General features: G+C 44.0%; 1 protein-coding gene across 1 annotated transcript; it reads right to left on the bottom strand.

Moving 5' to 3' along the window:
* Positions 1–42110: 42110 nt before the first annotated feature.
* On the bottom strand, positions 42111–50371 carry LOC138654491 (uncharacterized). The gene is made up of 5 exons (XM_069743455.1): positions 50247–50371; positions 48691–48755; positions 46296–46349; positions 44469–44549; positions 42111–43601 (listed from the first exon to the last, which is right to left on the bottom strand). Exons 1-5 carry the CDS (start codon positions 50251–50253, stop codon positions 42249–42251), a joined length of 1560 nt encoding a protein of 519 aa, XP_069599556.1. The 5' UTR covers positions 50254–50371; the 3' UTR covers positions 42111–42248.
* Between the last annotated feature and the right edge of the window lie 21718 nt (positions 50372–72089).

A 72089-nucleotide genomic window follows, 5' to 3' on the forward strand; every position in this document is an offset into this window, starting at 1 on the left:
TTAGTATTGAACCTGCAGCACTGAATACTCTTTCTGATAGGACACTAGCTGCCGGGCAAGCAAGCTCCTGCAATGCATATTCTGCCAATTCTGGCCAGGTGTCTAATTTTGGTGCCCAGTAATCAAATGGGAATGACGGTTGAGGGAGAACGTCGATAAGGGATGAAAAATAGTTAGTAACCATACTGGACAAATGTTGTCTCCTGTCACTTTGAATTGATGCTGCAGTACCTGTCCTGTCTGCGGTCATAGCAAAATCACTCCACAACCTGGTCAGAAAACCCCTCTGGCCAACGACACTTCTGATTTCTGCCCCTCTAACACCTCTGGTCTGCTGGCCCCTGCAGCTCGTGTTAGAACGATCACGGGCGCTGTGTGCAGGGAATGCCAGAAGCAAACGGTCAACAAGAGTTGATTGTTTGGTTGCTAATATTAGTTCCAAGTTCTCATGTGGCATTATATTTTGCAATTTGCCTTTATAGCGAGGATCAAGGAGGCAGGCCAACCAGTAATCGTCATCGTTCATCATTTTTGTTATGCGTGTGTCCCTTTTGAGGATACGTAAGGCATAATCCGCCATGTGGGCCAAAGTTCCAGTTCTCAAATCTGTGGTTGTGCTTGGTTGAGGGGCAGTTTCAGGCAAATCCACGTCACTTGTGTCCCTCCAAAAACCAGAACCCGGCCTTGCCGCGCCAACAATTTCCACTGGCCCCGGAAAAGCTTCCTCATTAAAAATATAATCATCCCCATCATCCTCCTCGTCCTCCTCCTCCTCTTCGCCCGCTACCTCGTCCTGTACACTGCCCTGGCCAGACAATGGCTGACTGTCATCAAGGCTTTCCTCTTCCTCAGCTGCAGACGCCTGATCCTTTATGTGCGTCAAACTTTGCATCAGCAGACGCATTAGGGGGATGCTCATGCTTATTATGGCGTTGTCTGCACTAACCAGCCGTGTGCATTCCTCAAAAACACTGAAGGACTTGACACATGTCTTGAATTTTCGACAACTGCACACCTGACAACTCCATGTCTGCCATCCTACTGCCTGCCCGTGTATGTGTATCCTCCCACAAAAACATAACAGCCCGCCTCTGTTCACACAGTCTCTGAAGCATGTGCAGTGTTGAGTTCCACCTTGTTGCAACGTCTATGATTAGGCGATGCTGGGGAAGGTTCAAAGAACGCTGATAGGTCTGCATACGGCTGGAGTGTACGGGCGAACGGCGGATATGTGAGCAAAGTCCACGCACTTTGAGGAGCAGGTCGGATAACCCCGGATAACTTTTCAGGAAGCACTGCACCACCAGGTTTAAGGTGTGAGCCAGGCAAGGAATGTGTTTCATTTGGGAAATGGAGATGGCAGCCATGAAATTCCTTCCGTTATCACTCACTACCTTGCCTGCCTCAAGATCTACAGTGCCCAGCCACGACTGCGTTTCTTTCTGCAAGAACTCGGACAGAACTTCAGCGGTGTGTCTGTTGTCACCCAAACACTTCATAGCCAATACAGCCTGCTGACGTTTGCCAGTAGCTGCCCCATAATGGGAGACCTGGTGTGCAACAGTGGCAGCTGCGGATGGAGTGGTTGTGCGACTGTGGTCTGTGGACGAGGTCTCGCTTCTGCAGGAGGACGAGGAGGAGGAGGAGGGGGTGCGAATGGCTGCAGCCAACTGTTTCCTAGACCATGGGCTAGGCAGAACTGTCCCAATATTGCTGTCCCCTGGGGACCCTGCATCCACCACATTTACCCAGTGTGCCGTGATGGACACGTAACGTCCCTGGCCATGCCTACTGGTCCATGCATCTGTTGTCAGGTGCACCTTTGTGCTCACAGATTGCCTGAGTGCATGGACGATGCGCTCTTTAACATGCTGGTGGAGGGCTGGGATGGCTTTTCTGGAAAAAAAGTGTCGACTGGGTAGCTCGTAGCGTGGTACAGCGTAGTCCATCAGGGCTTTGAAAGCTTCGCTTTCAACTAACCGGTAGGGCATCATCTCTAACGAGATTAGTCTAGCTATGTGGGCATTCAAACCCTGTGTACGCGGATGCGAGGCTAACTACTTCCTTTTTCTAACCATAGTCTCATGTAGGGTGAGCTGGACTGGAGAGCTGGAGATCGTGGAACTAGCGGGGGTGCCGGTGGACATGGCAGACTGAAAGACGGTGGGAGATGGTATTGTTGCCGCCGGTGCCCTAGATGCAGTGTTTCCTACTACGAAACTGGTGATTCCCTGACCCTGACTTCTTTGGCCTGGCAAAGAAACCTGCACAGATACTGCAGGTGGTGCAGAAAATGGTGGCCCTACACTGCCGGAAGGGATGTTGCGTTGATGACTAGCTTCATTGGCCGAGGGTGCTACAACCTTAAGGGACGTTTGGTAGTTAGTCCAAGCTTGCAAATGCATGGTGGTTAAATGTCTATGCATGCAACTTGTATTGAGACTTTTCAGATTCTGCCCTCTGCTTAAGCTAGTTGAACATTTTTGACAGATGACTTTGCGCTGATCAATTGGATGTTGTTTAAAAAAATGCCAGACTGCACTCTTTCTAGCATCGGATACCTTTTCAGGCATTGCAGACTGAGCTTTAACCGGATGGCCACGCTGTCCTCCAACAGGTTTTGACTTTGCCACGCGTTTTGGGCAAGATACGGGCCCGGCAGATGGAACCTGTTGCGATGTTGATGCCTGCTGCGGCCCCTCCTCCTCCGCTTCAGAACTGCTGCCGCCTGCACCCTGTTCCCCCAATGGCTGCCAATCGGGGTCAAGAACTGGGTCATCTATTACCTCTTCTTGTAGCTTGTGTGCAACTTCGTCTGTGTCACCTTGTCGGTCGGTGGTATAGCGTTCGTGATGGGGCAACATAGTCTCATCAGGGTCTGATTCTTGATCAGCACCCTGCGAGGGCAATGTTGTGGTCTGAGTCAAAGGACCAGCATAGTAGTCTGGCTGTGGCTGTGCATCAGTGCACTCCATGTCAGATTCAACTTGTAATGGGCATGGACTGTTAACTGCTTCACTTTCTAAGCCAGGGACGGTATGTGCAAAGAGCTCCATGGAGTAACCCGTTGTGTCGCCTGCTGCATTCTTCTCTGTTGTTGTTTTTGCTGAAGAGGACAAGGAAGAGACTTGTCCCTGACCGTGAACATCCACTAACGACGCGCTGCTTTTACTTTTACCAGTTTCACGAGAGGAGGCAAAAGAGCTAGAGGCTGAGTCAGCAAGATAAGCCAAAACTTGCTCTTGCTGCTCCGGCTTTAAAAGCGGTTTTCCTACTCCCAGAAAAGGGAGCGTTCGAGGCCTTGTGTAGCCAGACAACGAACCTGGCTCCACAGCTCCAGACTTAGGTGCAATATTTTTTTTCCCACGACCACCTGATGCTCCACCACTACCACTACCCTCATTACCAGCTGACAATGAACGCCCCCGGCCACGACCTCTTCCACCAGACTTCCTCATTGTTTTAAAAACGTTACCAAACTAACGGTATTTGTTGCAGTCACACAACTTACACAGTGAGCTATAACTTCAGTATGATTTAGCTACCCCTTTACAGGTGGGTGAGACCACAACGAAAATCAGGCACAATGTTACACACTCTGTTGTTGGTGGCAACAAATGAGAGAGATGCCACACATGCAGGACTGTCACTGAAGCGCAAATGTAAATATTAATCTCCCACTGATTTGTTTTTGTTTTTTTTTTCAGGGAGACTTTAGAAAAAAAAAATACAAAAAAAATGATGTTTTTCAGGAATAATTTAGAAACCAAATAAAATAAAATGATTTTTTCAGGGAGAATTTAGAAAACAAATAAAACAAAAAATAGGCTTTCTAGGGCCCACTGAGTGAGAGATGACGCACACAGGAGTCAGGAGTGGCACACAAGCCCAGAGGCCAATATTTATCTCCCACTGATTGATTTATTGATTTTTTCAGGTAGAATTTAGAACCCAAATCAACCAAAAAAATAAATAGGCTTTCTATGGCCCACTATTTGTGAGAGAGATGGCACGCTCAGGACTGGCACACAAGCCCAGAGGCCAATATTAATCTCCCACTTTTTTTTTTTTTTCCAGGGAAAATTTATAAACCCAATAAAAAAAATAATAAATAGGCTTTCTATGGCCCACTATCTGAGAGAGAGAGATGGCACGCTTAGGACTGGCACACAAGCCCAAAGGCCAATATTAATCTCCCACTGATTGATTTATTGATTTTTTCAGGTAGATTTTGGAACCCAAATCAAGCAAAAAAATAAATAGGCTTTCTATGGCCCACTGAGAGATGGCACACACAGGAGTAAGGAGTGGCACACAAGCCCTGAGGCCAATATTTTTCTCCCACTGATTGATGTAGTGATTTTTTCAGGTAGATTTTAGAACCCAAATCAAGCAAAAAAATAAATAGGCTTTCTATGGCCCACTGAGTGAGAGATGACACAGACAGGGATGGCACTCTAGCAGAAATGCCAATCTTAATCTCCCACAAAAAAAAAAGGAACTGTCCTTCAATTACTATCTCTCTGCAGTAATCTCAGCCAGGTATGGCAGGCAGCAATAAGGAGTGGACTGATGCACAAATTAAATAAAAAGTGTGGACAAACAAACAAGATAGCTGTGCAGAAAGGAAGGAACAAGAGGATTTGTGCTTTGAAAAAAGCAGTTGGTTTGCACAGCGGCGTACACACAGCAATGCAGCTATCAGGGAGCCTTCTAGGGCAGCCCAATGAGCTACAGCGCTGAGGGGAAAAAAAAAATAAAATGTAGCTTCCACTGTCCCTGCACACCGAAGGTGGTGTTGGGCAGTGAAAATCGCTACAGCACAAGCGGTTTGGTGGTTAATGGACCCTGCCTAACGCTATCCCTGCTTCTGACGAAGCGGCAGCAACCTCTCCCTAGGCTCAGATCAGCAGCAGTAACATGGCGGTCGGCGGGAACGCCCCTTTATAGCCCCTGTGACGCCGCGGACAGCAAGCCAATCACTGCAATGCCCTTCTCTAAGATGGTGGGGACCAGGACCTATGTCATCACGCTGCCCACACTCTGCGTTTACCTTCATTGGCTGAGAAATGGCGCTTTTCGCGTCATTGAAACGCGACTTTGGCGCGAAAGTCGCGTACCGCATGGCCGACCCCGCACAGGGGTGGGATCGGGTTTCATGAAACCCGACTTTGTCAAAAGTCGGCGACTTTTGAAAATGTTCGACCCGTTTCGCTCAACCCTAACAGCAACCATTTCATTATATGACACAGCTGACTTTCTATTAAGTCCTCTCTTTTGATACAATTTCCACATTGCGTCAGTTCCAATCCCATCTATTTTATCCCTGTGGATGCCATCCTTTATTAAGGCTCTAAACATATATTTTCGGGTAATACGGGTCCTAGGATTGTAATGACTTTTGACATCATCATGCTGCTCTTCAGAGGGAAAATTACCCTTTTGTTTGGGACCCCAATCTCCCAGATCCCTTAACTGTCGAATTGCCTTCAATGTACTGGCGATTGTTTTCCCAGTCTGATTTACCATTAGCATCATCATGACATGTTTATAAGCTGGAGGGGCGTTTCTAATGATACGATTTCTAACAGATACACTTACAACAACTTGCATATAGTCATCATAGGTGTTTGCTGAAATAGCATTTTTCATGACCTCCTCCTTCAATCTCTGAGCACAATCTTTTAATGTAAACCATGGTTTTTCATTGAGCGGCCAGTCCGCCTCAGATGGGTGTTTATGCTGCAATGCCATAGCCACAACATCAAGCATACTACACACCACATGTGGTTCCTGGATTATCAAGGTACGAAATGCCTCCTTCACTACAGGCTCATGACTGAGTTGGACAAATTTGGGGCCATCCACAGCGTCCACCTGTACTTCATGAGCCCCCGTCTCCCATAATCTGACTGCCCAAGCTACCAGGGATTCATTTGACTTTTGAGAAAAATGATCATGAAGGTCATTAAGCTCCTGCTGACTGTAATCCTCTACGGCATTCTTATTCCGTCTGCCTGTCGCTGTCTCTACAATCCGTCTCCGATATATAGGATGAGCTTTCACTGGGTTAAGAGGAGGATCCATTTCCCTCTTCCCATGGAAATGTTTATCCTCAGACTCGGGATCGGTGATGTTTTCGGAGTCAGTTGAATTCCAAATATCACCATCCCACTGATCAGGGTTCCACTCTATCCCTGCTTTGGCTATGGCCAAAGCCACTTTGTTTTTATTCACCTTCCCTCGCCTCTTTCTGTACTTATACTCTGCTACACGTACGGCAGCCTTTTCTGCAACATGCTGATATCCATCACATCTGTCCATTAATAACTTATTCTGACATTGTGCTCTAACCAATGCATTCTGGGCCTCACACAACTGTTTTTCCAATTTCTGGACTTTTGTTAACATACGTATTCTTTCCTCATGCTGTTTTCTATATGCATACAACAATATCCATCTGCGCCTAGCAACAGCGCCCAACTCTTTACCTTTCTCCACTTTCACTTTCTGTAAGCTTGCAACAACATCAGCAGGTTCAGCATCCTTCAAACATTTGTCCCATGCTTCACCCAAACCAGCACTATGCGACCACTTGGTTGCCAAAATATCATAAGGAGCCCGTTCCCAACCTGGAATCTCAATAGACTCACTCACAGCCACCTTTTTCTTAAAGAGAGGCATGTTTTACACAATATCACACTATCACACAGAGTCCTGTTAATAATATAAGCTTCTGAGCCTTCTGCATATCCTGCCGACTACGCCAATAATGTATTGCCAAGTTTTTAACACTAAGGTTCGGATACGGCTTTAAAGAAGGCTAAAGGAACTGGATGCACAGGTAGTTTTTTCTTCTATCCTTCCAGTAGACGGGCATGGCACCAGGAGATGGAACAGGATCCTTGATGCAAACAACTGGCTAAGACGATGGTGCAGACAACAAGGATTCGGATTCCTGGACCACGGTGTGAATTACTGATACGATGGACTCCTCGCCAGAGACAGACTACACCTCAACAAACCTGGGAAACACACATTCGCCAGAAGACTCGCTACACTCATCAGGAGGGCGTTAAACTAGAAGAAGAGGGGACGGGAAGAAAAACATTAGACTTGAACAAAGAAGACACAGGAAAACATACTCAGATGGGAGGTAAGAACATTTCTAAAACAATCCACAGCGAGGAGATTGGAACAAAACAAAATCCTCTAAACTGCATGCTCGCAAACGCCAGAAGCCTGAAAAACAAGATGGAAGAACTAGAAGCAGAAATATCTACAGGTAACTTTGACATAGTGGGAATAACCGAGACATGGTTAGATGAAAGCTATGACTGGGCAGTTAACTTACAGGGTTACAGTCTGTTTAGAAAGGATCGTAAAAATCGGAGAGGAGGAGGGGTTTGTCTCTATGTAAAGTCTTGTCTAAAGTCCACTTTAAGGGAGGATATTAATGAAGGAAATGAGGATGTCGAGTCCATATGGGTCGAAATTCATGGAGGGAAAAATGGTAACAAAATTCTCATTGGGGTCTGTTCCAAACCCCCAAATATAACAGAAACCATGGAAAGTCTACTTCTAAAGCAGATAGATGAAGCTGCAAACCATAATGAGGTCCTGGTTATGGGGGACTTTAACTACCCGGATATTAACTGGGAAACAGAAACCTGTGAAACCCATAAAGGCAACAGGTTTCTGCTAATAACCAAGAAAAATTATCTTTCACAATTGGTGCAGAATCCAACCAGAGGAGCAGCACCTTTAGACCTAATACTATCTAATAGACCTGACAGAATAACAAATCTGCAGGTGGTTGGGCATCTAGGAAATAGCGACCACAATATTGTACAGTTTCACCTGTCTTTCACTAGGGGGACTTGTCAGGGAGTCACAAAAACACTGAACTTTATGAAGGCAAAGTTTGACCAGCTTAGAGATGCCCTTAATATGGTAGACTGGGACAATATCCTCAGAAATAAGAATACAGATAATAAATGGGAAATGTTTAAGAACATCCTAAATAGGCAGTGTAAGCGGTTTATACCTTGTGGGAATAAAAGGACTAGAAATAGGAAAAACCCAATGTGGCTAAACAAAGAAGTAAGACAGGCAATTAACAGTAAAAAGAAAGCATTTGCACTACTAAAGCAGGATGGCACCATTGAAGCTCTAAAAAACTATAGGGAGAAAAATACTTTATCTAAAAAACTAATTAAAGCTGCCAAAAAGGAAACAGAGAAGCACATTGCTAAGGAGAGTAAAACTAATCCCAAACTGTTCTTCAACTATATCAATAGTAAAAGAATAAAAACTGAAAATGTAGGCCCCTTAAAAAATAGTGAGGAAAGAATGGTTGTAGATGACGAGGAAAAAGCTAACATATTAAACACCTTCTTCTCCACGGTATTCACGGTGGAAAATGAAATGCTAGGTGAAATCCCAAGAAACAATGAAAACCCTATATTAAGGGTCACCAATGTAACCCAAGAAGAGGTGCGAAACCGGCTAAATAAGATTAAAATAGATAAATCTCCGGGTCCGGATGGCATACACCCACAAGTACTAAGAGAACTAAGTAATGTAATAGATAAACTATTGTTTCTTATTTTTAGGGACTCTATAGCGACAGGGTCTGTTCCGCAGGACTGGCGCATAGAAAATGTGGTGCCAATATTCAAAAAGGGCTCTAAAAGTGAACCTGGAAATTATAGGCCAGTAAGTCTAACCTCTATTGTTGGTAAAATATTTGAAGGGTTTCTGAGGGATGTTATTCTGGATTATCTCAATGAGAATAACTGTTTAACTCCATATCAGCATGGGTTTATGAGAAATCGCTCCTGTCAAACCAATCTAATCAGTTTTTATGAAGAGGTAAGCTATAGGCTGGACCACGGTGAGTCATTGGACGTGGTATATCTCGATTTTTCCAAAGCGTTTGATACCGTGCCGCACAAGAGGTTGGTACACAAAATGAGAATGCTTGGTCTGGGGGAAAATGTGTGTAAATGGGTTAGTAACTGGCTTAGTGATAGAAAGCAGAGGGTGGTTATAAATGGTATAGTCTCTAACTGGGTCGCTGTGACCAGTGGGGTACCGCAGAGGTCAGTATTGGGACCTGTTCTCTTCAACATATTCATTAATGATCTGGTAGAAGGTTTACACAGTAAAATATCGATATTTGCAGATGATACAAAACTATGTAAAGCAGTTAATACAAGAGAAGATAGTATTCTGCTACAGATGGATCTGGATAAGTTGGAAACTTGGGCTGAAAGGTGGCAGATGAGGTTTAACAATGATAAATGTAAGGTTATACACATGGGAAGAAGGAATCAATATCACCATTACACACTGAATGGGAAACCACTGGGTAAATCTGACAGGGAGAAGGACTTGGGGATCCTAGTTAATGATAAACTTACCTGGAGCAGCCAGTGCCAGGCAGCAGCTGCCAAGGCAAACAGGATCATGGGGTGCATTAAAAGAGGTCTGGATACACATGATGAGAGCATTATACTGCCTCTGTACAAATCCCTAGTTAGACCGCACATGGAGTACTGTGTCCAGTTTTGGGCACCGGTGCTCAGGAAGGATATAATGGAACTAGAGAGAGTACAAAGGAGGGCAACAAAATTAATAAAGGGGATGGGAGAACTACAATACCCAGATAGATTAGCGAAATTAGGATTATTTAGTCTAGAAAAAAGACGACTGAGGGGCGATCTAATAACCATGTATAAGTATATAAGGGGACAATACAAATATCTCGCTGAGGATCTGTTTATACCAAGGAAGGTGACGGGCACAAGGGGGCATTCTTTGCGTCTGGAGGAGAGAAGGTTTTTCCACCAACATAGAAGAGGATTCTTTACTGTTAGGGCAGTGAGAATCTGGAATTGCTTGCCTGAGGAGGTGGTGATGGCGAACTCAGTCGAGGGGTTCAAGAGAGGCCTGGATGTCTTCCTGGAGCAGAACAATATTGTATCATACAATTATTAGGTTCTGTAGAAGGACGTAGATCTGGGTATTTATTATGATGGAATATAGGCTGAACTGGATGGACAAATGTCTTTTTTCGGCCTTACTAACTATGTTACTATGTTACTATGTTACTATGTTACTTGCGATATAACGCAATTTTATTTCAAAGTACAAAATTAAAGGAATAATATGATTGGATAGTATGATTGCATACACATTTGTATATTTTAAGATACAAAGTACATATAAGGATTAAATACATATAATGATTAAGAAATATAAGGATTAAATACATATAATGATTAAGTACATATACTCACATCATCCGTCACCAAGGAGCTTTTAAACATCATCCGTCTGGAAAATCAGAGAAGCAACACCAAGACAGAGAACCCCTGGAAAATTCACAACACTGCACGGGCGTCCCCACTTAGGCTACGTTCACATTTGCGTTGTGCGCCGCTGCGTCGGCGACGCAACACACAACGCAAATAAAAACGCACCAAAACGCACACAAAAACGCTGCATTTTGCGACGCATGCGTGCTTTTTTGCCGAAATTTGGACGCAAGAAAAATGCAACTTGTTGCGTTTTCTGCGCCCGACGCTTGCGGCAAAAAAAACGCATGCATCGCACAACGCAGCACAACGCATGTCCATGCGTCCCCCATGTTAAATATAGGGGTGCATGACGCATGCGTCGCCGCTGCGTCACCCGACGCAAACACGCAAAACGCTAATGTGAACGTAGCCTTATGCAGGTATCAAACACTGTACACATGTAAGTACAGGTTCACCAGTTTATGCTTCTGTCTTAGTCATGTTTCTCTGGCCTTATATAGTAATTTGCACTATGTTTAATTTGGTTTCACCCTGCCCTTCATGTGGCCAGCTTTCAAGATAAGATGAGACCAAGATATCAGTCATACATCAGACAATGGGCCATAAACCCATAGATACATAAAAGCCTACAAGGGTTAGATAAAAATGCCAGACAGAGGTTAATTAAACCTTACTGTTTTACAATAACAAACAAACTTAAAACTGTTTGTAAACTCAAAGGTCTTCAGACAATAAATAAACAGCTCTCAAGATTGTGTGACAATGAGCATTGTCTGTCTGTAAATCTATGACAAGAAATGCTGCTCTGTAATAGTCTGAATGCATTCAGTATATTTCAAAATGGACTCAAAATAGCCATTTTTATATTCACATTACAGGGGCGTACTAACGGTGTATGCCGCTCCGTGCTGTTCTCCAGGTTTCCTGTCCTGAAATTCCATTTTCAGGCTCTCGTTAAGTAGTTGTTGAAACAACACTGCATTAGGCCTACAAGTTGGGTCTGGGTTGTAGAGACGGTGTCTGCCGCTCCAAGGTGTTCTCCAGGGTGCCTCTCCCTAGCTTCTATCCTCAAGCTCTTGTTAAGTACCGTAGTTGTTGAAACAACACTGCATTTGGCCTACAAGTTGGGTCTGGGTTGTAGGGACGGTGTCTGCCGCTCCAAGGTGTTCTCCATGTTGCCTCTCCCTAGCTTCTATCTTCAAGCTCTTGTTAAGTAGTTGTTGAAACAACACTGCATTTGGCCTACAAGTTGGGTCTGGGTTGTAGGGACCGTGTCTGCCGCTCCAAGGTGTTCTCCAGGTTGCCTCTCCCTAGCTTCTATCTTTGAAGCTCTCGTTAAGTAGTTGTAGAAACAACACTGCATTAGGCCTACAAGTTGGGTCTGGGTTCTACAAACGGTGTCTTCCGCTCCAAGGTGTTCTCCAGGTTGCCTTTCCCTAGCTTCTATCTTCAGGCTCTCGTTAAATTGTTTTTAATATAACACTGCATTTGGCCTACTTGTTTTGTTGGCCCTACTAACGGTGTCTGCCGCTCCTTGATGTTCTCCTCCACTGAACAAACCAGTGCCGCCTGTTTACTTCTGTTACCAATTTTGAACTGCATTTAGCCTACTTACTGATTTGGGCCTACTCACTGTGTCAGCCTCTCATTACAGTTGTACTCAACTGAACAAAGCAATGCCCCCTGGTTAGTCCTGTTACCAATTTTGAACTGCATTTAGCCCACTTTATTCTTTGGGCCCATATCTGTTTCCCCCTCATCCTGCCCATTGCCCAGCCAGTGATAGATGAGTCTGCTGGTACATTGACCCATAACGCAACATTCTCCATGCACGCTACACAGCAAGATTGTGACCCTGCTGAAAGTCAGGTTCCCCTTCCCGCATACTATACCACCTTACACGGGGACAAAGAGGAAGGTGCAGATGAAAGTGCAGGTTCCTTCATCAGGTGGGGGGAGGAATACTCGTTGGCGACGTCACTGGCACAGGGCCCCTCATAGTACGCAAAAATGTCGCTGCCGGGAGGCGCCCCCGCCGTGCAAACACACTGCCGTACTTTGAGGGGCCCTGTGCCAGTGCCAATGCCAACGAGTGGGCCCCCCCTGCTTGCTCAGGATCACAGCACTTGCAAAGTTGAAACACTTACCTCTCCCTGCTCCACTGCCGTGACGTCGTCCACATTTCCTGGGCCCACTAAATACTTGAACCAGCCCTACTCCCCACAACTTTAGCCAAATGACCCCCAATTTCCAATGCCTTACTATTATTATAAGGTAAATTAAGATTGACAAGCTTCAGTAACAAGAATGGATATTTTTGCCATTAAAATGGGCACTCTAGGTGTTTTCCTGGCCTCCACTCACTGCCGACTATGCTCCCCCATTGACTTGCATTGGGTTTCGTGTTTCGGTCGATCCCCGACTTTTTGCGATAATCGGCCGATTCCACTCGACTCGACTTTTGAGATAGTCGGGTTTCGCGAAACCCGACTCGACCCTAAAAAACTAAAAGTCGCTCAACCCTAGTGCACACGTGAGGATTTCTGGCAGAAATTTTCCTGACAAAAACCTGACATTTCTGCCAGAAATCGCATGCATTTTTTTTGTACATTTTTGACGCGTTTTTGACGCTTTTTTGATGCGTTTTTTTCCAAATGCATAGAATAGCTGGAAAAACGCAAAAAAACCCGCAAAATTAATGAACATGCTGCTTTTTTTTACCACGATGCGTTTTTTTACCCCAGAAAAAAACGCATCATGTGCACAAAAATTGCAGAATGCATTCTAAATGATAGGATGCATATGTCTGCAGTTTCTAATGCGGTTTTATCGCATTTTTTCGTGCACATACCCTTACAGGCACAGTTAGCCAATGCTGTTGTGCTGGTTTATTGAAAAATACCCAATTTGTACACACTTTCCCCCACCTTTGTTGGAACTGGTGTTTATGTCTCTCCCCATTATTCCTTGGTGTTGAAAACAGCCGCTACCTCTGCCACCAGCACTGTCTGAGGGTGATGTTTTCAGCAAGTCATCTACAACGGCCCTCTTGAATGATTCCATTGTAAAACGCTTTGGTGACTCCAAAAGAAGGAAACTTCTCCTTGTACCATGGATCGATAAAAGTGGCCAACCAGTATGCCATGTGAGCCAAGCTGCAAAAAGGAAAATGTTCTGTGTCCCCAACAGTAGGAACAGTACCCATCCTCTCCTCATGCTGACTCGCCTCCTCCTCCACCTCTTCCTCTCCAGCCCTTCCAGGCTGCACAGACATGAAACTTGAGTTGGGTGACCCCTCTGTAGCATTGGGAGTCCCCTCGGTAGCACAGAAAGACAAGTCCTCTCCCTCCTCATTCTTCTCCTCATCTTCCTCCTCATCACCCAATGTTGCCTCAGAATAATAGCTGGGCTGGGTAGTATCACCCATTGTGAAATCTGGCTCCATACCAACTTGCTGGGAACTCAAAGCTTCCTCTTTGAGATCATGCAGTGATTGTTTCAAGAGACACAGCAGTGGGATAGTTACGCTGATTATAGCCTGATCACCGCTCACGAGGGTGCTACAGTTCTCAAAGTTCTCAAGAACCTCACAAATGTCAGCGATCCACACCCACTCGACAGTTGTGGTGTGTGGTGGCTGACTCTCAGTCTGATGGGCATGTTGAAGCTGGTATTCAGCTACTGCCATCTGCTGCTCATTAATCCTCACCAACATGTGTTAGGTTGAGTTTCACTATGTGGGCAGGTCACAAATGAGTTGGTGACTTGGCAAATTCAAGTGGTTTTGCAGCGCTGTAAGACAATCAAAAGTGGTAGAGGAATGGCGGAAATGGGCACTAATACGGTGCACCTTCTCAAGTAGGTATGGCAAGGCAGGGTAACTTTTCAGAAATTTCTGAACAACTAGGTTCAGTACGTGAGTTATGCAAGGCACGTGTACCAGCTTTAAAACCTTTAAAGCCACCACCAGGTTACGCCCATTATCGCAGATGACCAGACCAGGTTGGAGGTGCAGCGGGGAGAGCCACTGATCGGTCTGTTGTTTTAAAGCTTGCCACAGCTCTGCTGCAGTGTGTGGTTTATGAACTAAACAGATCAGCTTCAGAAGAGTGTTGCCGCTTTGCCAGTGCGCTGCTGCACAGGACCCAGCTTGGCAGTGATGAGGAGGGTACTTCAGCAGAGGATGAGAAGCAGGAGGAGGGCAGAGAGGAAGTGGAATATGAAGAGGCAGAAACCCTGACAGAAGTTGGGCCCACTTTTCTTGGTGTGGTTAGGATATGTGATGTTACAGTTTGCACCTTTGTTCCACCCTCCACCAGGTTCACCCAGTGTGCTGTGACAGAAATGTATCATCCCTGTCCACAACAACTTGTCCAGGTGTCTGTTCTTAAGTGGACCTTCCCAGTTACGGCATTGGTGAGAGCACAGTTCAGATTGTTTAACACGTGCTTGTGGAACGCAGGGATGGCACAAGGGCAAAATAGTGGGGAAAATGGCCTGGTCCGTGCTTGGTAGCAGGCAGTAGTAAATGTTAGGACTACTGCTTTGTGCATGGCACGCTATGCCTTTTTAAGTGGACCAATGTGGACAGCAGAACCAGGCTTTGATCCCAAAAACAGTGGGGAAAATTGCCTGGTGGGTGCTTGGTAGCAGGCAGTAGAAAATGTTTGGACTACTGCTTTACGTAGGGCACTAACCGCCTTTTTAAGTGGACTAATGTGGACAGCAGAAGCCAGGCTCTGATCCCCAAAATTGGGGAAAATGGCCATGATTCTGCACTCTCTGGAGGACAGAGAATGAACTTCAATCCAATATTGCAGCCAGCATGCAGCCAGCGGGTAAGGAAAGGGTGAATCAAACACCCGAAAACCCTGCCCCTATGGCTGAAGATTGTTCCCTCCAAATTCAGGTGGCAGAGTCCCTTTAACTGTTTATCTCCCTGCGAGGAGTTCCTCTATTATTTCAATTAAACTGTTATACTGCTAACCCGTGCTTTGTCTCCCTTGCATCACTGCATCCTGCAACCTGTTTAAATTTGGCATAGTCGGCAGAATGCAGTCTACAAACGCAGAGGCAGCAGACCAAGTGGTCATGGGTGCCTCAAGGGCCAGCTTGCCACTGGGGACCATGCTCAGCAATCTCCCAAAGTTTACAGGGAGCAATTTACTGCTGTGGGACTGGACTGAGTGGGTTAAAGGTATGCTGAGGATGCACCTTTTGACCCCCTCTATGCAAGTAGAGATTGCTGTGATGGCCCTGGATGGGGAAGCTAGATGTTCCGTGATGTTTGTATGAGGAGAACACCTTCACCAATGTGTTGCAAATTTTGGAGGAGATGCATGGGGATCCCACTGATGTCGGAGAATTGTGGATGCGATTGTTTAGCTGTGTTGAAAGTGAGGGGGAATCTATGACCCAATATATGAATGCATTACAAGAGGTGCACGCAGTGATTGCTAAGCAGGATGATGTGGGCATGGGACCTCCCGATGTGATCTTGAGAGACCAACTTGTAGCAAAGACAAGCAGAAGAGAAGCTCGTTGTCACAGGACCATAAGTATGAAAATCACATGTGAGTGAAGTGTGACAACTACTGGAACCTGCAGAGCTGAATCCTGACATCGCAGTTTCTGAATTCTCACAACGAATGCACTGCACACTTTTAGGGTATGTGCACGCGTTGCGGATTTGCTGCGGATCCGCAACATTTTTTGAGGTGCAGAAACGCTGCAGATCTGCAGTTGATTTACAGTACAATGTAAATCAATGAGAAAAAAAATGCTGTGCAGACGATGCGGAAAATTCGGTGCGGAAACTCTGCGGATTAAAAGAAGTAGCATGTCACTTCTTTTTTGCAGATCTGCAGCGTTTTTGTACCCATTCCATTATAGAAATTAGCAGGGGTAAAAAAAACGCTGAAAATCCGCAAAAAATCAGCAGCAAAACCGCACTAAAAATGCTGCAGATCTGCACAAAAAATGCGACAAATCCGTAGCTGCGTTTTCTGCCAAGAGATGCAGAATCCTCACCAGAAATTCCTAAGCCTAATCCGCAACGTGTGCACATTGCCTTTGGATTCTCCCTTGCCGGTGGACATTCATGTCAGCACAAGCATGTGATTTGTATACTTCTGACCACATTCCGACTAGACATGCCTGGCCTTGCTCAGTTAATTTTCATTGAACACATGTCTAATCAGCACTTGACCACATGTACAGTACAGACCAAAAGTTTGGACACACCTTCTCATTTAAAGATTTTTCTGTATTTTCATGACTATGAAAATTGTAAATTCACACTGAAGGCATCAACACTATGAATTAACACATGTGGAATTATGTACTTAACAAAAAAGTGTGAAACAAATGAAAATATGTCTTATATTCTAGGTTCTTCAAAGTAGTCACCTTTTGCTTTGATGACTGCTTTGCACACTCTTGGCATTCTCTTGATGAGCTTCAAGAGGTACTCACCGGAAATGGTCTTCCAACAATCTTGAAGAGTTCCCTAAGATGATTAGCACTTGTTGGCCCTTTTGCCTTCACTCTGCGGTCCAGCTCACCCCAAATCATCAGGTCATCTAGCGTAGCACCCCATCACTCTCCTTCTTGGTCAAATAGCCCTTACACAGCCTGGAGGTGTGTTTGGGGTCATTGTTCTGTTGAAAAATAAATAATGGTCCAACAAAGCGCAAATCGGATGGAATAGCATGCCACTGCAAGATGCTGTGGTAGCCATGCTGGTTCAGTATGCCTTCAATTTTGAATAAATCCCCAACAGTGTCACAAGCAAAGCACCAGCACACCATCACACCTCATCATCCATGCTTCATGGTGGGAACCAGGCATGTAGAGTCCATCCGTTCACGTGGCACAAAGACACGGTGGTTGGAACCAAAGATCTCAAATTTGGGCTCATCAGACCAAAGCACAGATTTCCACTGGTCTAATGTCCATTCCTTGTGTTCTTTAGCCCAAACAAGTCTCTTCTGCTTGCTGCCTGTCCTTAGCAGTGGTTTCCTAGCAGCTATTTTGCTATGAAGGCCTGCTGAACAAAGTCTTCTCTTAACAGTTGCTGTAGAGATGTGTCTGCTGCTAGAACTCTGTGTGGCTTTCACCTGGTCTCCTATCTGAGCTGCTGTTAACCTGCAATTTCTGAGGCTGGTGACTCAGATAAACTTATCCTCAGAAGCAGAGGTGACTCTTGGTCTTCCTTTCCTGGGGTGGTCCTCATGAGAGCCAGGTTCTTTGTAGCGCTTGATGGTTTTTGCAACTGCACTTGGGGACACTTTCAAAGTTTTCCCAATTTTTTGGACTGACTGACCTTCATTTCTTAAAGTAATGATGGCCACTCGTTTTTCTTTACTTAGCTGCTTTTTTCTTGCCATAATACAAATTCTAACAGTCTAATCAGAAGGACTACTAGCTGTATATCCACCAGACTACTGCTCAACACAACTGATGGTGCCAACCCCATTAATAAGGCAAGAAATCCCACTTATTAAACCAGACAGGGCACACCTGTGAAGTGAAAACCATTTCCGGTGACTACCTCTCGAAGCTCATCAAGAGAATGCCAAGATTGTGCAAAGCAGTCATCAAAGCAAAAGGTGGCTACTTTGAAGAACCTAGAATATAAGACATATTTTCAGTTGTTTCACACTTTTTTGTTAAGTATATAATTCCACATATGTTAATTCATAGTTTTGATGCCCTCAGTGTGAATGTACAATTTTCATAGTCATGAAAATACGGAAAAATCTTTAAATGAGAAGGTGTGTCCAAACTTTTGGTCTGTACTGTATGTAAATTGCCGGCATGAGAGAATCCTGACAGCGTGCAGTGCGCACTGTGAGAATTTAGAAGTCTGCAGTCACAAAGAATGACTGCAGACTCATTACAAACCTGGACATCCCCTTTAATGCTCCTAACATAATTAAAGACATAAGTGTTAGTTAGTATCACAAATAACATTTACATCCAGGTAACTTATAGATGACGTCGTCTACGGAGTCCTTCTCCTTCTTTTCTTCATCTTGTCCAGACCCCATGATGAGTTTTCTCATCCACTGCCGTCTCTGCAGACTTTTATCTTCTCTGCTCTTTTGCAGAAAATCTCCACACGATGCCCTTAAAGATACAAGTGTCATTATAATGCTCCTGAATAAACAATTGCCCCTCACTATATTGTCTGCACAAAATATGACCCCCACACTGTCCCTCTTATGGTACCTGCTCTTTACACCGATCTCTCCTTTCCATACCGGCCTCCCTCTTCACACTGTCCTCTCACACTGTGTCCCCCTATAGGGCCCAGTATTTATACTGTACTCTCTCATCACACTCCCCCTCCCTGGTATACTGTCCGCTTCTGGCTGTGCCCTTACACTGTCCCCACATGCTACGAACCCACTACTCAGTTTCTATTCTGTGCTTATTCCCCTCCCTCCTCATACTGTCTCCTCCCACATCCCCCTGTTTACCATACTGTCTTCTCATATATTTACCCCCTCACTTTCTATACTGCCTGCTCACCTGACTCCACATACTGTGTCTGCACACATCCCATCACCCTCACTTCCTGTACTCTCTCCACATACATTTTTCACATCACTACTCATTATATGTCCACATACATTCCCCTGTTCGCTACCCATTCTGTGTACACACATCCCCCATACTGTTTTCTCATACATGTTCCCCAATCCCCCATACTGTTTCCTCATATATGCCCCCATTCCTCAGTACTGTTTCCTCATATATGCCCCCCATTCCCCATACATGCCCCCATTCCCCTGTACTGTTTCCCCAACTCCCCCTTTGCTCTTCATTTTGTGACCACACATCTCCCACACATTAAATCCCCCATCCCCACTACAAATCTCTCCACACACAATAAATCCCCTCATCCCCACTCAAATTGTCCCCCCCGTGCACTTATCCTTCGGTGTCTTCTGCTCCACTGGAGCATTTATCACCAGTGTTCGCCTCTGCACTGTGAGTAACGTGTGATCACATGATCTGATCACGCTGTTCACGTCGCTCTGACCCGACAGTCAGAGCCTCAATTGAACTCACTTCTGTAAGATGCAAGTACAATTGATCCCTGGGCAGGGGCAGACACTGACAGCTTGGGGCCCCTGTGCAACAAAAGTGTTTGGACCCCCCTCCTTTTATGGTGACATATATATATCCACACACATACATGTGTATATATTACATACCGTATATACTCGAGTATAAGCTGATCCAAGTATAAGCCAAGGCACCTAATTTTGCCATGGAAAACTGGGTAAGCTTATTGACTGGAGTATAAGCCGGGTATGTATTGTCCCCCTCATTCCTATCCCGGTTCCCCCTGTTGTTTACATGGCTCGGCTCCCCCCTCCCATCTTGTATGCATGGCTCCCCTGTCCCATCTTGTATGCATGGCTCCCCTGTTGCATCTTGTATACATGGCTCCCCTGTCCCATCTTGTATACATGGCTCCCCCTGTCCCATCTTGTAAACATGGCTCCCCTGTCCCATCTTGTATGCATGGCTCCCCCTGTACCATCTTGTTTGCATGGCTCCCCTGTCCCATCTTGTATGCATGGCTACCCCTTCCCATCCTAGTATGCATGGCTTGGCTCCCCCTTCCCATCCTTGTATGCATGGCAAGGCTCCCCCTCCCATCTTGCATGCATGGCTAGCCTCCCTCCCCGTCCCATCTTGTATGTATGGCTTGGCTCCCCCCAACCATCTGGTATGCATGGCTCGGCTCCCCCTCCCATCTTGTATGCATGGCTCGGCTCCACCCCTCCCATCTTGCATGCATGGTTCGACCCCCCTCCCATCTTCTATGCATGGCTCAGCTCCCCCATCTTGTATGCATGGCTCGGCTTCCCCCTCCCATCTTGTATGCTTGGTGCGGCTCCCCCCTCCTCCTATCTTGTATGCATGGCTCAGCTCTCCCCCTCCCATCTTGTATGCATGGCTCGGCTTCCCCCTCAAATCTTTTATGCATTGCTCGGCTCCCCCCTCCCATCTTGTATGCATGGCTCAGCTCCCCCCATCTTGTATGCATTAGCTCAGCTCCCCCCATCTTGTATGCATGGCTCCCCCATCCTCCTTAGTCCTCCTTCTCCTCCCCATCCTCCTCCTCCTTCTTCTCCCCATCCTACTTCTCCTCCTTGTCCTCCTTCTCCTCCCCATCCTCCTCCTCCCCATCCTACTTCTCCTCCTTGTCCTCCTTCTCCTCCCCATCCTCCTTCTCCTTCTCCTTCCCCGTCCTCCTTCTTCTTCTCCATCCTCCTTCTTCTCCCCATCCTCCTTGTCCTCCTTCGCCCTCCTTCTAATCCCCCGTCCTTCTTCATCCTCCCCGGGCTGTCATACTCACCCTCCTCACAGCAAGCTGAATGGACTCCTTGCATCTCTGTCCCGACTCCCAGCACTGCAGCTTCTTCCTGTGTGAGCGGTCACGAGGTACCGCTCATTAAGGTCATGAATATGCATCCATATGCATCACCTTAATGAGCGGTACCACGTGACCGCTGTGAGTACAGGACGAGCTGCCGGCACTGAGACTAACGGAGCTGCAGGCATCGCTGAAGGAAGGTGAGTATGCCATCTTTGAGGAGGGGGGGGGGTGAGGGGAGTGAGGGGGGATGGTGGGTGGGCGGACGGTTGCCCCAGACTTAATAAAAAAACCTTGCTCAGGTGCCGCCCCCTGCATCCTGCCTCCCTAGGTACATGCCCTCACGTGCCTTGTGGCAAATAGGCCCTGTCAGTACTGAGCTGTATGTATGTGAATTCAGCTTGTAGAAAGCTAAATTAATTGCTTGATGCTGCAACTCCATCTGCATGTAACAGCCCAATTCTGATAGCTTTTCACTGGACTGAGTGCTCAACACTCCTCTTTTCACTTTCTTATGCATAGAGTATAAGAAGAGAGGTAACCCGACACCTCATTGTGCTTCCAGACTATGTGTTGACTTTGATTTTCTAGTTTGCAGAGTGACATAAGAAAAGCAACATATATTAGGGTACATTTAGATGTATAAGAAGAGAATCTTAAAAAACATATAAATATTTAGTTTGAAAGGTCCTGGGTAGGTCAGTCGGTAGAGCATCAGACTTTTAATCTGAAAGTCCAGGGTTCAAGTCCCTGTTCAGGCATTTGCTTTTAAAATCCACCCTACCACTTTGCTTTGTTTAAATTTGAGATTGTGCTTGAAGGTATGTTGCATTCTTAGTTCACTCATTTGGTATGAAAAACAAAATGCTGCTTTATTCTAGATAGATAGCAAACATACAGTGGGTACGGAAAGTATTCATACTCCTTTAACTTTTTCACTCTTTGTTTCATTGCAGCCATTTAGTAATTTCAAAAAAGTTCATTTTTCTCATTAATGTACACTCTGCACCCCATCTTGACTAAAAAAAACATAAATGTAGTAATTTTTGAAAATGTATTATAAAAGAAAAACTGAAATATCACATGGTCATAAGTATTCAGACCCTTTGCTCAGTATTGAGTAGCACCCTTTTGAGCTAGTACAGCCATGAGTCTTCTTGGGAATGATGCAACAAGTTTTTCATACATGGATTTGGGGATCCTCTGCCATTGTTCCTTGCAGATCCTCTCCAGTTCCGTCAGGTTGGATGGTGAATGTTGGTGCACAACCATTTTCAGGTCTCTCCAGAGATGCTCAATTGGGTTTAGGTCAGGGCTCTGGCTAGGCCAGTCGAGAATGGTTACAGCGTTGTTCTGAAGCCACTCCTTTGTTAGTTTATTCTGTGTGCTTAGGGTCAATTGTCTTTTTGGAAGGTGAACCTTCAGCCAATTCTGATGTCCAAAGCACTCTGGAAGAGGTTTTCATCCACGATATCCCTGTACTTGGCCGCATTCATGATTCCTTCAATGTCAACCAGTCTCCTGTCCCTGCAGCTAAAAAACACCCCCATAGCATGATGCTGCCACCACCAAGTTTCACTGTTGGGATTGTATTGGGTAGGTGATAAGCAGTGCCTAGTTTTCTCCACACATACCACCTAGAATTATCACCAAAAAAGTCTATTTTCATCTCATCATACCTGAGAATCTTATTTCTCATAGTTTGGGAGTCCTTCACGTGTTTTTAGCAAACTCTATGCGGACTTTCCTATGTCTTGCACTGAGAAGAGGCTTCTGTTGGGCCCTTCTGGCATAAAAGCCCAACTGGTGGAGGGCTGCAGTGATAGTTAACTTTGTGGAACTTTCTCCCATCTCCCTACTGCATCTCTGGAGCTCAGCCACAGTGATCTTGGGGTTCTTTACCTGTCTCATCAAGGTTCTTCTCCCACAATTGTTCAGTTTGCCTTGACAGCCAGGTCTAGGAAGACTTCTGGTTGTCCCAAACTACTTCCATTTTAGGATTATGGAGGTGCACTTAGGAAAATGGAGTACTGCACAAATCCCTTTGTAACCTTGGCCAGATCTGTGCCTTGCCACCATTCTATCTCTGAGCTTCTTTGCCAGTTCCTTTGACCTTATGATTCTCATTTGGTCGGACACGCACTGTGAGCTGTGAGGTCTTATATATACAGGTGTGTGCCTTTCCAAATCAAGTGCTATCAGTTTAATTAAACACAGAAGGATTCAAATGAAGGAGTAGAACCATCTCAAGTGTAATGTGGTGCTGCAGTGCAGTATAGTGCAACCTCTACCAAGGGGTGCTGGTGAGGGAAGAGAGGTTGTACACACAGCGTAGCAACACTTGAACAGCAGCACAGGTGCCACAGGTAATGAAAGAGAAGTCAGACAAGCCAAGGTCATACACAGAGAGGTCAGCGCAGTACACAGAGGCAGTCAGAAGAATAGTCAGGGACAACCAAGAGATCAGAGCCTACCGGGAATGTGGTAACCAAAATGTGAGACGTAAGACGAAGTCGGGGTATAAGCCAGAGTCGAAGCCAGTCAGGAATCGTGGTATTAGAGAGGGAAAACAAGGGGCGAAGTCCAGAGATCAGATCGAGTCATACATGGGTGCAGGCAGTCAGAGGCACAAGGATCACTAATACAAGTATACATGTCAGGGGCTCAAGCCAGGGAGCAAGAACTATAGCTGACACTGGCCCACAGGCTGCAGAGGACTGAAATAGCCAAGATAGCTTCAATGCAAGGCAGAGGGGATTAACTCCCGCATAACCAGTCCAGAGACAAGACAGCTGAAAATAAAATCAGGACTGGATCATGACAGTACCCTCCTCTCAATGAGCGTGAAAGGCCCGTACCAGCTGATCTGCATGGACCGAACATGCCAGCACCCATGACTGGTACCCAGTACCGTAACCTTTCCAATGGACCAAGTATTGCAGTGAGAATCCGAGCATATGAGAATCCACCACCTGTTCCACCTCATACTCAGTCTGGCCATCTACCACAACAGGCGGCAGGTGCGCGGGAGACTCACCTGAAAAAGGCATCGATGGCTTCAGAAGCACCCTATGGAATACATTGGGGATCCACAATGACAGAGGCAAGTGCAGACGGAAAGCCACAGGATTAACCTCCAAAATTTCATAAGGGCCAATAAAATTGGGACCCAACTTAGCAGAGTGAATCCTCAATCTAATATTCTTAGTGGATAACCATACCTTATCCCCCAGCTGGTAAGAAGGCCCCACAGAATGTCGTTTATCGTCAAAAAATTTATACTTGCCCTGAGCCTCCCCAATGTTTCCCAATCTCCCTCCAGATCTCCCCCAACCACAGAAAGGCCAAATTAGACCCTGGACACCCTGAATCCAGCCTGGAAAACTCACAAAAGTGAGGATGAAACCCATAGTTGCAGAAGAATGGGGAAGTACCAGTGGACTGATTGACATGATTATTGAAAGCAAATTCTACCATGGGTACCGCAGAGGACCAATCATCCTGTCTGGACATAGCAAGACTTCGCAATATCTGCTCCAAAGATTGATTAGTCCTTTCAGCCTCAGCATTGGTCTCAGGATGGTAGGCCGATGAAAAGGACAGACTGATACCCAGCCTTTTACAAAGGGCCCTCCAGAATTTTGCCACAAATTGCACCCCTCTATCAGACACCACACTGACAGGCACACCATGCAATTGGACCACATGCTCAATGAATAGTTTTGACAGAGTCTCAGCATTAAGGAGGCCCACCAAAGGTATAAAATGCACCTGCTTACTGAACCTATCAACAACTACCCAGATCACAGTTTTGCCATTAGAGGGGGGAAGATCAGTGATAAAATCCATGGACAGATGAGTCCACGGTCTATCTGGAATTGGCAGTAGCACCAATTCCCCGGCCAGCCAGTTATGGGAGTTTTTAGCGTGAGCACAAGTTTCACAGGAAGGCACAAACCCAATGACGTCAGAAGCCAACGAAGGCCACCAAAACATCCTAGTGATGGCTTTACGCGTGGTCGAGATTCCAGGATGGCCACTAAGAGCCAAGTCATGGAACTCCCGAAGCACCCTTAACCTATACTGGACAGGTACAAAGAGCTTATTATCTGGTACGGATGAAGGAGCAAGAGATTGGGCCTCACGAATCTCTCAATCCAATGCCGAGGATACTGCAGCCACCACCACTCCGTGCTGAAAAATGGAGGAAGGAGGTTCAGGAGGTGAAACTGGATCCAGGCTACGAGATAAAGCATCAGCCTTCACGTTTTTGGACCCTGGTCTGAAAGTAATAGAAAACTGAAATTGGGAAAAAAAAGTGACCACCTTGCCTGTCTCGGGGTCAAACATTTGGCAGATTCGATGTAAGACAGATTCTTGTGATCCGTAATGATAGTGATATGATGGGCAGCCCCCACCAAAAAATGCTTCCATTCTTCAAATGCCAATTTAATGTCCAACAGCTCCCAGTTACCCTGTTATGACCTGGTGGTCAGGACAATAATGGACCTGGTGGTTAAGAGCAAAGATCTAAGTAGAGTTAAATAGAGCAGCAGCTAACGAATTAACCTCGTCACCTGTGAAACTCAGAAACACCCACCAGAGGAAGTCCATGGACAGAATCAGCCGAAGTACCATTCATGACCACAGGAGGGAGCCCGACAACAGAATTCACAACAGTACCCCCCCCTTGAGGAGGGGTCACCGAACCCTCACCAGAGCCCCCAGGCCGACCAGGATGAGCCAAATGAAAGGCACGAACCAGATCGGCAGCATGAACATCAGAGGCAAAAACCCAGGAATTATCTTCCTGACCATAACCCTTCCACTTGACCAGGTACTGGAGTTTCCGTCTCGAAACACGAGAATCCAAAATCTTCTCCACCACATACTCCAACTCCCCCTCAACTAACACCGGGGCAGGAGGATCAACGGATGGAACCACAGGCGCCACGTATCTCCGCAATAACGACCTATGGAACACATTATGGATGGCAAAAGAAGCAGGAAGGGCCAAACGAAATGACACAGGATTGATAACCTCAGAAATCTTATACGGACCAATGAAACGAGGCTTAAACTTAGGAGAGGAAACCTTCATAGGAACATAACGAGACGACAACCAAACCAAATCCCCAACACGAAGTCGGGGACCCACACAGCGCCGGCGGTTAGCGAAACGTTGAGCCTTCTCCTGGGACAATGTCAAATTGTCCACCACATGAGTCCAAATCTGCTGCAACCTATCCACCACAGTATCTACACCAGGACAGTCTGAAGACTCAACCTGCCCTGAAGAGAAACGAGGATGGAAACCAGAATTGCAGAAAAACGGCGAAACCAAAGTAGCCGAGCTGGCCCGATTATTAAGGGCGAACTCAGCCAACGGCAAAAAGGACACCCAATCATCCTGATCAGCAGAAACAAAGCATCTCAGATATGTTTCCAAAGTTTGATTGGTTCGTTCGGTTTGGCCATTTGTCTGAGGATGGAAAGCCGAGGAAAAAGACAAATCAATGCCCATCCTAGCACAAAAGGATCGCCAAAACCTTGAAACAAACTGGGAACCTCTGTCAGAAACAATGTTCTCCGGGATACCATGTAAACGAACCACATGCTGGAAAAATAATGGCACCAAATCAGAGGAGGAAGGCAATTTAGACAAAGGTACCAAATGGACCATCTTAGAAAAGCGATCACAAACCACCTAAATGACCGACATCTTTTGAGAGACGGGGAGATCCGAAATAAAATCCATAGAAATATGCGTCCAGGGCCTCTTCGGGACCGGCAAGGGCAAAAGCAACCCACTGGCATGAGAACAGCAGGGCTTAGCCCGAGCACAAGTCCCACAGGACTGCACAAAAGAACGCACATCCCGCGACAAAGACGGCCACCAGAAGGATCTAGCCACCAAATCTCTGGTACCAAAGATTCCAGGATGCCCAGCCAACACTGAACAATGAATCTCAGAGATAACTCTACTAGTCCATCTATCAGGGACAAACAGTTTCTCCACTGTGCAACGGTCAGGTCTATCAGCCTGAAATTTTTGCAGCACCCGCCGCAAATCAGGGGAGATGGCAGACAAAATTACCCCCTCTTTGAGAATACCCGCCGGCTCAGGAACACCCGGAGAGTCAGGCACAAAACTCCTAGACAGGGCATCAGCCTTCACATTCTTAGAGCCCGGAAGGTACGAAACCACAAAATCAAAATGGGAGAAAAATAATGACCATCGAGCCTGTCTCGGATTCAACCGTTTGGCAGACTCAAGATAAGTCAAATTCTTGTGATCTGTCAAGACCACCACGCGATGCTTGGCTCCTTCCAGCCAATGACGCCACTCCTCGAATGCCCACTTCATGGCCAACAATTCACGATTACCAACATCATAGTTACGCTCAACAGGTGAAAACTTTCTAGAAAAGAAAGCACATGGCTTCATCACCGAGCCCTCAGAACTTCTTTGCGACAAAACAGCCCCTGCTCCAATCTCAGAAGCATCAACCTCAACCTGAAACGGAAGTGAAACATCTGGCTGGCACAACACAGGGGCAGAAGAAAAATGATGCTTCAACTCCTGAAAAGCCTCTACAGCCGCAAAAGACCAATTGACCACATCAGCACCCTTCTTGGTCAAATCAGTCAACTGTTTAGCAACAGTAGAAAAATTAGCGATGAAGCGCCGATAAAAATTAGCAAAGCCCAGGAACTTTTGCAGGCTCTTCACAGATGTCGGGTGAGTCCAATCGTAAATGGCCTGGACTTTAACAGGGTCCATCTCGATAGTAGAAGGGGAAAAAATGAACCCCAAAAATGAAACCTTCTGAACTCCAAAGAGACACTTTGACCCCTTCACAAACAAGGAATTCGCACGAAGGACCTGGAACACCATTCTGACCTGCTTCACATGAGACTCCCAATCATCCGAAAAGACCAAAATATCATCCAAATACACAATCAGGAATTTATCCAGGTACTCTCGGAAGATGTCATGCATAAAGGACTGAAATACTGATGGAGCATTGGAAAGCCCGAATGGCATAACCAGGTACTCAAAATGGCCCTCGGGCGTATTAAATGCTGTTTTCCATTCATCACCTTGTTTAATACGCACAAGATTATACGCCCCTCGAAGATCTATCTTGGTGAACCAACTAGCCCCTTTAATACAAGCAAACAAATCAGACAGCAACGGCAAAGGATACTGAAATTTGACTGTAATTTTATTAAGAAGGCGGTAATCAATACAAGGTCTCAGAGAACCATCCTTCTTGGCCACAAAAAAGAACCCTGCTCCTAACGGTGATGACGACGGGCGAATATGGCCTTTCTCCAAGGATTCCTTTATATAACTCCGCATAGCGGCGTGTTCTGGCACAGATAAATTGAACAATCGGCCCTTAGGAAACTTACTACCAGGAATCAAATTAATTGCACAATCGCAATCCCTATGAGGAGGTAGGGCACTGGTTTTGGGCTCATCAAATACATCCCGATAATCCGACAAAAACTCTGGAACTTCAGAAGGAGTGGAAGACGAAATAGACAAAAATGGAACATCACCATGTACCCCCTGGCAACCCCAGCTGGACACAGACATAGATTTCCAGTCCAATACTGGATTATGAACCTGTAGCCATGGCAACCCCAAAACGACCACATCATGCAGATTATGCAACACCAGAAAGTGCATATCCTCCTGATGTGCAGGAGCCATGCACATGGTCAATTGGGTCCAATACTGAGGCTTATTCTTGGCCAAAGGCGTAGCATCAATTCCTCTCAATGGAATAGGATACTGCAAGGGCTCCAAGAAAAAACCACAGCGCCTAGCATACTCCAAGTCCATCAAATTCAGGGCAGCGCCTGAATCCACAAATGCCATAACAGAATAGGATGACAAAGAGCAAATCAGAGTAAGAGACAATAGAAATTTAGACTGTACCGTACCAATGGTGGCAGACCTAGCGAACCGCTTAGTGCGCTTAGGACAATCGGAGATAGCATGAGTGGAATCACCACAGTAAAAACATAGCCCATTCCGACGTCTGTGTTCTTGCCGTTCAGCTCTGGTCAAAATCCTATCACATTGCATAGGCTCAGGCCCATGCTCAGATAGTACCGCCAAATGGTGCACAGCTTTACGCTCACGCAAGCGTCGATCGATCTGAATGGCCAAGGACATAGACTCATTCAGACCAGCAGGCATGGGAAATCCCACCATGACATCCTTAAGGGCTTCAGAGAGACCCTTTCTGAAGATTGCTGCCAGGGCACATTCATTCCACTGAGTGAGCACAGACCACTTTCTAAACTTCTGACAATATATCTCCACTTCATCCTGACCCTGACACAGAGCCAGCAAGATTTTCTCTGCCTGATCCACTGAATTAGGTTCGTCATAAAGCAATCCAACCGCCAGGAAAAACGCATCAACATCATGCAATGCCGGATCTCCTGGCGCAAGGGAAAATGCCCAGTCTTGAGGGTCACCACGTAACAAAGAAATAATGATCTTTACTTGTTGAACAGGGTCACCTGAGGAGCGAGGTTTCGAGGCAAGAAACAATTTACAATTATTTTTGAAATTCAAGAACTTAGATCTATCACCAAAAAACATATCAGGAATTGGAATCCTAGGCTCTGACATCGGATTCTGAACCACAAAATCTTGAATGTTTAGTATCCTTGTAGTGAGATTATCCATCCAAGAGGACAGACCTTGAATGTCCATGTTTACACCAGTGTCCTGAACCACCCAGAGGTAAAGGGGAAAATAGAGACAAAACACACTGCAAAGAAAAAAAAATGGTCTCAGAACTTCTCTTATCCCTCTATTGAGATGCATTAGTACTTTGGGCCACCTGTACTGTTATGACCTGGTGGTCAGGACAATAATGGACCTTGTGGTTAAGAGCAAAGATCTAAGTGGAGTTAAATAGAGCAGCAGATAACGAATTAACCTCGTCACCTGTGAAACTCAGAAACACCCACCAGAGGAAGTCCATGGACAGAACCAGCCGAAGTACCATTCATGACCACAGGAGGGAGCCCGACAACAGAATTCACAACATTACCCACATCATAATTCCTCTCAGCAGAGGAAAATTTTCTCAAAAAGAAGGCACAAGGTCTTAAGTTAGTCAATGTGGTGGGCCCTTGGGACAACACAGCCCCCACTCCCACCTCCTAGGGGCCCACCTCTATGATAAATGGTTTAGACAAATCAAGTTGAACCAGTACAGGAGCAGTCATAAAACAGTTCTTCAAAGAAGAAAACTCCACCAAAGCTGGAGCTGACCAGTTTTTGAGATCAGCCCCCTTACGACTTAAATCCGTGAGGGATTTGACCACCTGAGAAAACCCCATTAATGAATTTTCTATAATAATTGGCAAAACACAGAAAACACTGAAGACCCTTGAGATCTCTGGGTTGCACAGAATCCACAGTAGCCTGTAGCTTCCTTGAGTCATTATGAATCCCCTTAGTGGACAAAATGACCCCTAGAAAGGACAGTTACTGAGCAAAAAATGAACACTTCTCTGGTTTAGCAAATAGTGAGTTCTCCCTAAGCCTCAGAAGAACTGCAGGGAGGTGGTCCATGTGACTCTGTTTATCAGAAGAATATATGAGGATGTCATCCAAATAAATTACCATGAAACGCCCAATAAAATCTGAGAAAACATGATTAATGAAATTCTGAAACACTGCTGGCACGTTAGTCAGGCCAAAGGGCATAACCAAGTTCTCAAACAAACCTTCAGAGGTGAGAAAAGCAGTTTTCCACTCATCCACCTCCCGCATACGGATGAGATTGGATGCCCTTCTGAGGTCCAACATAGAGAACCACCTGGCCCCTGACAATTGATTGCACAAATCGGGTATCAGTGGGAGGGGATAAGTATTTCTTATGGTGATTTTATTAAGTTCTCGAAAATCGAGGCATGGGCGTAAACCACCATCCTTTTTCTTCACGAAAAAGAACCCTGCAGCCACAGGAGAGACAGATGGCCGAATGTGCCCTTTGCAGAGGCTATCAGAGATATACTCTTTCATACCGGTCCGCTCAGGAGCGGAGAGATTGTACAGATGGGCTTTGGGTAATTTTGCACCGGGAACAAGATCAACAGCACAATTGAATGGGCGGTGTGGTGGCAGATCCTCAAAGTCCTTCAGGTACTCCGGAATACCCTCCAGACTGATGGATGACACAGATACAGTAACAAAACATCTCTTAGAACAATTGGGACCCCATATAACAATGTTCCAAGATTCCCAGTTTATCACAGGATTATGTAATTGCAACCAGGGGAACCCCAACACTAGTCCCGCAGGCAGATTGTCCATAACGAAACATGAAATACGTTCCTGGTGCAAGGAACTCACTTTAAGGAGAAACTCCTCTGAAACCATTTTAATGACATTCTTAGCCAGTGGTGTTTTGTCAATGGCAACAACATGAATAGGAGTCTCCAGCCAAACTGTCCCTAACTTACACCTGGATACCAAGTCAGAGTTAATAAAATTCATGAACGACCCGCAATCCATGAAGGTACAAGTGGACACGGAGCCACTCCCACAACAAAGTTCCACTTCCAACTAAATTTTTGAAAATGCAAAAAAAGGTACCTGAGAGTCAGGGTGATTACCACGACAATCACCCAGACTCAGCTGCTTGTTGGTTGATGGACAGGAGGAGCAGTCTTTTTTCCGATGTCCAGGATCTCCGCAGTAGAAACATAACTTTGCTTCAAGCCGTCGTCTCCTCTCCTCCTTGAGATTGGCGGCTCCCACCTCCATAGGTTCAAACGGGGGTAAACCAACAGGACCAGCAGAGAACAACGGAACCTCTTGTTGTGCAATGCCTCTCTCCCGCAGCCTCCGATCCATGCGGATAGCCTGAGTCATAGCTTCCTCCAATGAGCTGGGAGGTGGATGGAGAGCCAGAGCGTCCTTCAGGTAATCCGTCCATCCACACCTGAACAGACATCCCAGGACACTTCAGTGGACCATCGACTGAACTCAGAGCTGTACCACTCGGCTGAACGCTTCTCCTGAACCAGACCCATAATAGTGTCCTCTGCCATCCTGACATGGTCCGGTTCATCATAGATAAGTCCTAGAGCCTCAAAGAACCTATCTACAGACATCAGTTCAGGAGCAGTGAGGGGCAGTGAGAAAGCTCAAGATTGGGGACCTTCCCTAAGTAAGGAGATAATAATCCCTACCCGTTGAGTCTCATTCCCAGACGATCGAGGTCTAAGGGAAAACACTAATTTACAACTAATCATAATTATAATGATAATTTTTATTTATATAGCGCCAACATATTCCACAGCACTTTGCAATTAAGCGGGGACATATACAGACAATAAATTCAATACAAGTTAAGACAATTTAAACAGTGACTTTAGGGGTGAGGTCCCTGCTCGCAAGCTTACAATTTACAAGGAAATGGGGGGACAACTCTCCCTGAACATACAATATTTATCTTTTTTGTCAGAAAAGGTGTCAGGAAGCTTAACCAAGGGTTTTTTTTGTAAGTGAGTATGAGACGTGACAAGGGCACGATGTTTCACTGAAAAATTCTGCACCATCTGTGTCAAACTGGACACTTGATCCACCAGGTTACTAAGCGGATCCATGACCAGAGAAAAAAATGCAAAAATCCCCTTTAAATGTGTGGTCAGCTATAATTTAATGTGCTGCTGCAGTGCAGCATAGTGCAACTTCCACCAGGGGGTGCCGGTGAGGGACGAGAGGTTGAACACACAGCGTAGCAACACTTGAACAGCAGCACAGGTGCCACAGGTAACGAAAGAGAAGTCAGACAAGCCAAGGTCATATACAGAGAGGTCATCGCAGTACACAGGGGCAGTCAGAATAATAGACAGCTGTTTGGTCTTCACTATAGTGGAGTTTGGAGTGTGACTGTTTGAGATAGTGGACAGTTGTCTTTTATACTGATAACAAGTTCAAACAGGTGCCATTACTACAGGTAAAGAGTGGAGAACAGAGGAGCCTCTTAAAGAAGAAATTACAGATCTGTGAGAGCCAGAAATCTTGCATGTTTTTAGGTGACCAAATATTTATTTTCCACCATAATTTGCAAAATAAATCTTGCCAAATCAGATAAGATGATTTTCTGGTGGATCAAGTGTGTTTTCTCATTTTGACTCTAATAGTTGTGGTCTACCTATGATGTCAATTACAGGCCTCTGTCATCTTTTTAAGTGGGAGAACTTGTACTATTGGTCACTGACTAAATACTTTTTTCCCCACTGTATGGCATGCTGAATCATGTTAGCAACTCCCAAAAAAAAGTTTTTTTACTGTGCAACAGCTAATATCACAGAACAATTTAACTGCCAATAAATGACAATGTGGGATTTGGCGTGCTGAATCACATTTGTAACCTCCAAAAATGTTTTTTTATTTACTGTGTATGAGCTCACCACCACAAAATGACAGGGTGAGATATGGAGTGCAGAATCACTTTAGCAACTGCCCCCTCCCCCCCAATTTTTTTTTACTGCCCAACAGCTCAGATCACATAACAATGTCACCACCACTAAATAACAAGGTGGGATATGGCATGCTGTATCACATTTAGCAAATGAAAAAAGTAAGATTTCAAAAGGTCTACTCATACATGCAGCACAATAGAAGCAGTTCATAACACACTTATAGGACTTGTGCACTGCTGTCTTTGTCTGTGGATCTCAGTAATGGCACAAAAATAAACAATCTGATGGAAGCTCGATATTACAGCCACACAGGACACTAGCTATCTAAACTATCTGACTTTGAAACAACCACCTAGCTAACTAGCTAAAATCTATCAGCACCCAGGACCAGCGTCAGGAGCAGCCACTCTGCACTGTTATATTGACAAAATGGCTCTAAATCAACATGGCCGCTCTTTACACAGAGAGGGACACGTGAGTTCAGCAGTCAAATACACAAGCGATTGTGTCAGAACATTGTGGATGTTTCCTGCACCCTGATTGGTTAGCCACAGTGTGCACACATAAAGTTAGAAAAAAATAAAAATTAAAAAAATATTGAAGCACTCCACTTCTCTGAGCTTTCCCCACCCCCTACCCTCATTAAACACATGCCCAAAGCTCAACATACACCACCATTATTGTAGCCAAAGTAGTCAAAATAATTTAGTGTCAACGCAAATATTTTCCCTCACTTTGCACCAAATGTTACAGATTTTTACGATTTTATGAATATCTGCTTGTGTTTCCGATCATGAATCCGAATGTGCCATATTCATGCCGAATTTATGCTTTGCGATTGGTTTTCGAAAATATTTGCTCATCTCTAATTATGACCTTTGTTACATCTACAACAGATAACACAGGGATTCTATTAAAAACATACCAAGCAACTAAGTGACACATCACTGGAGTCAGGCTCTTTTGCCCTATATTAAGCTGCTCTCAAATTACATAGCAAAAACTTGCTGACAGGTTCCTTTTAAGGAACTGTGAACTTTTGTATACTTCTACTTTTGGTGCTCCAATGCAATTGTAGCTTTGGCTTGCAATACTCTCCAGTAATACTTAACATCAATATGGTTAAAACTATATCTATGCCACATGTGTAGAATGAATAAAACAACAAGATCAGTGCTATTTCCTGTTTTATGTCACAAATCATTTGAGTATTGATTAAATATTGTATGATGTACATACAATTTATGTATTATGTGTATTGAACATATCCAGATATTATCAATAAATTAACTGAACAGGGTGAAATCTAGTGGCAAGTACAAATAGTAATAACTAGTGATGAGCGAGTGTGCTCGTTACTCGAGCTTTCCGAGCATGCTCTGGTGTTCTCCGAGTATCTTGGGCGTGCTCATACATTATGTTTGTGTCCCCGAAACTGCATGATTTACGGCTCTTAGATAACCTGAACACATGCAACGGTTGCCTGTTTATTAGGGAATCCCCAAATGTATTCAGGCTGTCTAGCAGTCGCAAATCATGCAGCTACGGGGACACAAGCATAATCTACGAGCACGCCCAAAATACTCAGAGAACACCCGGAAATCTCGAGTAACAAGCACACTCGCTCAACAGTAGTAATGACATCTAAAAGGTATTTTTTAAATACAGCACCTATGAGTTGCATGTGGTAGAATTTATCATTGAATATGTGAAATGTCTTCTCAATAGAAATTATTTTACATGTTGATAAAAACTTTTACATCCAGAAGCAGGGTGTAAGCATGGGGGGAAGTTCTCACCCTCGCTTGCAAACATTACTATGGCTTTTTGGAAAAAAAACTATATTGTTCTCTCCAGATAACGCTTTTTTGAAAAACATAATTTGGTTTGGGAGATACATTGATGACCTCTTGCCGGTGTGGACAGGTGACATAGATGAAGCCAATATGTTTTTCAAATTTTTGGACGATAATTTCAAATTCACTCATTGTTTCAATAAAGAAAAAGTCAATTTCCTAGATGTTACCCTCCACATCAGTAGGGGAAAAAAAACTGACACTAATGCTATTCTTAAGCCAAATTCATGTCATCCGAAACATGTCACATAATATACCTGCGGGAGATCTTATTAGAATCAGAATAAATTGTTGTGATGATACTAGATGCAGAAGTGGACAAAAAAGGCGCTGAATTAAGAAGTAGAGGATATTCACTAAACATCTTAAAACAAGCCAAAAATAAGGCAGCAAAATTGAGTAGAGATGTTCTCATTAAAAATAATCATAAAAAAGTAATATCTCTGTGGACACGGGTTATATTAATTTCACTATCCAATATAGTGCTAACTATGGGGAAATAGTGAATATAATCAGAAAATACATACCAATGCTAGACCAGCTTAAACAAATTCTGGCAGACAATACTGTCCGGTTCTCTGCCAGAAAAGCTCCTACTTTGGGCACAATGATTTCACCTAGTCTTTCTGTGAGATAATACTAAAGAAACCAATAACTGGTTAAATCTGATAGGATTCTATAAATGTGGCCAGAAAATATGCATCAGCTGCACGCATGCTATGAAATGTAAGGATTTTACTTCTTATCACGGGCCTGACATATGCAATCAAAGATTTTATGAATTGTAACACCAGTGGAGTGATATATGTAATTGAATGTGCGGAATGCAAGATTCAGTACATTGGTTGCACAATCGGTCCTTTGAAACGCGGAATCAGGGGACATCTCTCTGCTTCTACGGGTGAATTGAAAATAAATGTTTCAGCCGTTTCAACACACTTTGCGGTAATGCATGGTGGGAATACTGCCGCATTACGATTTTGCGGTATAGAGAAGGTCAAACGCCCGACTCGGGGTGGTGATTATAGAAGAAAGGTTCTGAATCGCGAAACATTTTGGATGTTTAAGTTGGTTACTAGACATCCAGATGGTTTGAATATCAGGAGGGATTTAATCCTACAATATAATTAATACTTTGAAAAATCACATTGAATTATAGGAACCTGATAAGTTAAGCATTCTTAGAAACTACTCTTTTTGAATTCCACATGCCCGCAAAGTGTATACGCACTAATTTTATTTAAACTAATACAGATATACTGTTCGGATCTTGAAACTAATAAAAAATTCAGGCCCATACATTATGTGGAATATTTGGGAATAATAGATAATTGTGACATGTATGGATCAAGGTGTAAAATAGGTATATAGCATGGATAGTTGGAATATCAGTTTATTTGCATTAAGTAATAGTAGATAACATATATTACACAGGTATATTTATGTTTTGACATTCTACTTAATTTAAAAAAAATATATATCAATACATACCGTGCACATATAATACCATTATATTTCACTAAAATTTGATTTGCAAATAATACCAGCACAAATGTTCCACAGTTTATTATATATATTGAACCAATTTGCATTGTGTATGTGAATATCATGATATATGAAATGATAAACTTTTTGTAATGTTATTTATATAATATAATATGATTCCATACTATCTTGCTATTACATTTATGCATAGGTTCACATGGGCCTATTTTTCCAGCTGCACTCTTCTGGTTGCAAGGAATGACTTAAATTCAACAGCTATGTTGAAATCATCTGTGTGCGTGCTGGACATGAAATTATACGATTCTGTGATAGTAGTGCACCTGACATCTTAACTATTGCTGGACATGAAATTGTCACTCACACAGCTGAAATTTCTGCTCTGAACCTAGCCTCTGCATGGACATGTCTTTGTAGCTATTTAATGTCTTTTTGTGTCTGTTCACTGTGACCATGATTAACCCTTTAATGACCGCCGATATGCCTTTTAACGGTGGTTGTTAAGGGTACTGGGGGGTAGCTGAGACCCCAGAGAACATGATTTGGGTCAGTTTTTACTGACGCATGGGTTACAATCCCCGGTATTAACCGTATACTGGCGAACGCCAAAAAAAAGCGCAATTTGCCATATAATTCTCTGTCCTCCAATGTGATCGCACATCACAGGACAGAGAAATAGGGTCCTCGATCCCTCTCTGGTACCTCCTGGTGCTCCTAATGCTTTCCTCCATGGGCGCCGCCATCTTCTCCCGGGAAGAAAATGGCAGACTCATGCACAGTGTGTCCACCGAATCTGCCGGCCAGCACCCAGCAGATCTCAGTGTCTCAGCTGCCGGGGGTAGCCGAGACCCCAAAGAACATGGTTCGGGTCGGTTTTAATGACCCCTGTTTTCCAATCGCCGTTACTAACCGTGTAACGGCGGCCACAAAAAAAAAAAGATGTCCCATTTAATTTCTCTCTCCTCTGATGTGAGAAGTCCCATATCCCCCCCAGTAGGGTTGGGATTAGGGTTAGGGATGTGTTGGGATAGGGATGTGATTAGGGTTATGGTTAGGGTTGGGATTAGGGTTAGGCGTGTTGGGGTTAGGGTTGTGATTAGGATTATGGATAGGGTTGGGATTAGGGTTAGGGGTGTGTTGGGGTTAGGGTTGGAGTTAGAATTGAGGGGTTTCCACTATTTAGGTACATCAGGGGGTTTCCAAACGCGACATGGCTCCACCATTGATTCCAGCCAATTTTGCTTTCAAAAAGTCAAATGGTGCTCCATCCCTTCTGAGCTCTGCAGGGCGCCCAAACAGAGGTTTACCCCCACATGGGGCATCAGCATACTCAGGACAAATTGAACATCTTTGGGGTCCAGTTTATCCTGTTACCCTTGGGAAAATAAAAAAAATTGAGGGCTAAAAAATCATTTTTGTGGAAAAAAAATGATTTTTTTATTTTCACGGCTCTGCGTCATTAACTTCTGTGAAGCACTTAGGCGTTCAAAGTGCTCATGACACATATAGATAAACTCCTTGGGGGATCTAGTTTCCAAAATGGGGTCACTTGTGGGGTGTTTCCACTGTTGCACATCAGGGGCTCTGCAAACTCAACATGACATCACAGACCATTCTATCAAAGTCTGCATTCCAAAACAGCGTTCCTTCCCTTCCGAGCTCTGCCATGCGCCTAAACAGTGGTTCCCCCCACATATCAGTGGATATCAGTGTACTCAGGACAAATTGCACAATAACGTTTGGGGTCCAATTTCTCCTGTTACCCTTGTGAAAGTAAAAATTTGGGGGTGAAAAGATATTTTTTGTGGAAAAATATGATTTTTCAATTTCACGGTTCTACATTATAAATTTCTGTGAAGCACTTGGGGGTTCACAGTGCTCATCATACATCTAGATAAGCTCCTTGGGGTCTAGTTTCCAAAATGGGGTCAATTGTGGGGGTTTCTACTGCTTAGGTACATCAGGGGCTCTGCAAATGCAACATGATGCCAGCAGACCATTCCATCAAAGTCTGCATTTTAAAACATCACTACTTCCCTTCTGAGCCCCGATGTGTGCACAAACAGTGGTCCCCCCACATATGGGGTATCGCCGTACTCAGGACAAATTGCACAACAACTTTTTTACTCCAATTTGTCCTGTTACCCTTGTGAAAATCAACAATTGTGGGCCAAAAAAACATTTTTGAGGAAAAAAAAAGATTTTTTATTTTCACGACTCTGCGTTATAAACTTCTTTGAAGCACTTGGGGTTCAAAGTGATGATCACACATCTAGAAAAGTTCCTTTAGGGGTCTAGTTTCCAAAATGGTGTCAATTGTGGGGGTTTTCCACTATTTAGGCACATCAGGGGCTCTCCAAACGCGATATGGCGTCCGATCTCAATTCCAGCCAATTCTGCACTGAAAAAGTAAAATGGCACCCCTTCTCTTCCAAGCTCTGCCGTGCACCCAAACATTGGTTTACCCCAACATATGGGGTATCAGCGTACTCAGGACAAATTGCGCAACTACTTTTGCTGTCTAATTTCTCCTGTTACCCTTGCAAAAATAAGAATTTGGGGGCGAAAAAATAATTTTTGTGGAAAAAATACGATTTTTTATTTTCACGGCTCTACTTTATAAACTTCTGTGAAGCACTTGGGGGTTCAAAGTGCTCACCACACATCTAGATAAGTTCCTTAAGGGGTCTAGTTTCCAAAATGGTGTCACTTGTGGGGATTTCCACTGTTTAAGCATATCAGGGGCTCTCCAAATGCGACATGGCGTCTGATATCAATTCCAGCCAATTCTGCATTGAAAAAGTCAAACGGCACTCTTTCTCTTCCAAGCTCTGCGGTGCGCCGAAACAGTGGTTTACTCCCACATATGGGGTATCGGCATATTCAGGAGAAATTGCACAACAAATTTTGTCGTTAATTTCCTCTTTTTACACTTGTGAAAATAAAAAAAATTGGTTCTGAAGTAAAATATTTGTAAAAAAAAGTTAAATGTTAATTTTTTCCTTCCACATTGCTTCAGTTCCTGTGAAGCACTTCAAGGGGTAATAAACTTCTTGAATGTGGTTTTCAGCACCTCAAAGGGTGTCCTTTTTAGAATGGTGTCACTTTTGGGTATTTTCTGTCATCTACACCCCTCAAAATGACTTTAAATGTGAGATAGTCCCTAAAAAAATGGTTTTGTATATTTTGCTGTAAAAATGAGAAATTGCTGGTCAACTTTTAACCCTTATAACTTTCTAAGAAAAAAAATTTTGTTTCCAAAATTGTGCTGATGTAAAGTAGACATGTGGGAAATGTTACTTATTAAGTATTTTGTGTGACATATCTCTCTGATTTAAGGGCATAAAAATACAAAGTTTGAAAATTGCAAAAGTTTAAAAATTTTCACCATATTTCCGTTTTTTTCACAAACGCAAGTAATATCGAAGAAATGTTACCACTAACATGAAGTACAATATGTCACGAAAAAACAATCTTAGAATCAGCGAAATCCATTAAAGTGTTCCAGAGTTATAACCTCATAAAGGGACAGTGGTCAGAATTGTAAAAATTGGTCTGGTCATTAAGCTGCAAATTGGCTCCGTCACTAAGGGTTTAAGGCCTCGTTAGGCTATGTGCACACATAGGCAGGGTCCCTGCGGGTTTTCCCGCAGCGGATTTGATAAATCTGCAGGGCAAAACAGCTGCAGTTATCCCTGCAGATTTATCTTGCGGTTTCCGCTGCGGGTTACTCCTGCACTTGTTTTACTACTGATGCTGCATATGCAGCATCAATAGTAATGTTAAAAATAATTTAAAAAATGGTTATACTCACCCTCTGACGTCCCGATCTCCTCGGTGCTGCACGCGGCGGTCCGGTTCCAAAGATGCTATGCGAGAAGGACCTTCGTAACGTCACGGTCATGTGACCGCGACATCATCGCAGGCCCTGCTCGCATAGCAACCCTGAGACCGGACGGCTGCATGCAGCGCTGAGAGGTGAGTATAGCATTATTTTTTATTTTAATTCTTTTTTTTACACAAATATGGTTCCCAGGGCCTGGAGGAGAGTCTCCTCTCCTCCACCCCGGGTAGCAACCGCACATTATCCGCTTACTTCCCGCATGGTGGGCATAGCCCCATGCGGGAAGTAAGCGGATCAATGCATTTCTATGTGTGCAGAATCGCTGCGATTCTGCACAAAAGAAGTGACATGCTGCAGATTGTAAACCGCTGCGTTTCTGGGTGTTTTTTTCCGCAGCATGTGCACAGCGGATTGCGGTTTCCCATAGGTTTACATGTTTACTGTAAAGGCAATGGAAAGTGCTGTGGACCCGCAGCATCAAAATCGCTGCAGTTCCGCGGTAAAAAACGCAACATGTGCACATAGCCTACAGGCCGAAACATGTTGCTTCTAGATGTCCACTGGCTGATCTGACTGCAAGTAACTGTGCTTTTTTATATTTTTCTATTATTCTTGAATACAATTTTATATATATTAGACCCTCTGAAAGCGCAGCGGACCCTTCATCGCCGGGTCATACACATGTTTTTTGGATCTAAAAGGTATGGTTCAATAAATAAACATATGTTAAGTCAAATTAATGTCACATTTTTTAATTGATTAATTAACTCCACTTCTTTTTGAGGTATATGTGCTTAAAAGAAGCAGTCCGATGTATATTTTTTTTATTAAATATGTGTGTATATGCATGTAGTGTAGTGTGAGTGTATTAATATACCCATCTACCGCTGCTTTATCTTTGTTTCGCTTCTGAGTGACATCACCGCAATTGCTACTAACTGGCTCACTCTGTGCCAGAAGCCTCTTTTACAATGTAAGTCTATGCAGTCTCATTCTGACTGTCCATAGGCTTACATTGTAAAAGCGACTTCTGGGTCACACACACAGAGCCCAGTGTGACCCTGAGAGTCTGCACTGAGAAGCAGAAAAGAACGGCGCTGGACACCGGAGAGAGCAGCGGTAGGTGACTATATTAATACACTCACGCTACATTACATGCACATTCAATAAAAAATCTAGATGCGATTCCTTCTTTAAATAAAGGATACTGTTATATTATTCTGATATTATTTCTATATGAGGACTACACGGGAGACATTGCCTTATGGTATTGACATTGAGGGACATTATTGATGTGTGGAGGCCATATATAATCACATTGTTATTATACGGGAGCCACATGGAGGACATTGTTAATGTATGGGGCTACATGGGGAAATATGTTAATGTTTGGGGTCATATAGGGAACATTATTACATTATTGATGTATGGGGCCACCTAGGGGAATATCACCACAATATCATAAAAGCAAAGATATTGTTACGTTTTCGCAATATGTAGCATTTATTTCCTGATATATGTAACGCTTGTATTGGGGCATAAATGCTGCTGTACAGATGCCATTTTACTATTTTGTAATCGGGGCTAACACAGACTCTATGCTACTAATGCGTACGCAACTGACTAACATGCTGGTGTGTGTGCGTCTGTATGTGGAGGGGGAGGATTGGTCCAAATTTAGAATTTTGCCATGGAACCCATTGAATTTTCGTTTTGCCACTGCCCACTGAACTGACTTTTCTTATATGTAAATTACCAGAAAAAATACTTAGCTGAAAAGCAAAACATAATGACATGTGTTCAACAATAGAAGAACTGCTTCCTAGCACTTTTTATTTTTAATGATTCAGTTAATCAAATTCTTGACTACTGTCACTTCTACTTTCTGATGAACTTTGTCTGTAGTTGTGTCGCTTGCCACCAGTCTTGTGTTTTTTTCCACTGCTGTATTGAAATTTTTTTCTAGTTTGTTTTGCACCTTTATGCTTGTTTATTTTGGGTTTTTTCCTCGGTTTTTTGTTTGATTTGACTTTTTGGTTCATGGAATTTTTCTCCTCCTTTGTGTGTCTATCAGGTCTATCCATACTGCTTTTTGAATAGAACAAGTCCTTTTGTGTTGGGGGCTGTGTCACAAAAATATCTTCCTTCACTTTGGGTGGATACTTGCATTGCCCATCAGATTCAAAACATCCTATATTACTACTAGAGTCATTAATTTTTGGCAGAAAATCTGTGTGTGTTCCTTGATTACCCATATCTGTGTTATTGTAGACTGGGGTGTCAAGAAGGGTACTACCGTCAGTACCAAAGTAATCATCTCCATTGCTATATTCATTTATTTTCACTTCTTTACTGTGTGATATTCCTGTCTGAAGTCCCTTTGTGATATTGGCAACTAGATCCCTATCTTTATACATCTCAATATCATTTTGAGCTAAATTTACTGCACTTGTAATGGTATCAAACTTTACATCAGGTGTGCTGTTATAGTCTCTGGTACCAGTCTCCGTATATGTTTCTCCATTTTCTGTAGTTTTAGGAGAATTTGTATTACTTGGAAAGTCAAAAAGTGCACTACTATCAGTAACATAGTAATCATCTTGATTACCACTGGTCTTCTGCATCTCTTTAATGTGAGACGTTCCTGTCTGAAGTCCATGTGTAGTGTTAGAGAGTAGACTTGTGGTTTCATACATCTCAATATCATTTTGAGTTAAACTTACTGCACTTGTAATGGTTTCAAACTTTACATCAGGTGTGCTGTTATAGTCTCTGGTACCAGTCTCCATATATGTTTCTCCATTTTCTGTAGTTATAGAAGAGTTTTTATTACTTGGAAAGTCAAAAAGTGCACTAGTATCAGTAACATAGTAATCATCTTGATTACCACTGGTCTTCTGCATCTCTGTAATGTGAGACGTTCCTGTCTGAAGTCCATGTGTAGTGTTAGGGAGTAGACTTGTGTTTTCATATATTTCAATGTCCTTTTGAGTTGCTCCTACTGTACTAAACTTTAAACCAGGCATATGGGTGTTGTCTCTGGTCCCAGTATTTGTATCTGGCATCTGTTTCTTGTCATACATGCTTGCAGGTTTAATGGTCGGAATGATTGTATCTTCATTGATATCTTTATTTTCTGTATTTATGGGAAAATTTCGGTTACTTTGATGGTCGTTCTTCATTGTTGTGTCTTCAACTCTGTCCTTCAATTAGACCATATGAAACACAAAATATAGGTAAAAATACAAGTTCCTAAAAGGCTGCCCAAAGTTCTGTTTGGGGGAAAGGCAGAAGAAGTATGACAATCTGCAGTGTATTACTGGAATATGTCATCACTTTCTGATCAATGGGTGTTCAACTGCTGGGACTTCTACTTATCCTGACATTAAAGGTATGACAATGTTAATTTAACACTTCCTATTCCCTTTTTTACATTGTACGGGTGTTACCTGTAATTCCCAGTACAGGGATTTTCAGAACAGTTATGTTCACTTTACAGGGCCTCGCCACAATCCCTTGCATTGCCAAAGTACAAGGAATATTTTAAAGCCGAGCCAACCAAAACCGAAGCAATATTATTCTAAAGATCAATGGAGATGATGGTTGAACCTCAACTGATCAGAAAGTGATGGTATACCATTTATATAACACTTTAAAATAATATTCAAGATAATTTCCACCCACTGTAAATATAAAATTGTATGTTAGTTAAATTAAGCATTATTATAGTTGCCTTTCTGTCAAAAGTGACAAAAGGAAGAACAAAGCGGTATCGGCTGTCAGTTTTGAATTAGCTTCTCAGAAAAAAAATCCTTTAGCTTTGTAAATCAATAGAACATGCTAATACAACAGTGACAATCAATATGGCTGCACTTCCTCTTGTCACTTTTTTACTCTGTGTACATTTATCTATAACCGATCCCTGGCTACTGCTCTGATTTATTATATAATGTTATTAATATTATTATGTAATGTTATATTAGTAAATGTTCTCTTGAAAATTATCACTGTGCAATGCAGAACACAAACAGCATTTCCCATTTTCTTGAAAAATCCTAATACAGAATTACCTTGGCTTCTTTATTTTCTGGTAGAAATTCAAATACATAGACATTTATGCCACTGTTGGAATCACGACCTTGGTAAATTAGCTAAAAATCAGGATAAAATCCCCCCACCAAAAAATAAATAAAAAAAACATAAAGGAAAGCATTAAGTAGAGTTCAAAGATTCAATGGAAATTAATATATAAGAACATAACTACAGTTGTTTTCCAAAGTGCAGGTTGATGTGCTTTAGGTCACATTAGTGAGAGGGAATATAAAGGAATGTATTTATTGTGTTCCTCAGCGCCACTGCTTGTGGTGCATCGTGTAGGATAACGGGCCCTTTACCTTTACATGCCTTGGGACCCTTTGATTTGGTTTTATTGTATTGTATTGGTTTATTGGTATTGCAATCACTTGCTGTTAGTACTGTACTTTGGGTATACTTATATTCTCTTATTTGCTATATTATTAAGTATACATCTCTAGAGGGTCCCATGGAAGATATTATTTCATATGAGAGTATTTATCAATGTGCAACCTCATTGATATTATTGAAGGACACATGCTTTTTAATTATTTTTAAAAGGAACATTATAATCTGACACACACACAGCGTGCTCACTATGTAGTAAATAACTGGAAGTGAGCAGCTGCAGGGGGAATAAAACTTGGTTTTCTCCCTGCGGCCACTTCTCCAGTAAGCTGGCTATACAGGATTTAAACACTATTTACCCCAAAATTACCACTATTTCCAAAGGTAAATCACATTTCTGGACATGATGGGTTCCCTTTAATATCTGGCCCTATAATTGTTGTTTTGAATAAAGCTTACATATTTTGTTTATCTGATATTTTGCATAGTGTATCCTTTTTAGACTTTTCATGTATCCGCTCATCATCCATTAGAACAGATCCAGCAGCAATCCATTAACAAAAAAAGTTGTGCAAACACAATTTTTTATACATTGAACTGATCCAATAAGCAAAAAATCAATCCTTAACAAAAGAGAGAAGACCAGATCGATAATTAATGGATCTGTTTTCCATAGACTTCAATGTTAAAAAAAAGGGATCTAGTTGAAATCATTTTTTTTTAGCTGGACAAAAAAGTTTTCTCTGCAAAACTTCTTTGTCAACGGGTGGTTATTTATCTGCAGATCACTGGCAGATTGAACCGATATACCTGCTCTTATTCTTGTGAGATCTCATATGTAGCACCAGCTTTACCATCCTTCTATATCTATACCTTCAGCATCTGCAGAGGTATGTAGCGGTATGATTAACATGATGATTAACGTGCCATAAAAAGCTATTTACATCACTATCATCCTAAGGCCGGGATCACACATACGCGAGATACGGCCGAGTCTCGCAGGTGAAATCCCTCCTCCGGCGCCGGCACTTGGGAGTGGAGCATGCAGCTCTATGTATAGCTGTGTGGCCACACGCTTCGCTCCGGAGGAGGGATTTCACCTGCGAGACTCGGCCGTATCTCGCGTATGTGTGATCCCGGCCTTAGGCTGGGTTCAGATGGGTGTGTTATATGATCTGTATTCGGACAGCAATGCATGGACTGACCTTGGATCTCTCAACCCAATTTTACATCTTCATATACAATAATGAAACTGGAAGTTTGGCTCGGGAAATCCGTGCTCAGTACATGCATTGTAGTCTGATTCTGGCCTTACGAAAATCTGAACATGTATCAAAAAAACACTGACACAACAATGATGAAAGCAAGTACACAAATACAGATGTAAAAAAATAACATTTGGGAAATTGAAACTTGGACTTTAATTGGTTGCTTTTGCCAATCTACATTTTGTCATAGCTATGTGCATGGCTTACTTTTGGGTTTTGCGCACAACAAGCTGTGGTATCGTCGACATCGGGAGACTGGGTCTTTAAGTTTAAAAAATGACAAAGCAAAGAAGACATGTTATCAGAAGATATTGGTGAATTATCATGACAATACTTGTAGCTTGGTTTACACACAGTGGATTCATTGTAGATTAGTTGTGGATTCAGAAAAGAAAATCCACAGCGGCCATTGGAAAGATTGTGAATACAATTTCATAAAAACCATTCAAAAAAATCAGGGAAGATTTGAAGACATATTGCAGATTTTCCATTTGTATAATTTTATCCATTGCCACATACTGTACACAGGTCAAATGATTCCAGTTTGTGTGAACCCAGCCTAAATATTTTATAATAATTGCAATTATTAATAATAATAATAATAATAAAAGAGGGTGAATCATTGTCCTAGATCTATCTAAAGCAAACCTTGCTCTTTCTTGCATTTTCATTCACGGCAGATGAAATACAGTCATGCCGGCAGTTTTGGCACCCTTGAAATTGTTTCAGAAAATTAAGAATTTGGCTCAGAAAATTATTGCAATTATGCGTTTTATTATACACATGTTTGTTTCCTTTGTGTGTAGTTGAACAAGACAAAAAAAAACAGAGAAAAGACAAATTGGGCATAATTTCACACAAAACTCGAAAAATAGGTCAGACGGAATTTTTGGGAACAATTTCAAGGGTGCCAACACTTTCTGCCATGACTCTATATCAATGATACTTAGAATACTTTGCCTACACTTAGGTTACAAATGTATGACATAGGACAGCTGGTCTCATAAATATGACATAAAGTAATGTTTGAAAATGGAGTAAGAAAAACCAAAAAACAAAGATCAGGTCATGTTCGGATTACATGGGTTTTTTTGTGTTTTTTGCTTTGGAAATGCAAATCATATATGCAATTTGACTCTGTGGAATTTGTACTTCTCAGTCATGTCTGCAAAAAACAAACATTTACTGCAAGAGAAATTGAGACGTTGCGAAATGCTAAATCCCATAATCTTTACTCAAACTGTAATACACTGTATCTTTTTCCACATGGAAAAAACACACAAATTACTCTTCATGAAAACTTACTGATTAATTATGCTTAGATTATAGAACACCATCATATTCATCAGCACTTTGCAGACATCATTATTATCTGTGTACATTGGGCCTCACAATGTAGATTCCCATTCAGTTTGTCTATGGAGTATGGAAGAAAACCAGAGAACCTGAAGGAAGCCCATGCAAACATGAGGAGAACATTGCAGGTTGTCTTTAGTGAGATTTGAACTTAGGACCCCAGCGCTGCAAAGTTTTAGCACTAACCTCTGAGCCGCTAACCTCTGAGCCAACATGCTTTCCAACTTAGACTTAAAGGGGTTGTACCACGAACATAAGTACTGGATATTTTAATCAACAGATCTTGGAATAAAAACAAACTTCACAATTAAATGTGCTTAGAAAAAATGTTCCTATGCTGAAATAATCCTATAAATGTGTCCCTGCTGTGTACTGTGTAATGGCTGTGTCTGACCGTGCAGGAACATGGTCTGATCATACCTCATCTCCTGGGCAAGGGAGGAAGGAGGAAAGTATACAGACAGAACATCAGGGGATCACAGCTGATTCATTCTGTGAGGTAAAATATTGTTTATAAACAGGCAGTGAAATGTTTTACCTCACAGAAAGAATCAGCTGTTATCCCAAGCTGTCCTGTCTGTATACTCTCTTTTTGCTTCCGTCCCCGCCCAGGAGCTGTGGTATGATCAGACCATGTTCCTGTACGGTCAGACACGGCCATTACACAGTACACAGCAGGGGCACATTTTTTAAGATTATCTCAGCACAGTAAAAAATTTTTACACACAACCAATTGTAGAAGTTATTATTATTATTCCAAAATCTATTGATTGAAATATACTTTTGTTTGCGGAAAAAACACTTTAAGAGATAAAATATGAAATGTTTATACCTGCGTAGTGCTTTATTGGCACTGGCTGTGATGGGAGTTAAGGAAATACAGTGGGGCAAAAAAGTATTTAGTCAGTCAGCAATAGTGCAAGTTCCACCACTAAAAAAGAAGTTACAGGTCTGTGAGAGCCAGAAATCTTGATTGTTTGTTTCTGACCAAATACTTATTTTCCGCCATAATATGCAAATAAAATGTTAAAAAAACAGACAATGTGATTTTCTGGATTTTTTTTTCTCAGTTTGTCTCCCATAGTTGAGGTCTACCTATGATGTAAATTACAGACGCCTCTCATCTTTTTAAGTGGTGGAACTTGCACTATTGCTGACTGACTAAATACTTTTTTGCCCCACTGTATAATGTGTAGATATATTTTTTGTCATCTCAATTAAAACATACAGCATTATATGTACTTACTGGAAACTGAAAGGTTTCTGAAATTAGACAGATCCATACAAGAATAAGCTTCATTTTGAATACTTCTGTGGACAGATCACAATAGTTAAATGCTGGTGCTTTTCCAATTTATCTCTTTCGTTGAATGTACAGACAATATTACCAACTGTTACTCTACGTTTTCAAAATGTTCCAAGTTCTATCACATAAGAAGCACTTATAATTTGTATTTATTTTCCATAACATCACCTTATCATTGTCTATGAAGACTACTATTTTAAGATAAGTGACAATTTAAGTCATAGATTTTTCAAGCTAAATGCTACACTAGCAATCAAGAGACACCTAGACACCTATGCCTCTGCTATTTAAGGAATGTAGACATAATTAAAAAATAGCAATAATAAATATAAACCAATGAAGCATAAGCTTAAGACTACACCACGACACCCAAAATACTTAGAAACACATAAAAGACTCTAGAACATTTCCCTCATTTTTACCTGATGTGGTTTATATTACTCTTGTCTATGTCAACTATGATAAATATACATGTATATAACCCTAAATTTATAGCAAAACATTGATACTGTATCTTAAAATAAATTTGCTACTTTGAAATACATGGAGGTTAATTATTTTATTGAGTATTATACTGTAGAATAATCTGTGAAACTATTCCAAAGAAAAAATGTGACATTGAACATTGGAATTTTATGTTATTCTTGTTATCATAATGAGAAGGTTTTAATATATGTTTAGCTATAGGTTTCTATTTGCTACTTATGTGGAAAAAATGAGCTATCTTGGTGCAAAGGGCACATTCAGCAACATTTTACTTATCAATTACATATTTTATCAAATGTTTTTATTTATATAAAATGTAAGTATGGTCAAAGACATAATTTAGAGTCACTACTATAATTTTGGTGAAGTTTCAGACTGTCTAAATTAGAGTTTACACTGTCTAAATATTCAACAGAATGAATCAACCTTCTCTAGATATAGTGGACGTGGAGAGGTCAATAATAATAATGTGCTCTCTTTAGAGTCTGAAGTTAAAGGAATTCTGTCATATTAAAAATGGTATCTGATCTGCCGGCAAGATGACATGGAAATGAAGGAGCTGATCAGAATGATATGCATTTTTATGGGAAAAGTTTCAGCAAAACTTCTATTTTCATGGAAATAATTATTGTTTATTTGGATATGAGTCCAGTGGGTGGTCCTAATCAGTGATTGACAGTCTTCCTTGTATGTACATGCAGAGATAGCCGCCAATCACTGAGTAGGACCGCCCACTGAACTCATATGCATTTGAATACAAATGATTTCAATGAATAAAATATTAGCTATACAGAATTGTCATATCATTATATCATTTCCTTCTCTATACTGTGCTGTCCACAGATCAGGCTGCTTGTACATCATGATAAGTTCCTTTTAAAGCATCACCTTTGTAGTGTGAAAATTCTACAATCTTGAATCAAAAGGGCTAATTGCATCCAATCTAGTAGTAAACTGTAATTATATAAATAAATTACAACAGACTACAACATATATAGCAATTATTTTACCTGCCATCTCGTATCGCTTTATCCCATCTGAATTTGTAGAATGAATGTTTACTTCCAAGATTTAACCATGCGGACAGCCAATCAGATTTTTGTGTCCCAGAAGTCACCACCAGCATACAGACAGGCTTATTTCATGCCTAAAATACATCTGTGGTAACAAGAATTAGATAGAAAACAAAACAGCATATTGAAAAATAAAGGATTTCACAACCTGTGCAAAAGAAAAGATTATTTTTAGATCTAAATTCTGTGTTCTGTTAATATCAAATGGGGAAATTTTCCTTTACGTAAGAACTTTGGAGATACTGCAGAAGAAGATGAGCTTGAGAATGCAAAAGCTGCTAACCACAGTGATACAGAGAGAGATACTTGTGGTTTACTAGACCACAGAACAATGGAAAGTGCATGCAGTCATTTACTTCATTTAGATAAATGAAAAGTGTAACTCTGGGGTTTTTGCATAGCCCAAATAATTCCATCCAAATTCCCATTTTCCAAACACATTTTAATAATTAAAGTTCTAAAAAATATGTATCTTTTTTCATTTTGAAATAAATACCCAGATACACATGGATCATTTCCTGAAATGCTTAATTATAGTCTAGTATTTGTAGGGCACTAACCACCATCACAAACAAATGATGTGAGATTTTTCCTTTTAATTTTCCTGGTAACAGTTAAGAATACTTAGATGTAAACAACTTGTTTACTCAAGAAAATACATTCCTTTTTATAGCTAAAGTCAATTTCACCTTAGACTAATGACTTACTTTAATTATAAACCTGTTTTTGAAGATGAGATAAAGAATATATAAAACATATACCGTATATACTCGTGTATAAGCTTAGATTTTCAGCACATTTTTTGTGTGCCGAAAACACCCCCTCGGCTTATACATGAGTCAGACATGAATACTCACCCTCCGTCGCTGGATCTCCATCCCTACATCTCCGTTGTCCGGGCGCCGGCAGCTTCTTCCTGCACAGAGCGGTCACGTGGTACCGCTTATTAAGGTAATGAATATGTACGCGTCTCCACTCCCATAGCCACAGAGCGCATATTCATTACCATAATGAGCTGTACCACGAGACCTGTCCATCCCACACCTGAAGACACAGTAACATACTGTATAGAGCCCGGGTCATTATAGAGATCCTGTAAAAAGGCTCGAGTTACCTGTCATACAGGTATTGTCCTACCAAAAGGGGGACAGAGAGAACACGTGATGACTTTGTGTGAGGTTTAGGCAGCAAAGAACTACACCACAGCTCTATAAGGAAGGCTTATGACTCCACCTGGTAAGGGGAACTCCAGATTCGTTTCCAAGCCGGCCAGACCATCAACACCTCTGATTCGGTATCCTGGACTGCGGCTGCCTGAACCTTCAGTAAAAAGGTAAAGAGACTGCAACCCTGTATCCTCGTTTCTTTCTACACCACTTATCACCTGTCCCTACTACACCAGGAGCCCTGGGGATCCAGCTTCACCTGTGGGAAGACATACCATCATTGCTGCCATAACATAACCCCAGAGGACCCCTTTATGCAGCGTCGGTCATCACTGACCGAGAACCACAGGTGGCATCACGAACACAAACTTTATTCGAACCCCTTTAAAGACATTCACTTTTACTTGGGCACCCAGGGCCACGAACCGGGTCACCACCACCATGACATCCCATTTACGTACCCGGAACGAGTACCCCTAGGCCCCAGCGGGCAACCCAACTTGGCGTCACGAACAGGATGGACCGACCCGGTGAACTGGGTCTTGTGCACCTAAGAGACTGTGCTTTATTGAGAGACTATTGAATTGCTAGTTGCTGCCAAAACTGCCGATATTACAGCACCACGAGGAGCGCAGGAGAAGAAAAGTACACCATCATGGGCGGAGTCTAGCGTGAGGCATGAAAACCATGAACGCCCCCTTTAAGTGCTGATATACAATGAGGACATGTCCATCGCCAAGGGAGGTCTGCCTCCTGATCTGTTATGGTGGGAACCAGAAGAAAAAACCCCACTCCCGGAGAACAGAGCAGGAGCAGCACAGAGAAAAAGATGGCGACCGGTGGCCACCCAGAGGGTGAAGCAGCCGAGGACTGTCCTGGACGATGGGACAAGGACCCGGACCTACCGCTGCTTGGGGAGCTGGAATTCCTGGGAACACAAGTGGAGGAGCTGAGCTGCCAGCTCCTGAGCACTGAGCTGACCGCGGTGAACAAATGGAAGGCAGCCCTGCGCAGAAAGACCATGCTGGAGGAGCTGCGGCCTGTCCAGCGATCAGCGTCCACAGCCTCAACAGCAGAGCAGAGGGATCCCATCGGAAGCAGGTATGGAGCCCTGGTGACCGACCCTGCTCCAGCAACTGCTCCTGCCCCAGCTACTGACCCTGCTCCAGTGACTGACCTTACCGCGGTTACCGACTGTACACTGGTAGGCCCGTTCCCAGCATCATCAGCCCCCCGACCTGGTTGGGGCCAATACAATGTTGCCTGGGATCAGGTATCTGGTATGGAAGGACACATGAGAGCACCGCTGAAATCCATAGGCACACCACTGGAGGTGAGCGCAGGTAGTATTCCAATGGGATAATCCGGGAGCAGAACTGATCGGGTTCCCTGGGGAGGCCAAACCGGAGGGGTCCCATATACATAGTTACATAGTTATTAAGGTTGAAGGAAGACTTTAAGTCCATCTAGTTCAACCCATATCCTAACCTAACATGCCCTAACATGTTGATCCAGAGGAAGGCAAAAAAAACCCATGTGGCAAAGAGTAAGCTCCACATTGGGGAAAAAAATTCCTTCTCGACTCCACATACGGCAATCAGACTAGTTCCCTGGATCAACGCCCTATCAAGGAATCTAGTATATATATCCTGTAGCATTATACTTTTCCAGAAAGGTATCCAGTCCCCTCTTAAATTTAAGTAACAAATCACTCATTACAACATCATACGGCAGAGAGTTCCATAGTCTCACTGCTCTTACAGTAAAGAATCCACGTCTGTTATTATGCTTAAACCTTCTTTCCTCCAGACAAAGAGGATGCCCTCTTGTCCCTGTCTCAGGTCTATGATTAAAAAGATCATCAGAAAGGTCTTTGTACTGTCCCCTCATATATTTATACATTAAAATAAGATCACCCCTTAGTCTTCGTTTTTCCAAACTAAATAGCCCCAAGTGTAATAACCTATCTTGGTATTGCAGACCCCACAGTCCTCTAATAACCTTGGTCGCTCTTCTCTGCACCCGCTCCAGTTCAGCTATGTCTTTCTTATACACCGGAGACCAGAAATGTGCACAGTATTCTAAGTGTGGTCGAACAAGTGACTTGTATAGAAGTAAAATTATGTTCTCCTCATGAGCATCTATGCCTCTTTTAATGCATCCCATTATTTTATTTGCCTTAGTAGCAGCTGTCTGACACTGGCCACTGAATATTATTATTATTATTATTATTATTATAATTATTTATTGTTATAGCGCCATTTATTCCATGGCGCTTTACATGTGAGGAGGGGTATACATAAAAACAAGTACAATAATCTTAAACAATACAAGACATAACTGGTACAGGAGGAATGAGGACCCTGCCCGCGAAGGCTCACAATCTACAAGGGATGGGTGAGAATACAGTAGGTGAGGGTAGAGATGGTCAGGCAGCGATTTGGTCGATCGGTGGTTACTGCAGGTTGTAGGCTTGTCGGAAGAGGTGGGTCTTCAGGTTCTTTTTGAAGGTTTCAATGGTAGGCGAGAGTCTGATGTGCTGTGGTAGAGGGTTCCAGAGTAGGGGTGATACGCGAGAGAAATCTTGTATACGATTGTGGGAAGAGGAGATAAGAGGGGAGTAGAGTAGGAGATCTTGTGAGGATCGGAGGTTGCGGGTAGGTAAGTACCGGGAGACGAGGTCACAGATGTATGGAGGAGACAGGTTATGGATGGCTTTGTACGTCATGGTTAGGGTTTTGTAGTGGAGTCTCTGGGCAATGGGGAGCCAGTGAAGGGATTGACAGAGGGGAGAGGCCGGGGAATAGCGGGGGGACAGGTGGATTAGTCGGGCAGCAGAGTTTAGAATAGATTGGAGGGGTGCGAGAGTGTTAGAGGGGAGGCCACAGAGCAGGAGGTTGCAGTAGTCAAGGCGAGAGATGATGAGGGCATGGACTAGGGTTTTTGCAGATTCATGGTTGAGGAATGAACGGATTCATGAAATATTTTTGAGTTGAAGTCGGCAGGAAGTGGAAAGGGCTTGGATATGTGGTTTGAAGGAGAGATCAGCGTCAAGGATTACCCCGAGGCAGCGAGCTTGTGGGACTGGGGAGAGTGGGCAGCCATTTACTGTAATGGATAGGTTCGTTGGGGGGGTCGCGTGAGATGGGGGAAAGATGATGAATTCTGTTTTGTCCATGTTAAGTTTCAGAAATCTAGTGGAGAAGAAGGATGAAATAGTGGACAGACATTGAGGGATTCTGGTTAGAAGGGAGGTGATATCTGGTCCAGAGATGTAGATCTGTGTGTCGTCAGCATAGAGGTGATACTGAAAGCCATGAGATTCTATGAGCTGCCCCAAGCCAAAGGTGTAAATGGAGAAGAGCAAGGGCCCAAGGACTGAACCTTGCGGGACTCCGACAGATAGAGGGCGAGGTGAGGAGGTGGTGTGTGAGTGGGAGACACTGAATGTCCGGTCTGTTAGGTATGATGAGATCCAGGATAGGGCCAAGTCTGCAATGCCAAGGGATGAGAGGGTTTGTAATAATAGGGAATGGTCCACTGTATCAAAGGCAGCCGACAGGTCGAGGAGGAGGAGGACAGAGTAGTGTCGCTTGCTCTTGGCGGTTAAGAGGTCATTGGTGACTTTAGTTAGGGCAGTTTCAGTGGAATGGTGTGACCGAAAGCCAGATTGCAGGCGGTCAAAGAGGGAGCAAGAAGAGAGATGGGAGGACAGTTCAAGGTAAATGTGTTGTTCCAGTAGTTTGGAGGCATAGGGGAGAAGTGATATAGGGTGATAGCTAGATACAGAGGATGGGTCAAGAGAGGGCTTTTTGAGGATAGGTGTGATGGAGGCATGTTTAAAGCTTGAGGGGAAAACACCAGTTGTTAGTGATAGGTTGAAGAGATGGGTTAGGGTTGGGATGAAGATTGTGGTGAGGTTTGGGATGAGGTGGGATGGGAGTGGGTCAAGTGCACAGGTGGTGAGATGCGATCTTGAGAGTAGAGTGGAGAGTTGATCTTCTGTAATGGTGGAGAAGTTGGTTTTGGAGGTGGAGGGCTGGGAAATCGGGAGGAAGGGCTCTGGGGGTTGTTGACCAAAACTGTTTCTAATGCTATCAATCTTCTGCTTGAAAAATTAGGTAAAATCTTCAGCGGAGATAAGTGGGGAGGGAGGAGGTGCTGGGGGACGGAGGAGAGAATTGAAGGTGTTGAATAACTGTTTAGGGTTGTGAGACAGGGAGGATATGAGAGATGAGAAGTAGGTTTGTTTAGCTGTGGCGAGTGTGATCTTGAAAGTAGTGAGGGACTGTTTGAATGCGATGAAGTGCTCGTTAGAGTGGGATCTTTTCCATCTGCGCTCAGCAGCCCTGGAAGCTCGCCTCAGTTCTTTGGTCAGGCTGGTGTGCCAGGGCTGTCTGTTGATTTTGCAAGCTTTGGTATGTGTAAGTGGGGCAGCAGATTCCAAAGCTACAGCTATCGTGGTGTTATATAGAGCAGCAGCGCCATCCGCATTGTGTATGGAACTTATGTCTGTGAGGGGGAGGAGGGATTCAGAGAATGAATGTAGGTCAAGATGTTTAAGATTTCTGCGAGGGTGTGAAAGTTTGTGGGGTGGGGATTGTAGACATGGAGTGGAGAGGGATGAGAATGTGAGAAAGTTGTGGTCAGAGAGTGGAAGAGGTGAGTTAGAGAGGTTAGATAGAGAGCAGAGGCGGGTGAAGATGAGGTCCAGTGTGTGACCGTCTTTGTGAGTGGCTGCAGAAGACCATTGAGTGAGGCCGAAGGAGGAAGTGAGAGTTAGAAGTTTAGTGGCAGCTGAGAGGGAGGTGTCAATGGGGATGTTGAAGTCGCCCATGATGATAGTGGGGATGTCCGCAGAAAGGAAATGAAGTAGCCAGGTGGTGAAGTGGTCAAAGAAGGCGGTGGCTGGCCCTGCGGGGCGGTAAATGACAGCCAGTTGGAGGTTGGTGGGGGAGTAGATGCGCATAGAATGCACCTCAAAGGAAGGGAGGGTAACAGAGGGTGGCAGTGGGATTGGGGTGTAGGAGCAGTTATCTGACAGGAGAAAACCAACTCCTCCGCCATGTTTGCTGCTGGGGCGGGGTGTGTGGGAAAGGTGGAAGCCACCGTAAGAGAGTGCAGCAGGGGAGACTGTGTCAGAAGGGGTGAGCCAGGTTTCGGTGATGGCGAGGAAGGAAAGTTTGATAGTAACAAAGAGATCATGGATGTAGGAGAGCTTGTTGCAGGCAGAGCGAGCGTTACACAGAGCTCCTGTTAGTGGGACTGGGGAGGCGGGGGCTGGGTAAATGGGTATAAGGTTAGCGAGGTTACGGAAGTTTGTGCTAGAGCGTGGATGGGAGGTAGAAATGATTGTGGGAATGTGGTGAGGAGGACCAGGATTTGGAGAGATATCACCAGCAGTGAGAAGGAGCAGAGAAAGTGTTAGCAGGTGGAAGCAGGAGAGGGCATGAGGGGGCTGTCTGTGCTTGGAGACAGAAGATTGTATGCTAAGGAACAGTTCTGAGGAGGAGGTGAGGTGGATGGGGAGGATTGAAGAGGAGATGAACAGTTCCTTACTTGGTGTGGGGATTGGGGGAGGAAGCAGAAAGTGAAGGATTATAGGGGTGAATGTGAAAACAAACAGGAACATTGTTTACAGTGACTGTGGCCAGTTACCTTCAGTTCTCTTCAGGTTCAATTCAGGTTTTAATTCTACTATAATCCACACTTTTAAGGACACACTTCTAAGGGATCACACTGCAGACTGAAGTCATTGCAGACTTGAGCTATGCAATATATGTACAACTAAGTGCGTTCAGGTGTGAAGCAGAGAGGAGTGGTCTCTGCTCATTTCGGTCAGAGAATTAAGAGTGGACCAGATGCATACAATCAGGCCTGAGTAAACAAGGTCATAAATATCACAGGGTAAGCTGGGGTTAGCTGAAAAGCATACCATGAGAATGCTAGGAGCAGAGGAAAGTCTGTGTGGAAAGCTGGGTGATGTATTATGTGCACTTCATAGACAGACAAAGCAGGGGAGCAGGCTGGATAAACATACCATGAGAATGCTAGGAGCAGAGGAAAGTCTGTGTGGAAAGCTGGGTGATGTATTATGTGCACTTCATAGACAGACAAAGCAGGGGAGCAGGCTGGATAAACATACCATGAGAATGCTAGGAGCAGAGGAAAGTCTGTGTGGAAAGCTGGGTGATGTATTATGTGCACTTCATAGACAGACAAAGCAGGGGAGCAGGCTGGATAAACATACCATGAGAATGCTAGGAGCAGAGGAAAGTCTGTGTGGAAAGCTGGGTGATGTATTATGTGCACTTCATAGACAGACAAAGCAGGGGAGCAGGCTGGATAAACATACCATGAGAATGCTAGGAGCAGAGGAAAATCTGTGTGGAAAGCTGGGTGATGTATTATGTGCACTTCATAGACAGACAAAGCAGGGGAGCAGGCTGGATAAACATACCACGAGAATGCTAGGAGCAGAGGAAAGTCTGTGTGGAAAGCTGGGTGATGTATTATGTGCACTTCATAGACAGACAAAGCAGGGGAGCAGGCTGGATAAACATACCTGTTGGAAGAATAGAGATGCTTGTTAGAGTGCGATGGTGGCAGGTAGCAGGGCACAGTCTATATACATCTTTCAGGTTTTAATTCTACTATAATCCACACTTTTAAGGACACACTTCTAAGGGATCACACTGAATATGAGTTTGTCATCCACCCATACACCTAGGACTTTTTCATTGACGGTTTTACCCAGAGTTTTAAAATTAAGCACATAGTTATACATCTTATTACTTCTACCCAAGTGCATGACCTTACATTTATCCCCATTAAAGCTCATTTGCCATTTATCAGCCCAAGCTTCTAGTTTACATAAATCATCCTGTAATATAAAATTGTCCTCCCCTGTATTTATTACCCATTAGGGGAGGACAGAAGTCCTCAGCTGGGAGGAGTATAGACACCATTTAGAATTAAAGTGGAAGACGAAGGATGAGGAGCATGATGCCTGGCATAGGGCCATTGAAGAGCGCAATCTGTGGGCCAAAGCACAGAGCCGTAAGGCTAAACAATTAGACCAAGGCCCATGGATACAGGGCATTATAGTGGCCTTCCACCCTCAAAAGGGTTTGGGTTTCCTTGGGGAGCCTGGGCTATTGGCAGAAATTTTTGTCACCCGACGTGATGTCATATCTCACCTCCTGGAGGGGCACCGGACAGGGATCTGTACCCAGGGGATTGTGTGACCTACACCCGTCACTGGGGTGAGAAAGGTTGGTACGCCCTAAATGTCAGAAAATGCAAACCAACAGCTGCCAGTCCTGACAAGTCAGTAGCACTAAAATCAACCAAGCCTAAGTCACCTGCAAGAAGTGCAGCCCCAGTGTCTGTAGATGTAAAGTCAGTGCCTCCAACAGTGAAAAAGCAACATACAGTGAGTTCACGTGCTATCCAAACTGATGTGGAGACACAATGCAGGAGTACTCAAACCCTTATAGTGGGAACAGACCAAATTTTCATTATCCCCGGAATAAGACTGGAACCCAATATGAGTGAGCGTAGCATCCAGGTGCTACCAAAGCAGCAAGATTAGATATGGAAGTATGACTGTGAATAGATAAAGAATTAACCTGGTTGGTTGTGTTATTGCGGTTTCAGTTTAAAGAACTGCAGAGTCATGAACTAAGCATGATCAAAACAGGCCATAAAAAATATTTTTAGGACCTAAAAATGATAAGATGGCTGATACTTAATATTGTTTTGAAAAAGTATTAAAAGACATACACCAGGCTTAGAAAAGTATTATTGGGGCCTACAAATGTCAACGACACGACTCATGTGGTATATTGAATTGCAAAAGTACTAGACAACACACACTAAAGGTTAAAAATTACTTTTGGGGCCTAGAAATGGCAACAAAGAGGCTGATAGGAAATATTGATTTGCAAAAGTACTACAAAACATACACCAGGCCTGAAAAAGTGTTTTTGGGATCTACAAAGGGCAGCGAGACGGCTGATGCGATATATTGATTTGAAAAACTACTAGAAGACACACACCAGGCCTGAAAAATTATTTTTGGGGCCTACTAATAGCAATGAGATGACTGATGCCAATTATATACTTTAAAAACTATCAGAAAATACACAGCAGCTTCTAGGACAGTACTTCCACAAGGGCGAGTGCAGAGTACACACAGAGGCTTAAAGGACAGTACTCCCACAGGCGAGGAGTACAGAGTAGATAAAGCAACTTTAAGGACAGTGCTCCCACAGGCGGGTGGGTGCAGAGTACACACAGCGGCTCTAAGGACAGTATTCCCACAGGCAGGAGGTGCAGAGTAGGGTTGAGCCAAACGGATCGGACAAATTCAAAAATCGCCGACTTTCGGCAAAGTCGGGTTTCATGAAACCCGACCCGATCCTAATGTGGGATCGGCCATGAGGTTGGCGATCTTTGCGCCAAAGTCGCGTTTTGTATGACGCTTTCAGTGCCATTTTTCAGCCAATGAAGGAGGACGCAGAGTGTAGGCAGCGTGATGACATAGGTCTCGGTCCCCACCATCTTAGAGTAGGGCATGACAGTGATTGGCTTGCTTTCTGTGGCATCACAGGGACTAAAAAAGGGCGTGCACGCCGACCGCCATCTTACTTCTGCCAATCGTAGCATAGGGAGAGGTTGCCGCAGCTGCATCAGAAGAAGGGGTATAGTTAGGGAGGGAAGATTAAGCCCCGAAACTGCTTTGTAATGTGGTGCTGCAGTGCAGTATAGAGCAACCTCCACCAGGGGGTGCTGGTTAAGGAAAAGAGGTTGTACACACAGCGCAGCAACACTGAACAACAACACAGGTGTCACAGGTAATGAAAGGGACGTCAGACAAGCCAAGGTCATGCACGGATATAGCAGCGTGGTACAGAAGGGGCGAGCAGAGAATAGTCGGGGCCAAGCAAGAAGTCAGAACCTACTGGGAACATGGTAACCAAAACGTGAGAAGTAAGAAAGAGTTGGGGTACAAGCCAGAGGTCAGAACAAGTCATAAACGGGTGCAGGCAGTCAGAGGCAAAAGGAACACTAGTACAAGTATCCAGGTCAGGTGCTCAAACCGTGCAGCATGAACTATAGCTGACACTGGCCCACAAGCTGCAGCGGACTTAAATAGCTCTGCCAGCTTCAAAGTGAGGCAGAGGGGATTAACTCCCACATGACCAGTCCAGAGATAAGACAGCTGAGCACAAACTCAGAAATGGATCATGACATGCTTGTGCTGTAGCGATTTCCACTGTCCAACACCACCATTTGTTTGCAGGGACAGTGGAGGCTACATTTTTGTGCATCAGCTCTGTAGCTTATTAGGCTTCCTTATAAGGCTCCCTGATAGCTGCATTGCTGTTTGCACACCGCTGTACAAACCAACTGCTTTTTTAAAAGCAAAAATCCTGTTACTCCTTTCTGCACAGTTATCTTGTTTATTTGTCCACACTTTTGTGTGCAGCAGTCCTTTTTATTGCTGCCATACTTTTCCTGAGATCATTGTAGGGAGATTGAAATTGTACTACAGTCCTTGTATTTTTTCATATATCTTTCAGCCACTTTCTGCCACTTAGATTGCGTTGTTATATACACTGGGCCTGAGTTTTGTGTCAGTCTCCCCCCAAAAGAGGGGAGATTCAAATTCTCACAAAGTGGATCTACTGCAGTCCTGTTAGTTTGGTATATGTCAGCCAGCCACTCTCTGCCACTTAGATTGCGTTGTTATATACATTGGGCCTGAGTTTTGGGTCAGTCTCCCCCAAAAAGAGGGAGTTTCAAATTCTCACAAAGTGGATCTACTGCAGTCCTGTTAGTTTGGTGTATGTCAGCCAGCCACATTCTGCCACTTAGATTGCGTTGTTTTATACACAGGGCCTGAGTTTTGGGTCAGTCTCCCCAAACAAAGGGAGTTTCAAATTCTGACAAAGTGGATCTACTGCAGTCCTGTTAGTTTGGTGTATGTCAGCCAGCCACTTTCTGCCACTTAGATTGCGTTGTTATATATACTGGGCCTGAGTTTTTGGTCAGTCTCCCCCCAAAAAAGGGAGTTTCAAATTCTCACAAAGTAGATCTACTGCAGTCCTGTTAGTTTGGTGTATGTCAGCCAGCCACTTTCTGCCACTTAGATAGCGTTGTTATATACACTGGGCCTAAGTAGTGGTTCAGTCTCCCCCCCCCAAAAAAAAGGAGATTCAAATTCTCACAAAGTGGATATACTTCTGTCCTGTTAGCTTGTCGTATATCAGCCAGCCACTTTCTGCCACTTAGATAGCGTTGTTATATACACTGGGCCTAAGTTGTGGTTCAGTCTCCAAAAAAAAGGGGAGATTCAAATTCTCACAAAGTGGATATACTTCTGTCCTGTTAGTTTGTCGTATATCAGCCAGCCACTTTCTGCCACTTAGATAGCATTGTTATATACACTGGGCCTAAGTTGTGGTTCAGTCTCCCAAAAAAAAGAGGGAGATTCAAACTCTCAAAAAGTGGTTATACTTCTGTCCTGTTAGTTTGTCGTATATCAGCCAGCCACTTTCTGCCACTTAGATAGCGTTGTTATATACACTGGGCCTAAGTTGTGGTTCAGTCTCCAAAAAAAAAGGGGAGATTCAAATTCTCACAAAGTGGATATACTTCTGTCCTGTTAGTTTGTCGTATATCAGCCAGCCACTTTCTGCCACTTAGATAGCGTTGTTATATACACTGGGCCTAAGTTGTGGTTCAGTCTCCCAAAAAAAAGGGGAGATTCAAATTCTCAAAACGTGGATATACTTCTGTCCTGTTAGTTTGTCGTATATCAGTCAGCCACTTTCTGCCACTTAGATTGCGTTGTTATATACACTGGGCCTAAGTTGTGGTCAACTCTCCCCCCAAAAAAGGGGAGATTCAAATTGTCACAAAGTGGATATACTTCTGTCCTGTTAGTTTGTCGTATATCAGCCAGCCACTTTCAGCCACTTACATTGTGTTGTTTTTTGCACAGGGCCTGATTTTTTGTTCAGTCTTCCCAAAAAAAAGGGAGATTTAAAATCTCAAAACGTTTATATACACCTTCTACCTTGTTTTACAGTACCATATAGCGGTTGTTATTTTGGTTAGATTTTCCAAAAAATGAGGAAGTCAGGTGGAAGAGGCCATGGGCGGGCATTGCCAGCTGGTACTGATGGTGGTGGTGGTGCATCTGGTGGTAGTGGCAAAAGCACAATAGCACCTAAGGCTGGAGGTGTTGAGCTAGCGTCATCGTCTGGCTACACAAGGCCTCGAAGGCTCCCTTATCTGGGAGTAGGAAAACCACTTTTAAAGCTGGTGCAGCAGGAAAAAGTTTTGGCTTTCCTTGCTGACTCAGCCTCTAGTTCTTTCGCCTCCTCTTGAGAAAGTTCCAAATATAAAAGCAGCGAGTCGTCAGTGGATGCTCCCGGTCAGGAACAAGACGTTTCCTTGTGTCCTTCACCCAAACTAAGTGAAGAATGCGTCAGGCGACACTACAGGTTACTCCATGGAGCTCTTTACACATACCATGCCTGGGTTACAACGGGAAATTGTTAACTGCCCATTACAAGATGAATCAGACATGGAGTGCAGTGATGCACAGCCACAGCTAGATTATTATGCTGTTCCATTGAGTCAGATCCCTACATTGCCCTCACAGTGTACTGAGCCAGAATCTGACCCTGATGAGACTATGGTGCCCCGTCCCGAATGCTATAGCACCTTACACGATGACACAGAGGAAGGTGCACATGACATTGAAGAGGAGGTGATAGATGACCCAGTTGTTGACCCAGATTGGCAGCCATTGGGGGAAGAGGGTGCCACTGCCAGTAGCTCTGAAGCGGAGGAGGATGATCCACAGCAGCCATCTACATCGCAACAGCTGTCATCTGGCAGGCCGTATCAAAAACGTTTGTCAAAAACAAAAACAGTTTTAGGACAGTGTGGCCATCTGGTGAAAGTAGCACAGCATGCAATGCCTGAAAAGGTATTCCATACTAGGAAGAGTGCAGTGTGTCAATTTTTTAACCGTGCAGTGTGGCAATTTTTTAACCAAGATCCGAATGATCAGTCAAAAGTTATCTGTAAGAAATGCTCAAAGACCTTTAGCAGAGGGAAGAATCTTCAAAATTTAAATACAACGTGCATGCTTACACATTTAAACAGCATGCACTTGCAAGCCTGGACTAACTACCAAACGTCCAGTACCGCTGGTGCACCTGCTCTGAATGAAGGTAGTCAGCAACGCTACATTGCTTCCCTCACTGTAAGCCCACCGGTTAGGACACCACCACCAGCAAATGTGGAGGTATCGTCGCAAGGCTAAAGCAGTCAAGAAATCACAAGGTTATTGGTAGGAAACACTGTATGTAGGCCAACATCGAGAATACCATCACCAACCCTCTCTCAATCCGCCATATCCACCACCACCACCACCGCTAGTTCCACCATATGCACCTCTCCAGTCCAGCTCACCCTACAAAAGACTCTTGTTAGGAAAAGAAAGTAGTCATCCGTGTACACAGGGTTTGAACGCCCACATTGCTAGACTAATCTCGTTAGAGATGATGCCCTACCAGTTGGTGGAAAGTGAAGTATTCAATGCCCTGGTGGCCTAAGCAGGACCACGCTATGACCTACCCAGTCGACACTTCTTTGCGAGAAAAGCCATCCCAGCCCTCCACCAGCATGTCAAAGACCGCATTGTCCATGCACTGAGGCAATCAGTCAGCAGAAAGGTGCACCTCACAACAGATGCACGGACCAGTAGGCATGGCCAGGGACATTACGTGTCCATCACAGCACACTGGGTTAATGTGGTGGATGCAGGGTCCACAGGAGAAAGCCATAGTGGGACAGTTCTGCCTAGCCCACGGTCTAGGAAACAGTTGGCTGTAGGCATTCGCCACCCCTCCTCCTCCTCCAGAAGTGAAAGCTCGTCCACAGAGCGCAGTCGCAAGACCACTCCATCCACAGCTGCCAGTGTTGCACACGAGGTGTCCCATTATCGAACAGCTAGTGGTAAGCGTCAGCAGGCTGTGTTAGAAATGAAGTGTTTGGGCGACAACAGACACACCGCGGAAGTACTGGCCGAGTACTTGCAGCAACAAACTCAGTCATGGCAGGGCAGTGTACATCTTGAGGCAGGCAAGGTAGTCAGTGATAACGGAAGAAATTTTATGACAGCAACAGTCCTTTCAGAACTTAAAACATACCTTGCCTGGCTCACACCTTGAATCTGGTGGTGCAGTGCTTCCTCAAAAATTATCCGGAGGTTCCAGCCCTGCTCCTTAAGGTGCGAAGACTTTGCTCGCACATCCGCCGGTCGCCCGTACACTCCAGCCTTATGCTCAACCATCAGTGATCGCTGAATCTTCCCCAACACCACCTAATAATCGACATTGCAACAAGGTGGAACTCCACACTGCACATGGTTCAGAGGCTGTGATAACAGAGGCGTGCTGTGATTAATTTGTGGGAGGATACACATACACGGGCAGGCAGTTGGATGGCAGACATGGAGTTGTCTGGTGTGCAGTGGTCGAAGCTCCAAGACCTCTGTCAAGTCCTTCAGTGTTTTGAGGAATGCACATGGCTGGTAAGTGCAGACAACGCCATCATAAGCATGAGCATCCCACTAATGCGTCTCCTGATGCAAAGTTTGACGCACATTAAGGAGCTGGCGTCTGCAGCCGAGAAGGAGGGAAGCCTTGATGACAGTGAGCCATTGTCTGCTCAGGGAACTCTCCTGGACGAGGTGGCGGATGAAGAGGAGGAGGAGGATGATGTGGATGAATATTTATGAGAGGAGGATGCTTCTCAGGGGCAATAGAAACTAGTGGCATTGCAAGGTCAGGTACAGGGTTTTTGCGGGACACAAGTGATGTTGATTTGCAAGAAAGTGCTCCTCAACCCAGCACAAGCAGTGAATTGACACCTAGAACATTGGCCCACATGGCTGAGTATGCCTTGCGTATCCTAAAAAGGGACCCCTGCATTATCAAAATGATGACCGATGACGATTACTGGTTGGCCTGCCTCCTGGATCCACGATATAAAGGAAATTTACAAAATATCATGCCACATGAGAACCTTGAGCAAATATTGGCTACCAAACAAGCCACTCTTGTAGACCATTTGGTTCAGGCATTCCCAGCACACAGCGGCGGTGATGGTTCTCACACGAGCCATAGGGGGCAACATGGCAGAGGTGTTAGAGGTGCACAAATGCGAAGTGGCGTTGGACAGAGGGGTTTTATGACCAGGTTGTGGAGTGATTTCGCAGTGACCGCTGACACGACAGGTACTGCTGCATCGATTCAAAGTGACAGGAGACAGCATTTGTCCAGTATGGTTACCAACTACTTTACCTCCCTTATCGATGTTCTCCCTCACAGGTCATTCCCCTTTGATTACTGGGCATCTAAAATAGACACCTGGCCTGAATTGGCAGAATATGCATTACAGGAGCTCGCTTGCCCTGCTTCTAGTGTGCTATCAGAAAGAGTCTTCAGTGCTGCTGGTTCAATACTGACCGAAAAAAGGACACGTCTGGCTACCCAGAATGTTGATAATCTAACCTTCATTAAAATTAACCAATCACGGATTTCAAATTATTTTGCCCACCTTCTCCTGCTGACACGTAGCTTGCTTGAAAAATGTCTTGCTTTTGGCCTCCTCTTACTGACTTCTCGGATTCCGCCATTTGCAGCTGCTGAATGTCCACCACAGGCCATTTTTATACCTCCTTAAATGGGCTGACTCCCCCCACAGGGCCGTGGTCACCACCTGGCGGAAGCACCCGTGCGAGTGCCGCTTGCCTGGACAGGTGGGTGCACCCACTCTTGGGCGATGGCACTGGCACAGGGTCCCTCATAGTACAATGAAGTGTCTCTGACGGTGGTGGTGCACAACCAATGTCAGACACACTGTCGTAACATGAGGGGCCCTGTGCCAGTACCACCGCCCACGAGAGAGTGTTCCCCCCAGGTCGAACAGTGCTCTACCACTTGCAGTACTTACCTCTCCCTGCTCCACCACTGTGTAGTCTGTGCTGTTAAATCTTTCAATGGCACTGCCAATACAAATTTGTTGAAATGATAGATGATAATTAAAATATACAGGGGCCCTGGCCTCCATTTTGACCAGTTAATACTTTGCGCCTACTACCACTGTCTGCTACTCAGCAGAGGAGCCCAACCCAGTACCTAGCTATGCCGCCAGTTTAGTCCTGTTACCAATTTTGAACTGCATTTAGCCTACTTTTTTATTTTGAGCCTACTACCAGTGTCTGCGCCACTCATTACAATTGTCCTCCACTTAACAAAGCTATGCCGCTTGTTTAGTCCTGTTACCAGTTTTGAACTGCTTTTAGCCTACTTTTTTATTTTGAGCCTACTACCAGTGTCTGCGCCACTCATTACAATTGTCCTCCACTGAACAAAGCAATGCCGCCTGTTTAGTCCTGTTACCAATTTTGAACTGCATTTAGCCTACTTTTTTTATTTTGGGCCTACTACCAGTGTCTGTGCCACTCATTACAATTGTCCTCCACTTAACAAAGCAATGCCGCCTGTTTAGTCCAGTTACCAGTTTTGAACTGCATTTAGCCTACTTTTTTATTTTGGGCTTACTACCAGTGTCTGCGCCACTCATTACAATTGTCCTCCACTTAACAAAGCTATGCCACCTGTTTAGTCCTGTTACCAGTTTTGAACTGCATTTAGCCTACTTTTTTATTTTGGGCCTACTACCTGTGTCTGCGCCACTCGTTACAATTGTCCTCCACTGAACAAAGCAATGCCGCCTGTTTAGTCCTGTTACCAATTTTGAACTGCTTTTAGCCTACTTTTTTATTTTGGGCCTATATCAGTGTTTCCTGCCCATTGCCCAGCCACTGCTAGATGAGTCTGCTGGTACATTGACCCAGACCACTACATTCCCCTTGCACTCTACACAGCCAGAATCTGATCCTGCTGAAAGTCAGGTTCCCCTTCCTGCATACTATACCACCTTACACGGGGACAAAGAGGAAGGTGCAGATGAAAGTGCAGGTTCCTTCATCAGGTGGGGGGCATACTCATTGGCACTGGCACAGGGCCCCTCATAGTACGCAAAAGTGTCTCTGGCAGTGGGAGGCGCCACCCGCCGTCAAACACATCGCCGTACTATGAGGGGCCCTGTGCCAGTGCCAACTATTGCCCCCCCCTGCTTGCTCAGGATCACAGCACTTGCAAAGTTGAAATACTTACCTCTCCCTGATCCACCGCCGTGACGTATTCCGCGTTTCCTGGGCCCACAAAAATCTTGAGCCAGCCCTACCCCACCACAACTTTAGCCAAATGACCCCCTGTTTTCAATGCCTATTATTATAAAGTACAAACAAAATAGCCATCAATCCTAATTGCCCACACAGATAGAATGCCTGCTGCGTGTACTAAAGGACATGAGAATGGAGTGCACTAAGTATAACATTGAGCTAACATGCCGCAGGTAAGGACATTGAGAGTCTTACTCACCGAGATCCCGTGATGGATGTGGTGCCGGGGATGCCAGGAATATGAAGTGCGTAGTTGATCAGTCCGGCTTATGGGAGGCTGGTCCTGAGAAATAGGTACTGGGCGAGGAGGCCAACAAAGGATGGCCGCAGCCAGATGGGAAGGCGGTGAGTCAGCGTGGAAACCAGGAACGCCCTGGCCGGTGGTGTCCCTGGAAACAGTGAAGGAGCAGAAAAACAGGTGGGGCCCCCTCCGTGACAACATTAGGACCTAGGTCACGCCGCCCCATCAATCAGAATTTTTTCCGGGCAAGACCTACAAATCAAAGAGAGGTAGGAGGGGGAGGAAACTCCCCAAAACTCAAACAATAACCAACAGGAATCCAATTTCCACTAACCCTCAGAGAATTTTTAACCTAAGCTCCCACCAATTAACTGATAACGAAATCTCGCTCCTACAAAAGGGATTAAAATATGCCCCAACAGCTGTGGGCCACCCATTTAATCTTTATATCAGTATGAAAATAAATACTTGAGGAATTTGGCTGTAAAGAAATATTTTTTCAAAAAAGAGAAATAATCAATCAGACCATTACAGAACCTGGCACTTATATTCATACCTCACTAGCTAAACCATCTACCTTTCACCCAATCCAGGAGCAGTCCGAGGCATTTGTTACCTTTGATAGACTAGTCACGGAGGATATAAGAAAATTGCAAAAGAGACAAACCAGGTATATGGCCTGTAATCTTAATCCACAGGAGAAGAAAGCCATTAAGGAAATACAGCAGTATAACAACATTATTGTCCGTCCAGCAGACAAAGGAGGGGGAATCGTAATAATGGATCATATAATGCAGTGTTTTTCAACCAGTGTGCCGCGGCACACTAGTGTGTCGCGACACATGGTCGGGTGTGCCGCGGGGAACGGGAGTCAGCTGTTCTCTGTGCCGACTGTCAAGCTGACAGCCGGCACAGAGAAGCTGCAGCGCGCCGGCTCCCGGAGATCAATTGTACTCGCAGACATCTACCAGCTGCGAGTACAATTGAGGCTCTGACCGCTGGGTCAGAGGGACGCCAGCAGCATGATCAAGTCATGTGATCACGCTGCTGACGTCACTATCCGGCGCGCAGGAGACAGAAGACACTTGGTGGTAAGTGCTCCTGTGCTGTGGAGCTGAAGACACCGAAGATTCAGCGTGGGGCGGGTTTATGGGGAGTATGTGGGGGGTTGTGGGGGGATTTCAGTGTGTGTGGGGGATTTATTCAGTGTGTGGGGGGGATTTATTCAGTGTGTGGGGGGATTTATTCAGTGTGTGGGGGGAATTATTCAGTGTGTGGGGGGGATTTATTCAGTGTGTGGGGGGATTTATTCTGTGGGGGGGGGATTTATTCAGTGTGTGGGGGGGATTTATTCAGTGAGTGGGGGGATTTATTCAGTGTGTGGGGGGGATTTATTCAGTGTGTACGTGGGGGGGGGCTGGAATTTATTTAGCATGTGTGGGGCAGGGTGCATTTATTCTGTGTGGAAGGGGATGGATTTATTCTATCGGAAGGGGAGTGGATATATTCTGTGGGGGTGAGTGGGGAGATGGGGGTGGACACAGTAGCGAGGGGAAAAATGTGTGCTGACAGTACTGGGAGCAACGGTGATGGGATGTGTGAGGACAGTATGGGGAGTCGGGGGAATGTGTGAGGGGGGAATGTGTGAGGAGGAAATATGGAGAGAGCAAAGGGGTATGTTAGCAGGGGGGGGATGTACAGGAGGAGGCTATTAGAAATGTGTGCAGACAGTATGGGGGGATGAAAGTGTGAGTGGACACATAATAGATACTGAGTAGTGTGAGGGTAACAGCCAGGAGGAGACAGTATGCCAAGTAGGAGGAGTGTAATGAAGGGGCACAGTAGAGAGACTGGGCTCTCTATGAGGGACACCGTATGAGAAGGCAGTGTGAAGTATAGAAAAGAGAGAGAGGGTAGTGTGGATGGCATGTACCATAAGAGGGACAGTGAGGGTCATATTATGTGCTGGGAATAAAGTGAGGGGCAATTATTTACTCAGGGGCTCAGCCTAGGGCAGATATTGTTATTCCGGAGCATTATAATAACACTGCTATCTTTAAGGGTGTTGTGTCGGGATGTGCTGCAGAAGACAGGAGAAGATGGAAGTCTGCAGAAACAAGCTCTGCCGGTGGATGAGAAGAGTCATCATTGCATCTGGACAAGGTGATGATGAAAAGAAAGAGGCGACTCCACAAACAACGTCATCTATCAGGTACCTGGATGTAAATGTGTTTTTTTTGTGATACTAATTCTCATTTTTATTTGTTAGGAACATTAAAGGGGATGTCCAAGGTTGTGATGAGTCTGCAGTCATACTATGTGACTGCAGACTTCTGAATTCTCACAGTGCACACTGCTATCATAATTCTCTGATGTTGGTGATTTACATACATGCGGTCACGTGCTGACTAGACATGTGTGGCCTCATTCAATGAAAATGAATTGACTGAGGCCGGACACGTCTAGTTAGAATGTGGCCAGAAATATCCAAATCACATACTTGTGCTGTCATGACCGTCCACTCTGGCCACCGGCAAGGGAGAATCCTGAAAGTGTGCAGTGCTTGCGCTGTGAGAATTCAGAAGCCTGCAGTCACATAGAATGACTGCAGACTTTCATCTCAAACCTGGACGCACCATTTTGTGCCATTTTGGTTGGTGGTGTGCCTCGGGATTTTTTAAGTATAAAAAGTGTGCCGCGGCTCAAAAAAGGTTGAAAATCACTGATATAATGTATCATGAAGAGTCCATGCGGCTGACACTGTCACATATAAGAAACTCATAAATGATCCCACTCAAGGCTATGTTAAAAAACTAAGCATTCTGTGCCTCAAGGGCAAAACATTGGAAATCCTGAACAAAAAAGAGTATGAAGTCGTTATGAATAAAGATCCAAGCTTGGCCATCTTTTATCATATTCCTAAGCTTCACAAGAATATGACACGCCCCCCTGGAAGGCCCATTATTTCATCCATAAACAGCCTTACAGCCAACCTATCACGATATGTGGACACACACCTGGAAAAGTGCATGCTACTTATACCAGCCTATTTGAAGGATACTGGCCATATTTTTCAGGTTTTAGAATGAGTGAAGTGGGATACCGGGAACATCTTAGGCACGTTGGATATTAAATCGTTATATATGGTGATCGATCAAAAAATGGGCTGCCAGATTGCAGGCCAATTTCTCCACTCCTTAGTGTATTGATTTCATTTTGCGGCATAATTATTTCATGTATGAAGGTGAATTCTACTTGCAGATATGGGGCACGGCTATGGGGACACGCTTTGCCCCTAGCTATGCTAACTTGTACATTGCCAAGTGGGAGGAGTCCCACACTTATGTATCCGGGAATTTACGCACTGGCCTAGTCCTGTGGCGCCGGTATATCGACGACATTATATTTATTTGGAATGGCTCGAGATATAGCCTGGATTAATTTATTCTGAGCTTGAATGAGAACAACTTTGCTTTGAATTCACTCCTACGATTAGCACCACGAGCGTGATTTTTTGGATTTGAGCATATACATTGAAGATAATAATTTCCTCACAAGATGCTACCGAAAGGAAGTTGATTCCAACAGCTTTATTCACATGAGTAGCTGCCATTTGCCGGTATGGCTTGCGAATATTCCTAGAGGCCAGTATACAAGAATAAGGCGTAATTGCACCACTTTGAATGATTACAATGAGGAGGCGGAGGTCCTTACTAAACAATTCCTGGAAAAGGGATATCAAATTTCCCTGCTGGAACAAGCCAAACAACAGGTGGGAGCTGCCTCGAGGGAGCCTCTGGTACAAAAAACCAGAGACAGTAATCCATCAAGCAACAGCATTCAAGATCAAATTCGACAATTGTCATTTATTACTCAATTACTCATGCTGGCCATAAAAAGTTCCAATCTATTATTTTGAAACATTGGGCCATTTTGCGGAAAGACAAGGTTATAGGAGAACACCTACCCATTGTCCCCAGATTTGTATTCAGGAAGGCCCAGTCCATGGGCAACTTACATAGTTACGTAGTTAC

The sequence above is a fragment of the Ranitomeya imitator genome, chromosome 1 (genome assembly GCF_032444005.1).
Source record: "Ranitomeya imitator isolate aRanImi1 chromosome 1, aRanImi1.pri, whole genome shotgun sequence".
In the NCBI taxonomy this organism is placed as follows: domain Eukaryota; kingdom Metazoa; phylum Chordata; class Amphibia; order Anura; family Dendrobatidae; genus Ranitomeya; species Ranitomeya imitator.

What these genes read in the sequence shown, in the direction of transcription:
- LOC138654491 (XM_069743455.1), bottom strand. An exon ending in CAGAAACCTTTCAGTTTCCA is followed by an intron (nt 46,350 to 48,690) that starts GTAAGTACATAT and finishes TTAAACTTAAAG; the next exon opens with ACCCAGTCTCCCGATGTCGA. An exon ending in CAGAAAATAAAGAAGCCAAG is followed by an intron (nt 43,602 to 44,468) that starts GTAATTCTGTAT and finishes GTCTAATTGAAG; the next exon opens with GACAGAGTTGAAGACACAAC.